Raw genomic sequence first — 72,089 nt, forward strand, 5'->3', positions numbered from 1 at the left:
GACGTTTGCCCCCGAAAGTGAAGAAACCTCCACCTCCGGGGTCGACCGTGAGTCGTCGGTCGGGTTCGCTGACTGACTTCCTCGTGGAGAGGTTCTAGCCATGACGCTAGCCCCAGAAAGGAGAACAAAAGAAAATGGCGAAGAGGGAAGGGAGCAAGGAGACAAAGACAGACAAAACTCCAAGAATAACTTTCAAATGGAGAGCACCAAGATAACTACCTGGAATTGGGGGACAACTCGACAAAATCTCAATGCCAGGAGCAGATTTGCAGCAAAAGTAAAATTTTGGATGCAAGTGGCCGCATATATATAAGGCCCATCAACGGTCGAGATGAAATAACGCCGGACGAGGGCTTCCCGAATGCCGACACGTGGTGGTGCCTGGGCCCTTCCTCGATCCGACGATTCGACGCACCCGCCACCAGATCAAGCCACGTCGCCTCCATCCGCGTGAGCAGGTTTGGCCCAATGGCCCTCTGCCACATGGCGAAAAAACCGCATCTCGGGATTCACTAACCGACGGCGGTTTGTGTTCCCGAGGAGATGGTGGTTTAAGTTCCTGAGGAGACGACGGAGACGGCGGTTCCTGTTCCCAATGGGATGGCAGTTCACGTTCCCAATGGGGCGTCTGACATCGGACCGTTCGTTGGTACGGTCGCTAGAGTCGGAGCATGACGTGATGGAACACCAGAATCAGAGTATGGCGCGATGGATATCCACTCCTTTCGTCCGAAGCCGTCGCCCATGTGGAGACGCTGGCCAGCACGACATCCGACTCAAAAATGGGGGGGCAACTGTTGGGATATACCGACCGACCCCTTTTACGCCGACTCACCCTCGGATCTATCCGACCGACTTCGACTCTACCGACCGCACTGACCGACGACTATCGACAGTAACTACCGACATTATCTGATCGAAAGTGTGTCGGTCAGGCAGATCCATTCTGTTCCGACCAACCGAACAGCGGAGCCCAAATCACCGACTCACTGTCGGGGGTGGCAGCCGACGTCCGACTTCAGCGAGGCATTAAACCGACCGACGGTGTCTCCGGATCATCATCCGACATCCCGACAGTCGAATACCGACGTATGGTCGGCCAGTCCGCCCAAGGGTCGTACGACCGCTGTGAGCTGTTGTCTTGTCAAGGACATGCTGTGCAATCGTCTTGGGGCATTGTCCTACCGAGGACATGGGTTCGTTCTGACAACCCGCGGTGATTTAACAGCCCCCGACGATTTGACAACTCTCCAGTTATCTGCACCATTAATGGCGGGACCACGCCGTATTCTACTATAAAAAGGGATAAGGCAACAATCTTGGTAAGCTCTCTGACGCTCCCTCCAGCTCCCAAGCTTTCCTTAGCCCTCTCGAGTTGAGTCTCTGATTTTTCACTGTTGCCTAGTCTCTCTGACTTGACCGTCGGAGGGTCCCCGCTGGAAGCATCTCCGGTCTGTGAGGACATCTCTTGCAGGTGTGTGACCTCGATGATCGAGCGATGGGAGATTGACCGCAACAGCTCCCAACCTAAGCTGCAATCTACGTTTCTTGGTCTATCCACGTATGAAGCCAAATCCATCAACATTACTTGTGGCTGAAAGCCTTAATCATTTCTTTTATAGATGTATATCATTATTTATTAAAAAATTAATTAATTTTTTTATTAACTAATTTATATTTTTTTAAATAAATAAATTATTTTTCGTAGATAGTATCTATTCATGAAATGAAAAAAATCTTATTCATACAAAAAATGACTAAATCATTTCCTCACCAATCTAGAGTATGCATATAATTTTATTTCTAAAATATCCTATTCTCATTTATAATGCTTCCATCATCCAATACTTAATAATTCATATCTATTTTTTTTAAATCTAAAAAACATAAAAAATACTATAAAAAATATAAATAAATTTTAATAACTTATTTAAAATAATAATAATATAAAAAATTATAGATAACAAATTTCAAAATCACTTATCTATATATAAAAAATATAAATAAATTATTTTTTATTTAAATATTATTTAAAAAATATTTATATAAAAAAATATAAATTTTTAGATAAAAATTTATTTATAAAAAAATAAATTCTAAAGAAAAACTAGTTTTGAATTTGACGGAGCAAATTGGTTGCTAAATTAAGCATGTCCAACCTATATATTGTTGCATCTTTTTTTAATATTTCATTCGATCCTTTCATAAAAATATAATGAAATAGATAAATAAAATTTAATATTATTTTAAAAAAAATTATATTTTATATAATATATAGAATTATAAGTTAGTACTTACGTATTTCTGCATCATCATAATAATTAATGATTGTTTTATTTTCAAGATAAAATTGAAATGCATAAATTAAGGTTCTTCCTAAATTGATTTTTTTTATATATATTTTTAAATCCATTAAGGCACCATATGACATGAAAATCCGAAAATATGTTTTTGATTTTTTTGCAAACCGACAACCACGCACCACCAATCTCGTCGCCCGGTGACAGCCACTGCCACCACGCGGGCTCTTACCACCGGCTGTTTCTGGTCATCGGTCGCTGTCCATTAATATCCAACCGACCATTGGTCACATCACCGGCTGTCTCTGGTCATCGCTCGCTGTGCATTAATATCCAACCCACCATTGGTCACATCATCTTGCTAGCCACAAGACAAAATTTCCTTTTTAGAGAGGGACAGTTAGTATCATTGCCCGATAGGGTACGCAGAGAAGAGGATGCGCTATCCCACGATATTAGGTAGACTTAGTCTAGTTCAATAAAAATTGAACAAATCAACCAAGTTAAACCGTTGCTCCTATAAACATTAATAACAGTTAACCATGACCGGAAGAATAAAAAATTTTTCTGAAGGTCTAGTGTTGGTCTTCGCCCTAACCTTCTCGATCACAGCAGCGTTGCGACCCGAACCACCCAGCCACCGCATGGTGAAATCTCGGGACGATCGGACTGCAACGGTCAATATTTTTGGTGATCACGGTGGTTTTTTATTTTTTTAGAAAAAAACCCATGCAATACGTCAACGTGGCTACTTCGTATGGTTGAGGAGATGTGTTGGACTCTTTCTTGCGTGTTACACACGTCATTGCTTTGGACTACCATGTAGATGAAGATTAAACTTACTAATTGATTTACATCTATTTGCAATATTTTATAAAAGAAGCACATGAAGTTCGTCTGTTGAGAAGGAATATCAAATAGATTAATCCAGAGGTCGTATGCCCAGGTGTCCAAGGGCAGAATTCTTAACGGCAAGAGATGAGATCTGCGCTGGATCTGAGGATTTTGTCCTTGTGTAGGATTGCTCGCAAGTATGTTATTCTTGCTCACGTATAGTACGTGTATTGGGAAAGAGTTACACTCCAACGTATTACCTGTATTAGGTGCCACCTCATGCTTGATTAGTTTCTTTTGTTTGGTGTCAAGAATAATATTCTGACATCATGAGGAATCAATTTTTGTAGGTGGAATACTTTCTTGACAAGATTCGTGATGGAGTACTTACGGATAGAACAAACATATTTTACATTAAGTCATCGACTACACTGATATTGTTAATTTAATTAACTGGATATAAATATAGATTATGCAAACTGTTAGATATAAATATAATAATCAAAAAAGTTTTTATAATTTATCTTCACCAAAAATAATAGCCTTGAGTTATAATTCGCCGGGCATTATCCCGGCCGTCATCCACCGCTGCCGCAGCCTAAACATCGCCGGATACAAACTGTTTCTAAGCCCATGTAGTTGCTTAATAATAACTGCATGTAATATTATCAGATGCATAGAAGTTTATTCGATTTGGAAGAGCTATGGCACAGTATGTAGCCCTTAATAGCAATGGTTGAAGGATAATTTATAAAGAAAAATTATTAAGCCCTACTTCTTTATCCTGAGGATGTTGCTACCAATTGGAAATGGAGCAGAGTTGTTACTGATGAGTCAAGAGGAAGAATCATTTGAGTATGCAATTTGGTTTGGATTTCCAGCCTCAATAATGAAGTTGCGCTGAAGTCCAGGCAACCGAACTGAAGCTTGTTTTTTGAGAAGCCCGAACTGAAGCTTGTTAAAGAGCTCAAAGTAGACTACCTCAAAAATATACAGATCGAAGGGAATCAGGTCCAAGGGGACTTTCAAGCACTGCGAGATGACCGGGTAGAATCGACCATCCAACTGGGGGAGGCAGCTTTCTGCATGAGATCACTCGTGAGCTCATCGCATGCGGAAATGTGAATATGTATCATTGTTTAAAACTGCGGTAAGCTTTGGACGGCCTTCCGTGAAATATAAAAAACAGAATATATAATCATTCTTTCAAAAGACGTATTTATGCATCACTAGGATTTTCTCCCGGCATAGTTCATCTTGAGCTGAAGGTGCTGGAGCGAGACGACATTCGATGAATCAAAGATTTTTTATCCATACCATAAATTTTTTTCTCAGATACGCTATCACCAAATTTATCAATGGATCCTTTATCACTGGATGAAATTTTGCAATACCAAATAAGATGATCACATCACCTAACTCATATCATCGGAGTGATGTGAAATATCACTCCCTCCCAAATAGTACATAAGGGTTAGTGAGTGGTGTCATCTTATAACAAGTGAAGACCATCTCTATTAGGAGGTACTTAATTTACAATCGAAATCAAAATGGGAATTGAAATTGGAATGTCTTGGAATCAAATTCAGAATGGACAAATCCTTCAAAGCGCTTGGTTCATGATCGGAATCGAAATCGGAATCGAAATTGAAATTTGAATTCATAGAGAAAAGTAGGGATTGAGTTTTATATAGATTGAGCTATTCCTATTCCACTCCAAAATCGAAATCAGAATAGGACTTTTTCCAATCAAATAGTTTGAATGTGAGTCACCTATTCTGATTCTGATTCCAGACCCCTACTCCTCATAACCAAACACCTTCTAAATATCTTGAGTTGACAGTTGGGAGCTTTGAGGGTGGTGTGACTTTGCTCTTGACTATTCTCATATTTAAATAGAATGATGTGATCGGATCGTAGAGAGGTTTATAGGAGTCATCATGATAAGCTATTGTCTTTAATGGTATGACTTAACAGTTGCTTGGAGGCTTCGAATGGGCGTTATCGTATGCGACGATCCAACCAAGTGTTAGGAAGAGTAGATCTCGGAGGTCAATCATGCACTGCTGGATGGCGTAATTTGGCGTGAACCGCGTTGATCACATGTAAGTAACTCTGTTTGTAGAGATATGGCTCATTGAAGAGAGTTAATTTTTCTCAAAATATTTTGATATAGTCACTGACGTAACATATGGTTAGGAATGAGGATCCATCAAAGATCTCTGAGAAAAAAATTTAAATCATGATATCTCTTAAATTGATATCTAAAATTCGACAATTTGAATTCGTTCTTGTTGGGTATAAAATACCCCCAATCGAAGTTCTTAACAGGATTGACCCTCGCTGGACTCCTCCGACTTTCAGCTGCAGATGGCGAACCCCCATTGCACCATCCGGACTCCTATGGGAGCCGGACTCCATCCCCAACTTCAACTGCTGGTAGGTTTCGTCCGGGCTCCCACGGGAGCCGGACTTCGCCCCTGACTTTAATTGCAGGAAGACTTCGCCCGGACTCCTACGGGAGCCGGGCTTCGTCCTCGACTCCGGCCGCAGGCAGACTTCGCCCGGACTCCTACGGGAGCCGGACTCCGCCCACGACTCCAACTGCAGGTAGACATCGTCCGGACTCCTACGGGAGCCGGACTCCGTCCCCAACTTCAACTGCTGGTAGGTTTCGTCCGGACTCCTACGGGAGCCGGACTTCGCCTCTGACTTTAATTGCAGGAAGACTTCGCCCGGACTCCTACGGGAGCCGGGCCTCGTCTCCGATTCCGGCCGCAGGCAGGCTTCGCCCGGACTCCTACGGGAGCCGGACTCCGCCCACGACTCCAACTGCAGGTAGACTTCGTCCGGACTCCTACGGGAGCCGGACTCCGTCCCCAACTTCAACTGCTGGTAGGTTTCGTCCGAACTCCTAGGGTCCGGACTCCTATGGGAGCCGGACTACGCCCCTGACTTTAATTGCAAGAAGACTTCGCCCGGATTCCTATGGGAGCCGGGTCTCGTCCCCAACTCCGGCCGTAGGCAGGCTTCGCTCGGACTCCTATGGGAGCCGGACTTCGCCCACGACTCCAACTGCAGGTAGACTTCGTCCGGACTTCTACGGGAGCCGGACTCCATCCCCAACTTCAACTGCTGGTAAGTTTCGTCCGGACTCCTACGGGAGCCGGACTTCGCCCCTGACTTTAATTGCAAGAAAACTTCGCCCGGACTCCTACGGGAGCTGGGCCTCGTCCCTGACTCCGGCCGCAGGCAAGCTTCGCCCGGACTCCTACGGGAGCCGGACTCCGCCCATGACTCCAACTGCAGGTAGACTCCGCCCGGACTCCTACGGGAGCCGGACTCCGTCCTCAACTTCAACTGCTGGTAGGTTTCGTCCGGACTCCTACGGGAGCCGGACTTCTCCCCTGACTTTAATTGCAGGAAGACTTCGCCCGGACTCCTACGGGAGTCGGGCCTCGTCCCCGACTCCGGCCGCAGGCAGGCTTCGCCCGGACTCCTACGGGAGCCGGACTCTGCCCACGACTCCAACTGCGGGTAGACTCCGCCCGGACTCCTACGGGAGCCAGGCTCCGTCCCCAACTTCAACTGCTGGTAAGTTTCGTCCGGACTCCTACGGGAGTCGGACTTCGTCCCTGACTTTAATTGCAGGAAGACTTCGCCCGGACTCCTACGGGAGCCGGGCCTCGTCCCCGACTCCGGCCGCAGGCAAGCTTTGCCCGGACTCCTACGGGAGCCGGACTCCGCCCACGATTCCAACTGCAGGTAGACTCCGCCCGGACTCCTACGGGAGCCGGGCTCCGTCCCCAGCTTCAACTGCTGGTAAGTTTCGTCCGGGCTCCTACGGGAGCCGGACTTCGCCCCTGACTTTAATTGCAGGTAGATTTCGCCCGGGCTCCTACGGGAGCCAAATCTCGTCTCCGACTCCAGTTGCGGGAAGACTCCGTCCGAACTCCCACGGGAGCCGGACCTCGTCTCCGACTTCGACTGAAGGAAGACTTCGTCCGTACTCTTACGGGAGCCGGACTCCGGGCTCCTCTCAGACAGGTAGTTAACAACCTCTCTCCGCCAGACACTTCAGCCGAACTTTAGCCGACAGGCCTGCACTCCCTGGCGTGCCGCAGTAATGGCCACGACTCTGCTTCACTTCCTGCGACGGATTCCGCGCGGCCCCATCACTTCCTAGCAGGCCGCAGTAACAGCCACGACTCTGCTGCACTTCCTGCCACTTCCTGCGACGGATTCCGCGCGGCTCCATTACTCCCTGGCAGACCGCAATGATGCCCACATTCCTGCTCCACTTCTTGCGACGGATACCGCGCGATTCTCCCATCCTCTGGCAAGTCGCGACAACGGACGCCGCTCCACTCCCCGCGACAGACTCCACGTGGTATGTCCCGGCGATAGCCACGATTCCACTCCACTACTCTTCGCAACAAACTCCTCCTGACTCTAGGCAGCCCACCGCCAGACGGTTACAGACATCGCTATCAGTTTGTCACTCTCTCCGTCTATAAAAGGAGGACTCCAGATACGTTATTCTCTAAGTTCTATTTTCTATCCCAAAACTCTGCTAAAATTTTCGTTCGAGCACTCCATTCTTGTTGAGGCAGAGAACTGACTTGAGCGTCGGAGGATCTTGTCGGAGCAACCCCACCTCCGATTTAGACTTTTTTTGCAGGTCCCGACGGCGATCGCGACTCTCTCGACTTTAGCTTCTCCGGTATAGATAAATTTTTACATCAATAATTTTTATTTTTAATTTCAATCTGAATCTCGATCTCATCTCTGACTTCAATCTCGATCAAGTTCTGATTTAGATCTAGATTTCCATTTGACTACGACTTCAATCATATTTTTATCGCCGAGACAGTTTCTATATGTTATTTATCGCGAGCCTTCTGTAAATCCGCGTCTCCGATGCAGCTGGGGCATTACCCAACATTTATGGTACCGGACTTAGTCAAGTATTTATTATCGGCTTGGGGTCATATATATCGCAACAGGTTCTGACAGAGTATTTAATAATAACAACCGCAGGCATCAAGTGGACGGAACGAACATGATGTTATTGGATAATAGTACCCCGGTTCCCAAGTGGCTAAAAAGTATGCCTGATTGATGGCCATTGCCCTTTGGAAATCAGTTGAGTTAATCATCTTTATCTAAGACTGTACCGGGAGTATGCATGATAATGTGCATCGATAAGTATTCCACCAACGCATCTTTTTCTTTTTTTTTTCTTTTTTTTTATAAAATTCACCAGCAAATCTTTTCGAAAAAGTATTCCACCAACAAAAAAATTAATTCCTCGTGATATTAGAGTATTATTACTCTCAGAAGCATGTCCATAATCTTAACACGTGTGCACAACACATTTGAAAAATTTTTGCATGAAAGATGGCTACATAAATATGACCGAAGACCTTGAATACTACTAACCTTCGGTGCCAATGTTAACATCATAAGTTTTTTATGCTCGGTCCAAGCTCCCAAGCATTATTATAGATTGAAATTTCAAACTCTAGTATACTCTTTCATACACAGCGATACCATAGAATTATATTTTTGTAGAATCAAAATCATCTATATATTACCGTAAAGCATTTTCCTTCTTCTAAGACGTGTCAAACAATATATCATTCATCTTATCTTACCAAAAAAAACAATATATCACTCATTTTACGATTTCCGTTGATCATCAATTTAATTTTTACAATTTGTAGAGACCAAACCCTTCTTTCTAATAAAAAGACTGCGATTTTATTTCTTAGAGAGCTTTCTTTGGTAGATGCACTGTGTGAAACCGCTGCAGGAGAAATTATCAGATGAATCCGATCAACGGTGGATCTAGAATGAAATAAATTTATGTAATAATCTGATTTAAGAATAAAATCGATCTATCGAGGATGAATTCATCTGAAATCAATTGTCGGGCTGGTCCACCTAATAATTGTTTGAGCGACTGGCCGACAACCGCTGATCCTTGCTTTATTACCCACCACTTCTGTCCTGGTCCTGTGATGCAGCTGGGTTTTTTTTTTTTTTTTTGGGTACGAGGCACAGTCGTATTCCAATTCACCCCACAAGCCGGGCCGCACCCCCTGGCGGTGATCCGCGGTCATTTCCTTCCAAAGCTTCTGGCACTCATAAAAATGTCCAAGAAAAGACCATCCAAACTTGTTCCGAGGTTGGGTGTTGGTCTGGGCTCCTCTGTCGGTCTCCTAAATTTCCTTCCTTGGATTGTCGTAATTGAAACGGAGTTGACGGGTGGCGCCTCGCCTCTTCTTAATCGCCTTCTTAAGCTGGCGGTGTTGGGGCGTCCAAGTCTGGACCTGGTCTCTCTCTGGTATTCTTCTCCCTTCCATATAAAACAAATTGAAGTAACCCAGGGACATACGAGAAAGAGGGAGAGAGGAGAAGGACAAGAGAGGAACAGAAAGAGAGTTAGAGGAAGCAATGGTGGGGCACTTGCTTGGGCTGCTGAAAGTGCGGGTGCAGAGAGGGGTGAACCTCGCCGTCCGGGACGTCCGGAGCAGCGATCCCTATGTCATCCTACAGATGGGCAGACAGGTTGGTTCCTCATCCCATTCTTTATTGTTTGTTTTTGGCTCCTCTCTCTTTGTTTCCTTAAGATTGCTACGTTTCTAGCAAATATCTATGTTTTAAGCCCTCTGATTTGGCGATCCCTTTTCTTTTAAGAGACGACTTAGCGCCCTTTGATGGCCCAGAAAAAACTAGAATAGAAGCTATAAGTGATGTGAAATTGATCACTCAAGTTAAAAGAGGGAAAAAATAGCAAAAGGAGCACTAAATATATCCATGGTGGTTGACACACACATGAGGATCTTGGAGACGGAGGAAGGAAGGGGAATCACTTGTCTGTGTCGGCTTGTTTGACTCTTTAGAACCTAATCACGAAGTAATAACTAAGAACTTATGTGCATATCAAAATTTCCCTATGAAGTCACATAATCCATACTCCACAGGTTAAGGAGAGATTCTAGAGCATAAGTCCAAGATTCTGGCTATGTAGACTCTCATACAAGATCTGCATGATCTTATGCAAAACTCTGATGCTGGGGAAAAAAAACACGAGCCATAAAGCACTTGATCTACATGATTTATGAAACCCAAGATAAAAATGATACAAGAATGGCAAGTAAAACACCAGCCTTATAAGATTAAGATGATCATACCTTGTTTGCAAGTTCTTTCAGATCAAAGCCTAATATAGCTGCTCCTATACATAAGTTCTTAGACATTCAGGAAGCTTGAAATTGTAATGGTTTTTCAATTGTTTTGCTGAGAAGAAATTCTCTTACTATTGATGATTCTCTTTAATTGAACCATAGGGATACTTTCCACTTGAAGATACTCTTTATCTACTTTAAATTTAAAGCATAAATAATTGTTTCATAGAGAAAGTAAAGGTGACTTGTGTTCAGTCTGTCTATAGGAATATCATAAAAATCAAATTTCTCATGGTCCGTGTTTCTATGGCTAATAGATGCTATTGGCTAGTGCTCAAAACTTTTCCAAGATATTGTGGGATTTTATGCCAACCACCTCTGGCTGACCTCCTCGTCCCCCCTTTCACTTTAAATGTTTTTTTATATGAAATGTGAAATATGAAATATAAAATATGTTTTTCATATTGTTTTCATCCAATTTAAATTCAAATGTTTGAGACTTATGTTTTCCTCAGTGAAATCTGCTAGGAGATGCCTCTCTCGCTTTGTCAGTCAACTATGTCAAAAAATTCAAATATTTTTTTTTCAAGGGAATATTTGATTTTGATTTGTATCTATCAGCTCTTGTTGGATTTCAATGTTGCTGTTATGAGTTGTTTGCAAGAAGAACGCATCAAGTGATCATTGCTATACATGTCATGCAAGGTGATTCTTTGTTATTTAAGAGATATGAGAAAGTGATATATTAGATAGAGATCAAACTTTTGCTTTAAAAAGTGGTAGTCATTATTCTTGCATACATGCAAAGTATATTATTATCAAGAATTCATCAGCAAAACTAAGGGTGCAATTGAGTTGAGCTTAGCCGAATGGCTAGAAACTCGAGCTTGACTCGACTTAAAATACTCGGACTCAAAAATCGACTCGAGATCGATCAAGTCTTAATATCTCAAGCTCGAGTTTGGCTCAATGAAAAAAGGTAAAACTCGAGATCGACTTGACTCGAATATCATTCTAGCTATACTCGAGCTCGAAATTGAGCCTTAGTCTATGAATAATGCATATATAAATATATATATCATAAAAGTATAAATTCAAATAGGCTTGCAAGCTTTTGAGCGGGGTATTCAACTACTTGAGCTCAACTCGAAAAACTATTTGAGCTATTGTATCTCGATAATAGTTGAGTTAAGTTGAGTTCGAGTAGCTCGCGAGTAGCTCGACTCGCTTGTACCTCTAGGCAAAACTTTTATTTTAAAACTATGAGATTTCTTATAAAATAAGATTTTTTGCATACAGACCCTCCTAAATATTGAAATCTGCATGAATATTCTTCCAAAATTGATATTTGAGTATATATACCCCAATAAAATACTTGTTTTGTGTGTATATCTTTCTAATTCTTTTTTTGTTTGCATATATACCCATGCTATCTAACATCGTTAAAAAATTAGCGGTTTAAAATATGACTGAAATATCCTTAATAGATGCACATAAAAAAATATTTATAAGGATATACATATAAATAGAAATTTTACAGGGGTATTCATGCAATTTCATATATTTAGAAAAATATACATGCAAAAATTCTTAGGTTTTTTATGTGAATACCCTCCTTAATATTGGATTTATGTGAATACCTTTCCAAAATTGACATTTGCATGCATACCATTATAAAATAATATTTTTGCATGAATATCTTTAACATAACAATTCAGCCAACATTATTAGCCCAAATAATATTTATTTAAATTAAAAATTAATTAAAATTATGAAATTATCCTTTTGCTTTTGAAGTGGATAATAAGTTAATGGATCTTACTCGAAACTTATCGGACTAGTTGAACTTTTCCTCTTTCCAGGTGTTCACTCTTCTACTCAAGATCGACTTAATCCCTCTACCTCCTCTGAGAAATTTTTTGATATCTCTTGATCCCTTTCTTTCACTCTCCTATACAGAATCAAAACCATTCCTTTGACTTTCTTCTCCACCATTGGCAGTCGTTCTCTCTCTCTCTCTTCCTTTTATTGGAATTCTTGCTACTGGAATCCAAGTCCCTTTGATTGCCACTAGAGTTCTCCTTCATTGTATCCTTTTTTACATGAAGATGGTCAGGTCCTTTAGCTCTATAGATTATCTAAAAGAAAGTGTTGTGAGATGTGCTAAGTTTATTTTTTAGTGTGTGAGATTTGCAATGTTTATCTGGAGCAGACAACTTCTCATATTTAAGCAAGTGGCTGATTTAAAATCATTGTTATAAGATAGGCACATACATTAGGTTTTTTCTTCTTTTAGGAAATCGAAGCTCCAAAAAAAAGTGGCTTAAAGTACCCTACATAAGGTGTGGCCTTCTGCCACATGGCTGTGGAGATTATTGGTGAGTCTGAAGGGTTTTGAAGTTCTTTAATGGTTTGGCTCGAGGATGATTGATATTCTTCCACTCATGAGTATATTAGTAGCAAGAAAGTTTGATCATTGCAATCTATCATATGCCTTTTAGAGATTTTAATTCCTTTCCATATTCTAATCCATTCCTTCACATATGCATTTATAACAATAAATATTACAAGCCGGTTTTTGATTAAATAAGATATAATACTTGTTATAAATAAAGAAGAATAAAGGAGAATACATCAGGGGTGTGTATTGTTCGGTTCAGATCGATTTGGGGTCAATTTTCAAACCAAACTAAATTGAATCGGTTTTCTAAAACCAAAATCAAAACCGAACCAACTATATAGAAAAACCTGTTGAAATCCAACAAAAAGAAAGTTCGATTCGGTTTGGTTTATCAGGTTGTGGGTTATTTGGCTTATGTTAAATAGGTAGCTTATGGGATGGGCTAAATAGGCTGCTATCCATTTTTATTTTTTTTCTAACCATGCTAAATGGGCAGCTTATGAGATGGGCTAAATGGACAATTTTTGGAATAGGCTAAATTGGCTAAATATAGAAGCAATGAACCTTGGGACTACGGCAAAGTATAAATGAATCAGTGGAAGTTCATGCATATAGATACCCCCATGGTTTGGTTCCGTTTAAATCAGATTTTTCAACATTGAAACCAAAACTAGACCGATTTTTTCGATTTCTAAAATTTTTAAACTGAAACCAAACCAAATATGAAAAACATCGATCCAAACCGAATTGAAATTAGCGCCTTGGGTCAATTTTGCGGTTTGACCATTTTTCTTGCACACCCCTCAAAATAATCTCATGGTGAATGAAAGAACTTCCATAACTTTCTTTGTTATCTAATCATCGAATTTATTTTTTCTGAGCAATATTTTCACAGAAAATTTTGAGCAAGCACTAGGCTAATCCAAGTAGTAAAACAAGTTGAAATAGACAAAAGTAAAATTAGAACTTTTTTGCGTATATGCCCTCCTACATATATTAAATTACAGAAATTTGCTCGCAAAGTTGCTATTTGCATCTATACCCTTATAAATTATTCTTTTTGCATGTCTACTCATTAGGGGTATTTCAGTCATTTCAATTTTACACCGCTAATTTCTTAATGGCGTTAGATTGCATGGGTATATATGCGAAAAAAAGAAAAAATAAGGGCATCTATGCAAAAAGAATGTTTTATGAGGGTATATATACAAATATTAATTTTTAGATGGTATTTGTGCAAATTCTAACATTTAGGGGGGTATGTATGCAAAAACCCTATGACATATCATGAAACAGCAGACTTCATTTAAATTTACTTCCATTTACTTGTTTTCTTATTTAATCAAAACTATAATAATTTATATGTTCTTGTTCACAATTATAAAAATGTAATTGTTTACCATGTCTAATCTATTCTGACTTTTTACTGTTAGTTGTCTTTCTACTTTTAGTAACACTTTTCCCTTTTCTTCTGAACCACTGTTTTTCTTCTACAGAAACTGAAGACTCGAACAATAAAAAGAAATACCAATCCAGAGTGGAATGAAGACTTAACTCTTTCTGTTGAAGATCCTACTCTTCCAGTCAGGCTTGTATGTATCTTTCCTACATAATACTGCTAGACACCTTTTATATGATGAGGAGGATAGATCGTTTATAATGCAGCCAGAGAGTGTTGGAACACTTAATTGTCATGCAATTGTGATATCAGATGTTGTTTTCGAGGATAAAAACTTCATTGTTTAGATATCTGGAATGAATTATCATGTACTTGATTTTTGAGCAAGTATGTTCTCATAACCAAGTGGATCTTGGTTGTGTAGATAGTTGTGCTCATATCTAATATTAGGTGGTCAGATGCCAATCCACCATCTAGCAATATCTAATATATCTTTGGTCTGTGGCAAGTGCTAACAATTGCAAATATGGCAACGGCATCCATTTCTTGTAGCCTTTATTAATTAGGTCATGAATAAAGATATTCTTAGCTCAGACGCTATTTTTGAGCATTTTAGTAGGTTATAACTTCATTGAAGTTGTGATATCTTAATAGAAAACTTAAATCAAGAGTTATATCAACATATATCAGTTAACATGCATAAAATTCTGTAAGAAGTGAATGGTTTAAAGGTTGGCATTTTTCCTTTGGTTTCGCATATTGCATTACTATTCAGATGATCACAGTCTCTCTTAAGAGCTTTGATACTTCATTATAATCTAGAACTTCTTGCAAGTAATGAAATGCTTTGTTTTTGCATCAAGCCCTTTTAAGATTGAAGTATTGTTATTTAAGGAGTTTGTCCTATTTGTGATTTCGTATAGTTTAGACGTGTCAACAACCACAAAGATTCATGTAAGTCCCTACTACTCTTTGCAACTTGTTTGTATCTGGCATTAGATGATTCCTTCCTCTTAGGTGCTGTGCTGTTCTGACCTTGCCTTTTTTGCAAGTTTGTGGTTTTTATGACTGACTGATATGGTAAGCAACTGTATCATGTACCGAATCAACAAAAGGTATTAAACCGAATGCTTTGGCATGGCTAGTTGTGGTGTATTGTTTGATACCATTTATTTACCCTGTGTGATACAGCGCAATCCAATAATAGCCAGCCATAAAAACCCCAAACATTCAAAACAAGGTATAGTAGAAATAGTATAGCACTTAAGTAAATGGAAGAAATCATTTATAAAATGCCCGGGTCAAACAATTTATATGGATCTTTGTGGCTCTTTTTCACACTTCTTAATCTTAATATTTAATTCAGGAACTGACAAACATCTAGGCACATATATAAAATTAGCAAGATATCTAGTCTATGGTGATTATGATACCTACTTGTTATTTTTTTGGTAAGATATATAATCTTCATATTGATACCTATTTGAAGTTAGTGATGCTCAATATCACTGGTAAAATGCTCTCTCTCTCTCACACATTTCCTACTTAAAATCTACCCCCAAGTCATGATCCTTGAATCATATGAATAAACCCTCACTTCTTCTTGCTCCTCCTTGCAGAGATCTGTCCAAATTCCTTGACCTAGAAAACTGCTATTGGCGCCATTTACTCGAACGAAGAATAACTAATTTAATTTCCAGGAAATGAAAACTGATTTAATTTCTGATCCTTATTTTCCTTAATTCATTAAAATAAGGGAATAATTGTTTCCAGCCAGTATAATTGGTGGTAGTGGTTCGGAGTTGAGCCATATACCTTTTTCAATTTGATCGTCCTCTGGTTTTGCCAGCATTAATTGATTAAGGCTGAAGATATACTATTTCTCTCAACCTCGATAGGGAGGTGAAAATTGAAATTTAATTGCTGGCTGGACCTCTTAGCTTAAAAAAGGCTGAAGTTGGATTTCATGCCTCTTGTTGTTTTAATTCTGTGAGAAATAACTCAGATCAGGAGCTTACATAAAGCTATATATGGTGATACTCCTGTGCGTTTGCCCAACATATATGTGGGTATTGTTTTGTTGTTTTTCAGTTATCACTGTTATTAAGAATGAGATCACTGCATGATATGAATTATTAAATATTATCTTCCCTCATCTTCTTTTAATGTGATCCAGCAAGTGTATGATAAGGACACATTCAGCTCTGATGATCCCATGGGCAATGCAGAGTTTGACATCCAACCATTTCTGGAGGCTGTGAGGATGAATCCTGAAGCTGTTCCAAATGGCACCATTATAACTAAGGTCGTACCTAATAGGCAAAATTGCTTAGCTGAGGAGAGCCGGATCTACTGGTCAGATGGAAAGGTCACTCAAGATATTGTCCTCAGACTCAGAAATGTGGAATGTGGTGAAGTTGAGCTGCAGCTGCAGTGGATCAGCATTCCAGGTGCCAGGGGCCTATAAGTTTCTGTCTGATATCAGGGGAACACGTAATGTTATGGACAGCCTTTGCCCTTGGTTAGAATATCCTAAACAACCTTGTGAGGGATGTGTGCTCTGTATATTTGTTTGTCAGGATTAGACGCATGAGTAGGTAACAGCTGACTTCAGATATATCTATCTATAATGGATGCTAGAATTTTGTGTATGAGGTGCTGCTGTAATCCAACTCGTTTCATGTAGCCATTTTCTGTTTTTTAATTCTTTTTTCTCCTAACTTGCTTTAGAATCTTTCATCAGAAAAAAGGACCTGCATTAGGATCTCTCTTAATTTGTAACAGTGTAACCGTTGGGTAGAGTGTTTTTGCTTGTAGCTGGCAATGTTGCAATAATTGAGAGGAAGCTGAGTAAATAACTGCAGGGCTGGACCACGCTAAAATGGACATTCTTCCACCATTTTCGATCCCTTCACCTCTGCAGCAAAAATAGTCTTCGCAAATGGTGGTGCTGCCTTTCGCTTCTGTGCTTCATAGTAGTCTGTGTAAGATGAGTCGATTATGTTTTCTACTTATATGTGGCTGTCCCTGTGGTATTCACCATATGCTGCGTTTGTAATGCCTTTTGCCATTTTCACATCCATTGTCCTTGTGAAGGAAAACTTTTGGATAGATTTAGTCTACCATATGTATTGTAGATAAAGTCAATAAAAAGATGTCATAACAGCATACAGCGCTCTGTTGAGATGATTATAAGATGAAACAGCGGTATCTTGAGATGGTTATAAAATTTTTAAATTGAAAATATTAATGTGGCATTTTTTCATTGACGGTTGATAAAATAGTTAACGAGGAGTTTCCTGGAAAGCAGGCCAATGGTTTCCCGCAAAAGTCATGAGATAAAATAGTTATTGACTGTTGATACTCGATGCTACTGGTGCACTAGCTGTCACGACATGAGGAAAAAATGCAGGTGGATTTATCTATGCAGGGTAGATTAGCATGGGGGCTCAATTATTAATAAATATGATGACAACTACGTAAGTTTGGCAAGTGAGATTTGATGTACAATTATTTGGACCAAGACAGACGCAAGGCTATGTTGGAACGGCCTGTTTCCGATGCACCGTCACTGCGAAGGTAAATACGGTGATGGGTGGTCTTTTTTTTCTTTTTTTCTTTTTTTGGTAGTAATGATGGTTGGTCTTTTATTATTGAATAACCGATTGAACCGGGAAAGAGTCGGCAATGTCTAACGCGCGGGACACCATCTATCACATGCTTTTTAGGTTATGTGCGTGGGGGGTAATGATTGAAACAAGTCATAACAATAGTTGGGATGATTACATAAATAATTAGCATGGAAGGGATTTAAACTTAAATCTCCGATAAACCTGAGCTTTAATACTATGTTGAGTAATCAACAGATCCCCAAAGCTTCATTAGTTGATAGGAGAAAAGAATCAATGGCAAAGTTATTTGAATTGGTACCAGAGTTTTGACTAGTTTGTTTAACCATAATATGGATACATATGCTATAGCGAGCCGAGGTACATCGGAACTGGGGATAAACAGACGTGGGAAAAGGGTAGGGGAGGGAGAAGGAGAGGAAGGAAGAAAGAGGAGAAAGATGGAGGGCAAAGCCACTAGGATTGTTGTTGTCTTTAGGAGAGAGAGAGAGAGAGAGAGGGGGTTAGGTGGTGAAGTTGATGAAGCAGCCATTTGGGAGATAGATTGACATATAGAGAGAGAAAGATCAAAGCATGTACCTATAGTCATTGTCAAAAATAGTGATGGTGGTGGGAGGTGGTGAAGGTCGAAATCTTAACTCTAAGGAGATGTTTGGTATAGGATGATCCATTCAAGATCAAAGATGATGTGGGTGGAGGATGTGAGATCATCGTATTTGATTGCATCATGGTAATCCTATGTAGCAGTGATTTTAAATTATTTTTACTCTTCAAATCACTATCCAACGCAGTGACAGAAAATCCTCTCTTGAGGACATGTATTCAACATTATCCTATCACGATAATCTTATATTAAAATATGTTAACCAAAATACCATCATAATCGAGAAACTTCATGGAAGAGGAGACCTATCTTTTTTTGCCGCTACACGATATTCTTTAGGTGCACTAGGATGGGTAGTTGGGGTGTCATCTCCATGGAAGAGAAGAAATTCTTCTTTTTTTCGTTCTCCCCGTGGTGATTAGAAAGAGAAAAAATTTATGATATTTTTTTAAAATTTTCTATATCCGGATCTTCAATCCTAACTTTCAAAGCTTTGTTGAAAGGGTGACTCGAAGCGGTGATTTCGTTTCCTCAACCCAAGCACAGTAATCTGAGACTTTTCTCTTCTCCTCTATCAATTTTTTTTTCCCATCTGAGATATATTGGGGGTATTTTTGGTATTATATGGTCGATGATCTTAGATTCCCATAGCATACTAAATAAATTACTTATACATATCTAGAGATCTTTAATTACTGTACTATGACCAATCAAATATAGTGATCTTAGATCATTAGGGGTCAGATTATCCTAGAATTTGAATCACCAAACACCCCCTAACTAAATACAAGGATGGAGAGAGAGTCACGAGGCGAGGCAACTGAGATTGGAGGAGAGGAGAGGGGGGGGGGAGAGAGAGAGGGAGAGGAGGGTTATAAATTAAGGTAGCGAACTATTCAAAATTTTCAAGGTAGAAATGTGCAGTACTACTTGGTTTGGATTGTTTCAGGTTAATTCAAGGTCTACTTTGATACGTAGAATTGGTCGGAATGCCTTGAATCAAATAGTTTAGGTTGAGACAACCAACCTTTATGTACAAGGGTCTATTTTTTTAAAAAAAATTGATTTATCTCAATTTTTTTTCTAGCCTATGCGGTACTGCTTATGGTTCTTTCTGAAGAAAAAGTCTTGGTGCGAATGCACCATCCCATCTTATTAGGCCATGCAACAAATACTTTCCAATGCACGTCTGTAGTTTTATTTTTTCATTTAAAATTTTGAATGACAAAAATACCCTTTCTTTTTTTAAAAAATACGATATTTTGTGACATATTATGACATCCTGCGGTCAAATTATGACTTCTTACCTAACAGCAAGTCATAATACGGTCATAGGAGGTCATAAGAAAGAGAGGGGCATTTTCATCATTTAAAAATTTTATAAATTTTCAATAATGAAAATATCCTTCTCTCTTTATAATTTCTAAAAGAAATTATGACTTCTTACCATATAGAAAGTCATAATTTGGCTATAGGATGTCATAATATGCCCATAGGATGTCATAATTTTTTCAAAAGAGGAGAGACATTTTCATCATTTAAAATTTCAAATGAAAAAATTGAATTGCAAACATTAAATGTATATTGGAAAGTGGTGGCTATGTGGCCCAATAAGATGAACGGTATATTTTTATGGTACCGTATGCCGCATGCGGTGCACAAAGAATTGTTCTTCTTTTGAAAGCGGGATTCTCTGCAGATGTGCATTGCATGTGCTAGAGTAACACGAGGCCCATACTTACATATTTTTAATGTACATGTCATTGGCGACACAAAAAAAAAAAAAATTTTCTCACTTACAGCATCAATCAGTAGCCAGTCAAAACTCTCCACTCCTGCTAGCTGGCTGGTTGTTATCATGCTATGGCCAACCCCTGTCCCACTTTCCCCTCTTTTGCTCTCTGAATTGTGAATTATGATGCCGGATTGCCACTATTCCAGTTTGGGAGCAAACGTGTTCCAATTGATGGATGATCTTGGGTTCGCATCTTGAAGTGCGTAAGATGGTGCAGTAGTGCACTGGATGGGACAAAGGCTTCTCCGTTCCGTCTTCGGATTGTTTCTTTCACGTGAATGGTTGATCTTTTCTCGCGATGTCATTTGATCGTGCTTTAGACAGCTTTCAAAGCACTCCAATCTTTTTTTACCCCCACCCCCCAAAAAAAAAAGCACTCCAAACTCCTTTTTCCCGTCTGTATAGATCTTGAAGTGGATTTTGCGGAATCCAACGGTTGACGACGCGAAACAAAGGAAATCATTCTTTCGCGCGAAAGATGCATCCCGAACCCTTGAGTTCCCTGGATGTTTCACACGTGTCGAGACAGAACATGAGGCTAGTACCGAACTGGTCAAATATTCCTCTTTTGTCATCTCTCTCTCTCGCTCTCTCTGCTCTAAATTTCAACCTCAGAAAGCACATCACTCTGGCCTTCTCCACTGCGTCCCGACGAACAACAACAAAAAGATCAGTTCAGAACCTCGGGATATCTATCCAGGAAAGAAAATATCAAACAATGGGTGCATGCTTGATATAGATTTGAGCAGAGAGAGAAATTTTTTTTTTTTGGTGCAAAAGAGATACACACATTGTGCCATTTTTTTTTTTAAAGATACACGCATATATATGCTGCCAACGTTACTGGTTGGCTCATATCCAGCGAAGAGATATCGTTGCCCACTTCTTGGCCAAGGCCTGGCTTCCACTCAATTCCCCCAAGGATAACGAATGGCGGCTACCGCTGCTCCGTCGACTTCACTGCCAACTCCTCGATGCAACTCCCGCAGAAATATCTTTCCATCACCGGCGAATACGCTCAGGTGGGTTACTGTATTCAAACACCCAATTGGACGAACTCAAAGGGCCACAGCTGGCCGGGTGGAATCGCTGACCGGCACCGACCGGAGTATCGGAGTCCTCGTCACAGACGAAGAAGGCGATCGAATTAGAAGACTACAGAATGGATCTGATGTTCGTGGCGTCGCACTCGAAGGCGAGAAGGAACGAACAGTGGACCTCACACCGCAGGCAGTCGAGGCCATCGCAGAGAGCTTTGGAGAGTGGATATCAGAGAACTCAAGAAGGGACCAAGGACAACCGGATGAAAAGATCCGGGTGTCGGTCGGCCGAGACCCTCGCATATCGGGGCCGAGGCTTGGAGCAGCAGTATTTGCCGGGCTCGCGAGAGCTGGGTGCATGGTGTTCGACATGGGCCTGGCCACCACTCCTGCTTGCTTCATGAGCACTGTTTTGCCTGGCTTTGCCTACGATGCCTCCATTATGGTATGTTCTAGTTTGGTGTGCAGTTGGACGTTGCATTGTTTGTTGATGAGCGGTGATGGTAATTAATGGTGGTTGGCGGTGATTGCAGATGACAGCGTCGCATCTGCCCTACACTCGGAACGGGCTCAAGTTCTTCACAAGAAAAGGAGGGCTGAGCTCGAGCGACGTGGAGGATCTTTGCGAGAGAGCTGCCCGGAAGTACACAGCTAGAAAGATGGGGCTCGGACGAGGAGGCGGCGGCGTGCCACCGGCGGCGACTCGAGTGGATCTCATGAGTGCTTATGCCCAGCACCTACGCACCATCATCATGGACCGGATTAACCATCCTTCTCATTACCACACCCCTCTCAAGGGATTCAAGGTAGAATCGATGCATGGTGGACTCTCCCCCTCATTTGCTCTGCTCCTCATCAACCTTTTGACCGGAAAACTACTGCAGGTGATAGTGAACGCCGGGAACGGCTCGGGCGGGTTCTTCACGTGGAACGTTCTGGACAAGCTGGGGGCGGACACCTTCGGCAGCCTCCATCTGGAGCCGGACGGCATGTTCCCCAACCACATCCCGAACCCGGAGGACCGAACCGCCATGTCCCTCACGCGCGCCGCCGTCCTGGAGCACGGCGCCGACCTCGGAATCGTGTTCGACACGGACGTAGACCGCAGCGGGGTGGTCGACTCGAGCGGCACGACCATCAACGGCGACCGGCTGATCGCGCTGATGGCGGCGATCGTACTGAGGGAGCACCCGGGGACGACGGTGGTGACGGACGCGAGGACCAGCGTGGCGCTCACACGATTCATCACGGCGAGAGGGGGACACCACTGCCTCTACCGGGTGGGGTACCGGAACGTCATCGACAAGGGGGTGCAGCTCAACCGGGACGGGGTGGAGACGCACCTCATGATGGAGACCACCGGCCACGCCGCCCTCAAAGAGAATTACTTCCTCGACGACGGTAAGAGAGTCCACTTCGAGAATCGTACTGCCATTGCCTTCAATTACTGCTTGCTGACCACTCATATGTAAGTCTAGGACGGGTTTCATCGTGACAATCTTAAAGTATTCCTTGTACCGCACAAAGTAAAATTTCCTCTGTTATAGCATATCTAGATCACCGACAGTAATTTTTGTTTTTACTGGGAGTTTAATTATCTAATTATCTGTATAAACGGAATGTTAGCTCCAGCAAGAACATAGCCATCCAGGACTGTTCGTCTACACATGTTGCACCTGCTGAATTTTAGTACAACTAAGAGTTTGTTTGAATGATTGAATCCAAAATTTTATGAAATTTTTAATCTAAGCATAAAAAATAATGAATTATAAACAGATTAGACTATTTATTTATAAGTATTCAGAATCACTTTTTGAATGGGCTGGTCTGAATTTCATAAAAAAAAAAAATGATCTCAATAAATTATTTTTTTCTCCTCATGAGATTCAGATACTTATAAATATAAGACTTGACCTACTTATAATCCAATATGTTTTATGGTTGGACTATGAATCCAATAAAATTTTGGACTCAACCATCGAAACAGAGTCTAAAATATTGTTTAAAAGACATTAACCATCCTTAATTATATCAATGAGGTTTTAATCTTTTACAGGGGCATACTTGGTGGTAAAAATCATAATTGAGATGGTCCGTATGAAATTGGCTGGATCGGATGAAGGAATCGGCAGTTTCCTCAAAGAACTTGAAGAACCCGTGGAGTCGGTGGAGTTGAGGATGAACATCCTGACCCAACCCAAATATGCCAAGGAGAAGGGTGCCGAAGCCGTCGATACCTTCAAAAAGTTTATTGAGGTGCAACCCTATGCCTTCTCTTTGCTCCTTCCAATGCAAAATTAGTGCAATCTACGACAAAGAAAAAAGAAATCTTACTATTGGTTGTAGGAGGGACACCTTCAAGGATGGGAGCTTGATGCCTGTGGCGATTGTTGGGTGAGCGAGGGATGCCTCGTTGATTCTAATGATACACCGGCTGCCATTGATGCACATATGTACAGGTATCACTTTATGTATTAGTATCACTAATTCTTCGACTAGTCATAGGCCCATCGATTAGTTTTATTCTTAATTTCGGAATCCTGTAGTTGTTACAAGAAAACTGAAAAGGTTTGTAAAAACTGTCACTTTCTCTTTTATTGAAGAAAGGAAGTTCATCATTTTCATATTATCATTATTTCAATATTCAAAGAGGAAAAGAAGTGCTTGCAGAGAAACAGAGACTTTAATTACTTTTTACCAATTAGTTTTTCCATTAATTTCTCCAAATGTTGTGAAACGTGTCAGGGCACAAGTTTCAGATGAGGTGCATGGGCAGCATGGTTGGATGCACCTTCGTCAGAGTGTTCATAACCCAAACATTGCACTAAATATGCAGTCTTCAGTTATAGGTGGTTGTCAAGCTATGGCAAAAGTTTTTCGAGATAGGTACGACGGCTTTTATGACTTCAAAATCATAATAGTTGGTGTCTAAAGATCTCCTAATTGATTGATGTTTCTTTAAACTGCCACAGGTTCTTGCTAGCAAGTGGATTAGAAAAAATTCTTGACATCACTCAAATTGAGAAGTATGCTGAGAAGGGGACAGATTGATTTGGATGTCAAGACATTTCTGGAAAGTACTAGTTTATTTGCAGCTATTGTATATAATGTAAAGCAATGGATGATACATATTTTTGTTACTTTAAGTAATCTCATCGAGCATGTAATTAATCAACCTGTAGTGTTGTTTTGTTAAAAGTAAAGAAACATGGTCGATGAATCACATTCATCATTCAACTCTATTTGACATTAATATGATGATCATCATACTATTACTAAGAAATAGTATTAATCTAATAATTAATATATAGACAAGTGCAATTGATGGAATTGTGGGACATATTTGTCATTAAAGGAATTATTAATCCGGCAACACAATCCACGAGGGATTAAAACCACAATCATCATTATCAGTCAGTATGGTACTGAAATCACAATTACCATGATTGTTCCCCTTCAAGCTAGAAGGATCCATACTGCAAAGCCTTCTAACCATAAACTGGTCATGAGTTGGGTTAATCATGGTACCATTTGTAATGTTTTTGTTTCCTCAAGTTATACATAAATATAGGCCAAGTCATTTTTGATACTATTTATAACAATTCAAACTGTCATCAAAAAAAAAAAAAAAAATCTAGTCAAAAGTTGTTAATCAAGATCCTCGAAACCTATCGATGCACAACCAGTGTGGAACTAGAATATATATGCACACGAATCCTAACATACTCTCCCCTGTTTAGGTCAAGGACAAAAATTTTAATCATAATTATAATCTTAAACATCATAATCAGCTCATGGTCAAAATGGAAAATATTTGATTATGGAGTATATCTCGCTGGTCATTCTTAAACCATCAACATGTAAGCTTCAAACCGAAATAAGTACATTTTTTGCCCAAAAAGAAATTAAGTTCATTCTGCACCAGTCTTTGGAGCACACAGATATGACCTTATAAAAGGACCAATGCCGCATTATCATAACGGCTACCTAAAAATCATCCGCCTATGTACTGATACAACCTCATCTTTTTCTAGGTATCCAAACCAGTACATTCCTACACCAAGCCATCCACTTCCAACATCTCAAGCTCTGGTTCATAAAAGAAAACCAAAGAAGCTAATACAACTGCAAAAATGGTGAAAGCAATCAGTGATTTGCACGGATTGGCCTGTCTTTGCACAAGGGCAATTCCCTCCTTTTGCCCATTCTTCGAAGATAAATCATCCAATTCCAAGACTGGACATGTGAAATAGCCAAAAACTACGCCTGAAATGATAGCTCCAACATGTGTCCTGCAGAAGGATTCATAATCAACACGCATAATTGGTTTTACAATAATAAAAGCAATAAAAAAAAAAACTGGATAGGAAGTATAATACAACAGGCGTAGCAGCTAACCAGTCGTCAATTCTCCCAAAGCTGCTCAAGACAAAGCTCAGAGCAGTGGCGATCACTGCCTTCCAGAACATGCTTTCTGAAACCTCCTTGTCAGTGACTTCTTTATTTTGGGTTTGATAGACAAGCCAAGCTCCAATTATGGCAAATACTGGACCCTGGCATTAATTAAACAATTTTGTGATTTGAACAACATCATAGTTTGAATTTTATATGAACAACACCATATTTTGAATTTTAATAAATATTCATTGGTTATTCTGAAAGAAATAGCAACTGCACTCCTAAGGAAAAATGCTATTGAACTTCACCTAACACATCCATGAGGTTCTACATATATAATGGCTTATTTGACTTGAAAAGGTGGTGCTATAAGAGCCAACATCAAAGCCATAAGAATTTTCATATGGTAGCAGGATTAACAAACTTTGTTTTAGGTGGAGAGCTAGAATTGGACTAGAGACCTTACCAGAATTAATTTTATGTTTATTCAAAATGTAGAGCTATATGATATGGTTTACATCTCATGCTGATTATACCCATTAAAATAAAGGGTATGCCTTTTCAATGTGAAGTTTGATGTGGCAATCAAATTGGATCTTGAGTGAAAATTTCACAAGACATGTTATAACAATAGAGTCAAATCAGTAAGTGAATATTTTATGTGGGCGAATGACCATTTCGACCCTGCCAAAGTAACCAGCCAGCAATGCCTCTTTAATCCTATTAGATGGGTCCAAAATTCATTCATGAAAATCCAGTTGCAATATGTCTTTTCATAGAAGCTCACAAATATAAATATCTATCAAAAGAGTCATTTCTCAACAATGTATTTCAAGCGCCACTTTCCCTCATGCTTGCAGACTATTATTTGTGCTTAGGATACATGACTGATTGTTTTATCACAAGAGGAGGACATTTGTCAACAGTACGTCAAAGCCTCCCTTGTTATCTCATGTTGTGCTAAAGATACATGACTAATGAGTAATTGTTTTATCACAAAAGGGGGAGGATAGGTGGTTTGCAAACATTTTTTTTTTTCTTGAGATGCATGAATAATTGTTTCATCACAAAGGAATAGGAGGAGGAGGAGGAGGAGGAGGTTTGCAAACTATTAGTTGTTCTTAAGATACATAACTAATTGTTTTATCACAAAAGGAGGAGGATTACTTGCAAGATTCTTTGCAATTAGAGCTTGCATATGAGATATAGATGGTAGATATTGGCAAAGAGGTGTCAAATTCACTTTAACATAATGCTCGTTTGAGGTAAGGTACCGTTGAACTTACTGTCCCACATACAGTTAGCTCTGGGGTGTGAATAAAACTTGTGAAATTGCCACAAATTCCTCCAAGTATATATATTAGGAAAAAGGTACATGGGCCATATCCTTTGCAAACTTGAGGCCCAAAAGTAAGAAGCACCCAACAACCAAGAGCAACATGAAGGAATCCTGAATGCTGCAAAGGAAAAAAAAAGATCCATCACCGTTATCACCGTATTCCATATGATACTGGTGCTGGGTAACAGAAAAATGAAACTTAAAACTAATGAATATTAAGAATACATCAGAATGGCGAGAAAAATTTTAATTAGATGTTGAGATCAAGAAATATACAAGTACAGTGAATATGACAACTTGGCAAAGGCAGTCAATATCACAGCCATTGGATTCCTGGGAAGGAAAGCCATGAACATAGTGATTAGGCGCTATCCAAAAATTTAATGTTGGTCATATAGATATGTCTTCGCCAATCATTTCTAGTGGGCTATACCAACCGCAACCGCAAGTTTTCTTTTTTAGATTCTTCCTGAGAATTCCCATCAACGTGTACTACAGCCTTGCACTTCTCTTTTTTGCTCTTCCAAAAGAAATTGGAGTTCCTCTACTTGATGGAGTCTCCTCAAATAACTATTACACTAACTCTTACCATCTTAGTCCTTCACCACTATGTCCTCAATTTGTACAACTTTAATGTAAAGTACAGCTAATTGACTCATACACTCCCAAAAACTATGATTAGTCCCTCTAGAGCAAGTATGGCTCATGGAAAACTCAAACTTGGATATTTTTATGACCAATGGTGGTTGCATTGACTAGGGCTAAGTACGGATCGGGTTCGGTCGGGTTGAGAGAAAAATTTCATCCGATCGAACCTAATCGGATTGAAGAAAATTCAATCCGCTACGGACCATTTATCATGTATAAACCGTTTGAAACTGAAGTGAATGATTTGTAGCGGGTTCAGGTGGGTTGTGTCGGTTTGGACTTCAATGTTGACCCAATGTTGATTTTAAATCTAATATTGGCCCACTTAAGCTTATTTGCTTGTTTTTTTGATCAATTTAATGCAAAAAAAGCCTAAACCTTTAGAATGAAGTCTAAACAAAGTATTGAAGTATTGAAGTCTAAATGACGCCATCCCCAAATGAAAGTGAGTTTGTGAAATACTAAATCGGTTGGATTTGGTTTCATACGGATTAAAAGTGTAAGAACCAAATCCGACCGTAAATAATTGATTTTTTACAAACCCCAACTCGATTCCATCCGATTTATGTCTTTCAACCAATCGAAACCGATGCTTATTGGGTCGGATTGGGTGGGTTTCTTCGGGTTTCGGTTATTTGCTCAGCCCTAGCATGGACATTGTAAAGACTCCTGCGTCACTTGCCAACTCATATTTTAAGTAGAAAGTGCAGCAAACCAAAGGCTCTTTTTGAGGGCATATGTCAATCCTAATACTGTTTATCTCTGTTCTTGTGCATTTTGGATTCCAGTAGTTTCCAAAACTATTTTAAGTATATTTGAGGCAAGGGTACTTCCAAAAACATGTAAATTAACAGCCTGAGCAATCTCACACACTCTCTCTCCGAGTTGAAGTCTAGAATAAACCTAGAATTGATCAGGATTTAGGAATTACCATGCCAATTTCAGACAATTTCTTTCTTTAACAAGATTTTTATTGGTCACTAAGCCACAAAAACTTACAACTCTATTAAAATTTAATCACAATTGTATTTAATACAAGACATAGATGCTTTATTAGCTAATTAGTCTGTCTCACCAACTAATATTGTAGGGTACCTCGTTTACCTATCCTGCAGTGCGACAGACAAGGATGCCAAACTCAGTCCCTCTTTTGCATGAAAATCAAGTTTGGCAATCAGATCTTGTGTAAGAGTTGAAGTCAAGATTAGTACTTGAAATTCACCCTCAGAACAAAGTGAAATGCATCCTGCCACACTAGGATGCTGAATGGGGAGTCCACTATACATATCTTTAAAAAGTAATGCTGGAAATTCTAGGTAGTGAAGATTATATAAAAACGTAGTAGCTCGTATTAAGATAAGGGTACCTCTATAGGTCTCTTAGTGACTTATTAATATATGTGAGTCCACTCTGACCCACAAAAAAAAAAAAAATGAGGATGGCTATCTCTTTTTTCTTTTGTTACATAAGAGGTGCTACATTAGTCTTTGACAGATTAAGCTGCCACTATCAGCTTGAATAAGGTTCAGAAGTTCAATGGGAATGAGAACAACCAATTGCATTCTCCCCCATGATCAGCTGAAGAATTTGCAGCCCAATCTGCATGCCGTTGGCCTGATGAATTGTGTGGGATACATGTTTGCCATTTGCATGACTTGGAAACGATCTAATGAACCTATAATTTATGCCAAGGCACTATGGTTTAACTTCTAAGGTTGTTTCTTCAAAAGTTCTGACTAACGTAGGACACCTGTAGGTATAACTTCCATAACTGCAAGAACTGAGCTGATGTCTGAACTATGAAAATATTGATGTTTCACAAGCATAATAAGCATATAGAGATCATTTTTTTAAGTTGATATCATCATCTTGCTAAAAATTTTAAAATCCAACCAGCTCTCTGGGCCTCTGGCTACTCCACAAGGTCTCACACCATACAAAAACTCTCCTTCCTAAACAAATCCCATTACCCATATTTAGTTACTATAAAGCTGCAAAGGATTTCACAATGTTTGTATTCAATCTAAAATAAACAAGATCTGTTACTGCAGTGTGAATCTTCATCCTTGTTTCATTGAAACTGAGCATTTTAACTCAATTAATCATATTAGGCCAATGGAACTCCGTCATACCCATTAAAATTTGCAGGAAACCTAGCTGCATGATAAATATTACAAAGATATCCATGGGAAATTGTTGTCACGAATACAACGTTGTAGTAATATCAAAGACATAATCGAATACATGAAACATAAAAGCAGGATGCTAAGTATAAAAGTTCATGACATAGAATAAGGAGCATGAGCCAATTCAAAATGGTACCAGAAACATTGGTGTCAGTAGTCTCCACCACTCCCCGAGAAGGATTAATTTATTTATCTTTGCCCCATAGATCAGAGGGAGTGACAACTGCTCTACATCCGAGTTCCTGATTGGACTTGCTATCTCAAATAAGAAAACTGCAATATTTATTCCAGCCAATAAACTTCTGCATTCATAGAACCAATCTTTGTTAGCCAGTAAATTGCACACCATCTGAATATGCTCTTGCATCATCTACATATGGAACCACAATGAAAGACAGTTTAGGAAGAATGCTAGTGGAATGACATGGGGGAAAAGGAAAAGAAAATACATGAGACTAGAAACACTGCTAGTGGAAATTCTGGATCAATTCATAGGTTCCTTAACAATATGTTACTTGAGCCTAGTTTAAGAAGTGGAGATGGATCGTGGATGTTACTATTCAACAAACCCCAGAATCTAAGGTTTCAAATACCGGCACCAGATCTCATACCACTTTTTATTAAAATGGTATGGTACTAGGTATTGATACATAGCCCGTACCAACACACTGTATACTGGTGCCAGAAAGCTGCTGGAAGCCTGGAACAGCACAGTACCATTCATACCATACCATTCCGGCAGCATTTGAAACCTTGTTCTATACCATACTTATTACGTACAAGACCTCAGTTCGCTTATTCTATACAATACATCTCAAATCTCAATTGAATCTTCAGAAGGAAACTAGTATCAAACATAGGCAAAAATTTGGCAAAAGGACACACATTAGATACAAGTCAGAAGCTTCGTCATTTGTCTGTAGGCCTTCAACATTGTCCTTGCCTAACATCCCTGGATCAGTTCGATTGTCCATACTCGCAAACTGCTTATAAACTTTTGGCTTTGCAATCGTGCCTTCCTTTTCATTATATTCTCTGATAGCAGATTCTGGGGGTCTCATAGAATTTCCTGCTGATGCTTCTTTATCAGAAATGGATGTACTTTTTCTTGTACTAATTTCTGTTAGAAGAGGAAGTATTATGAGTCTGTTATTTTTTTATTAAAATAATTACTGGATGAGAAAAAAAATTAAGATACACATATCAGGCAAACATCTGATTAATAACAAAAAAAAAAAATGCAGAAGCCTTGGCACAACATACACTAATGGATAAAGAACTACAAATGAATCACATTATGTAGCTTGAAGAATACTATGGCAGTTCTATTAGTATGAACTCATGTCTTTCCTTTGTGAACACCATGTTCCTCTTAAAACTAGGATTTGTTTTAGCATAATCTGTTCATTAAAGATTGTAAATATATTAGATCAAATTCTTCTCTGTATCTGCATGGTTCAAAATTCTCAATCATGATGATCCATGAAGAGAACTGCCAGATGCTTCATGGGTTATGCAATTGAAACCACCACCGCCCCGGATAAAAATAAATAAATAAACTTCCGGATTTGGCTTGGTATGGCTACGTTAGCTTGCTGATGCATACATTTCCCCTTCATATTGGTGTTCAGTGAAAAAGGGGTAGGGAATTAGCAAACTGGGATAAAATTTGTCTCCCTATAATCTTGGAGTTTATTATGATGTTTGCTGCAGGGCACATGAAAATTTTCTCAGATCATTCATCCACTGCAGTGTACTGAAACAAATTCTGCATGATACAGCAGTGCCCTCATGCCATGAGGAATGAAGAACCTTTTATGTGTGCAAAGCAGGTCCCCATCTTGGTTTTTTATTTCATATAAGGAAGGACAAATCTTTTTAGCCAATCATCGCCATCCAAAACCATATGAGATTATGAGATATTGAACATTTTTGTAGCAGTTAATTTTCAAACAAGAACCTGTTTACTTAAGATGTCCTATCACAGATTCCACACATCCCACAACAAATTAGAGTTTGTACAAACATGCAAATATGACCGCACACAGAGTACAGCCTATCTCAAGATTGCCTGCCAGAAGAATTCCTACACAAACTGAATGTGGTAAAATAGGAAGCAGTAAGTTAAGAATTGGGCGAGGGCTTTCCTCAGCTCTGATTTAAATTTGAAAAATAGAATAGCACTAGTACAATATACAGTGATAAAAATTGATTGAGAATCAAAATACAAAGTAGACAATAGTTACACTTGTTTAGGAGAGGAGCATGCACATGTGAGGAAGGGTCCATCCTCAGAAGAAATAGTCATTGTGAAGTAGATGAGAATACTACAAAATGAAATGTAAGAACTACACCAAGGATTTATTCTTTAGCAGGAAAGAATGATAATGAAGGATTTATAAAGTCCACCACAACATGATGAATAACTAAGTCAGTTTAAAAGCTGAAAGTATGCATTAGCAGCAAATCATAAATATGTGCTTCAATTTCCAAGTCCTCAATAATCACTCTATAAGATGTCCATAAGTGCATTTCAATAAATTCCCCCCCAAAAAAAAAAGTTACCGGTGTTTAGTTTGGCAAAGTAGTTCTTTAACAAACTCAATCCAGTCTTTGTTTTGTCACCAGTTGCTTCAATCATGTCTGTCATTTTGCCTTCACATTGAGAAGAAGATTTACATTCCTTTTCATCAGAGAGAGTGTCAAGGTTGCTTGTAGACATGCAAGAGCTAAGCTGCTCAACCGTGTCATCACTGAGCTTGCTAAAATAAGAATCCAGTGCTTTCAGTTGCCTCTCAGTATTACCTGCTTCTAATTCAGAAGAATCATAACAGGATTGGTCTCTCCGATATACGTTTCCTGAACTAGATTTCTCCTCATGGCTGTTTGTATTATAGACCTTGGGAAAAGATATTTCTACAGAATTCTGAAATGGAACAGACCAATTATGAAACAGGCAATATGCACCAGCTCTGTGTTGTTTCTTTCCTTTCAAAGTTAACTCAGAAACATGGTGTAAGACATTCCATCTTCTGCCGGTCTCATTAACTAGAGAAGGTGAAAAACATTTGCACACCATATGAACAGAAAAATGGTCTGCCGATCCTCTTTCATTCTGTCCTATCACTTTCCCAGTAGGATAAACCTGGTCTTTACAGGACACTATTGAACATATGGAAAGCACAGCCATTATATATCTGAAACAGCCAACATGATGATGATATCAGTAACCAAGATCTCCATGAATGTTTGTGGTCTATCTAAGTTTGTATCGGAGCCACAGAATCTACCCAGATCTGCATACATAATTTACAAGGAGAATGAATGGTTTTATGTAATCCTTAACTGCTTTGCTGTGTGCCTTCTTAAAATCATGGAACATACTGATAGTTCATTCATCTTTCATTACATGAAAACATCGTCCTTTTCATAGTTAATAACAATATAACATAAAGTGGAATATTACTCACTAAAATTATGTCTGTTTGAGCATTAACATCCAAAACACTTTATTTTTACTAAAATGATCACAAAGATGCTTACAAACAGAGACAACTCATGCTCAATAGATGATAGCTTGACTATGTGATGTAGGTGGAGATACTTGGGCCTAATATTAGTTCTTCAGCTATATTTTGTCTACTAAGGATTCTTAAGGAGTTATAAGATGATTTTATCAAACATAATGCAACAAAGAATTTTAAATGAGTCAAAAATAAACATTGATTATAAGATCAAACTTGGATATTTTGTGATATATTATTTCAAGAATCCTCTCATGATCCATGGGTACACTTTAGTGTTATCAAATATGTTTATGGGTAGTTTAAAAAAGACAGAGCTATTTGTGTTCATGTAATGAAGAATATTATTTTTAGCTACATTTAATAGGCCCAATTATGGTTTTCCATACCGCTCCATACCGTACAAGGAAGAAACTGGCATGAAATTCAACTTTGAGTCAGTACAAGCCCTGAACCTTGTTGTACTGAGGCGTATTGACCCATACCGAGGTATACCGATATTTACTGATTTATGTATCAATTTGTATCGAGAGATACCGACACAAAAATTGAGAAAAATAGTTAGATAGCTATTTCGATACAGGGTGCATACCATACTATACCAATAATGTACTGATACAATACCCAGTATTGAGATTGCAGACCTTGGGCCCAATGTTGTCCTTAATTAAGGACATAAAGGTATACTTATTTATCTTGTTTACTTTGAAATTTGAATGGTTAGGAATTTTTAAGTCAGCAGCCAAAAAGTTTTAAACTATCTTCCCTTAATACCTATAGAAGCATACCTAGCCACATGAGTTGCATAGAACTTTTCTCAAGAGAGTTCTCTTGTTCTACTATTAATATTTTATTACCCCAATGAAGCGACTTAAATTATTCTAGAAGAGTGAATCTATCAAATAATTGTTCCAGAGGTGGATCTCTAACTTAAAATCAGAGTAATGCATCTAAACTTTAGGGTCATCTTCTTAAAGAAGAAAAAAATTTACGTGCTTGATCCTCTTAACAAAAGCTTGTTAGGGTTACTCCTATTTATTTGTCCTCAGTAAAGCATAGATAAATTTGAGACTTCTTGAAACAGAAGATGGTACCAGTGATCTGATAACACTCATTAACCACTCCAAACTCTTGATAGAAAGTATCTGGCAAAAGAAGAATGTGACCATAAGACATTCTGCCTTTTAATCTACAAAAAAGTCATGTATGTTTCCTATTTATATAATGCTGAAAGTATCCTTCCGACCTTTCATACCAATTGCAAAAAGCAGTGCGACTGACAAGTGGTTCATTCCACTGAAAATCTGTATTCTATAGAATAATTAATTATGGGAGGTCTTGAATAAGGGAAACTACAAGGCATGTAGAATCTTGGTGAAAATAAATCTTGTTTGACCAAGTCTTTGGTACTCCAGGGTCTAGGACAGAGTACCGTCCATTGTGCATGTGCCAATCAGTGGTTGGCATGCCATGAATACCATGCCACAACATGATTACGCATAGAGTCACCAATGTAGACTGATATACAAATTTTATAAAAAGATTTCCAAGCAACATGTTAGGATGCAGTAATTATTTTAAAATATGGAGATGCTGTTTGGACGCCGGCATTGATTATGCACAGATTATCTGTGCAGCCAGTAAGGAAAAGTAAAGGAAGAGTCCAATTCGAGAAAGAAAGTGCCAGAATGGAGGGAGCCACAAACTCATAATCCCAGAATTTTAAGGATAAGGCAAATTGTGTTTTTATCAGAATCTGTTATCCCTAGAAATTTGAGATGATCAGACTGGCAGCTTCTCCTCATTGCATGTTTTTCCTTCTCTTCCTCTGTTAAGTTCTTACCATTTCCACTCTCACGCCAGGTTATGCATGGATAACCAACTCCAGCATCAAAACAGGGCGGAACCAATCTTACAACTCCTTTTTCTTTATAATAAAAGGCACCTTTTTTCAACAAATCTATAAGTTTTGAGGATAATAGATCAATCTAAATGTCCATTTATATTATTCAACAGTTTTCGACCCACACTAAGAGAAGATTCAGCATATGCCTTTTCTCTTTAAGCTACAGGATTTCCCAATCACTTGGGAAAAGCTTCTTTTATTTACCTACCTGATTCTTTTCCTTCCTTTGTATTATTATGCTTCGTGGATTATCTTAAGGAATCACACTTTCAAATCATCAATCCACTCGAGGCATGATCATACTCCAAAGTCCAGACCAGCAAGTTTCATTACAATCTGAAACAATCCTAATAAATGCCCTGGGCCACCTTATGTCTATGCTTGTGTCGTTATAGCATATGTTCTGCATTCTAATGGATCGTAAACTCAATTCACCGATTCATAAGTCTCTTAGAGATTTAAATTCACAAGCAGGAACAGTACCCCATCAAGGTTCTCCGACGGTCCTTGCCACTTGCCTAAACATACAAAATCAACCTAAACATCGAGAAAGTGCAAGCAAGAACAACTAATTCAGCGTCAGAATAACAAGAAGGAGAGCCACGACTGATAAAAGATGGAGATAAACATACTAAAAGAGGGGAAAAACATAGAATACAAGAAAACGAACCGTACCAGCTTGGCTCACCACCCGTTAAGAACTAATAATTAGCAGCAGCTGCTGCAGCTTTTAGCTAGATTCAGCGAGAATGACCATCTCGTACTTGCTTCGTCCACTCGTTTCTTTCTTCAAAAAGTAATTAGTGGTTAGGTTTTAAGAGTGCTACGAGACCACAGCTGAGGGAAGGAAAGGGACTGCGAATCTGGATTCTGGTGGCTTGCCCCTTATCCGCAGCCGCTCCAATCCCATCGCAGAGCTAGATGCTTGTGGGTCCCATTCCCCATGAGAGGTCGTGGGGCCACCGGGAAGGGAACTCCAGGAACAACAGGGGCGATGTCTCTGTTCACCGTCGGTATCGATCAAGGCATCGCTGCTGTTTTTGTCCGCCGGATTCTTGCCTCGTACCAGAGAAACAAAGGGGCCAACGAAGAAGACCGTCCAAAGTCTCTCCCGAGCTAGGCGCTTTTTTTTTTTTTTTATAATAAAAGAAAATAAAATATTATTTTTTTATAATTTAAATATAAATATTTTTGATATAATTAATTATTTTAAAATATTAATATAATGATGATTAGGGATGGCAATGGATAGAGTTTGAATAGGATATTGTACTATCCATCTCTAAACCTGAACTTAATATCCAATATCTAAATCTTTTTTAATATTCGATCAAGTAAGAAAAGAAATACTTATCCCCATATTCAATGGGTTTGGAGATATCCACACATAACCTATTTCTCTATATCCAATTCATATTCGTCTCATACCAGTCCTATGCCTAAAAAAATAAACAACCAAAATAATTTTATGCATATTATCAACCAAAACAGAATTACTAATTCAATATAGAACATAATATATAAGGCCAGATTTATAGAAATCGAACATAAAAATAGAATTACAATTTCATATAGAACAAAACTATTAAGTCCATTATTTTATCTATAAAAATTTAGTATAATGCTGAAAAAATAGTAAATTTAAATATTAAATTTTTAAATAATTTTATGAAGTGACAACTGTAACTGCACAAGTTACTTAGCTGCAATATGTGATGAGAATATTTTATTTTTAATTTTTTACTTTAGAACCAAAGCTACTAATTATTTTTATTATAAAATATAAATTAATAATTATATAATATAAAAATAATTATTTATTATATTTAATTACTTTATTGGCTGGTTGACACACACTTGATGTATTTTTTTATTTTTAAACTTAATTTTTATGAGATGAATTAAGGATGAACTAATGTCATGGGATGAATTAAAATTATCTATTTGAAGATAAAATCATAATGAAAAAAAATTATTATTATTGATATTTTGAATAAATTTATATTCTTTATTTTATAAAGATGGAAGGATATTATTTTTAAATAAAACAAAACTACCTCTATTAAAACTTGTTCAAAAAGATAAAAAATTTAAAATTATAATATTTTTAAAATATAAAAATATTAATTATCTTATTCTATAATAAAAAATATTAAGTGAAAAAAGTTTGAGATACTAAAAGATAATAAAAATAAAGAAAAAATATACAAATATAATTCAATTATCGATGAAACAAATATAATTATCACATTAACTATAAATTGAATATTTATATATAGAGATAGATTATATATATATATATATATATATATATATATATATATATGGGTATGGGTTCGGATATTATCTATATCCGTAGGTTCGGATTCGGATTTGGATAGAAACAGCATTACCCCTACCCTATCCATACCCGTGAAAGTCGGTAATTTGGATAAGGCCCTGCTTGGGTTGGCGGGTCGGGGTGGGTTGACCATTTTCTTTTTTTAGCACCAAAATTACCGACCCTTAGGCCTTATCCCCTTTCTACCTTTCAACTGTGTGATGGCCTGAGAAAGAGAGGACTCAGGAGGTCTTGCTCTCGATGCTCCTCGATAGCAAAGAGCTCCTCTCCCGCCTCCCCAGTGTCTTCACCGAAGGGGGTAGCCAGCGACACTGCCGCCACCGCTGCTGTGCTGTCGCCGTCGATGTTGCGAAGGAGGATGACTGCATCACCCTTGATGACGCCATCTGCAGGTCTCTTGGCACTCGCATCGCGGCCCCCGACCCCCCCTCCTTCCCCCACTCCCCGACGAGCGCATCCCGACCCCCCGCGAGCTCCTCCGCGCTCCCCGACGCTTGCATCCCAGCACTGCCCACCACCCTCCCTCCCAGCCCTGACACTCGCATCCCAGCCCCCATGAGCTCCTCCGTGCTCCCCGATGCTTGTATCCCGCCCCCCTCCTCTCCACTCCCCGACGGCGGTGGCATCGCGCTCCCACCCTCCCTCTGCTCCCCGGCGAGCTCCTCCACCCCAGCACCCGCAGCCTGGTCCCCCCCTTTGCGCCCTTCCCTATTACGCCCTCCTTCGCTAATTCCGGCGAGGTCCTCCAACCCGCTCCCCCACCCCCCCTCCCCCTCGGTGGGTTTCCGGCTCCTGCAGGTTTACAGCCACTTTTTTTTTTTTTGAAATTTTGATGGGTTGGCCTGTTTAACTTGTAGCCCATAGCGGATCGGATCGGATTGGGATTTTTCCAACCCGCCAGTTAAACGGGCCAGCCCGTCCCACCCCATTTAGAGGAGGGTCGGGGTAGGTCGGGACGGGGCGGGTTGGGCTAGGTTGGTCCATCTTGATAGCTCTGGTTGAATACTTTTTTATAAAAAAAATGAAAAGAAAAGAAAAAAACAGAGGGAATACAAATCCCTTCAAATCCTTAATCTTTTTTTCCTCCAAATCAAGCAGAATTGGAGAGAAAAGAATGGAAAATTAATGAATCTTTTATAATTCTCATCTTACTCTTTTAATGATAAAGAACGAAATTAATATTATATTTCAATCCTAAGGCTTATTTCAAGCATCTCATCTAAGCCTCATATCCGATTGAGACTCCTGTGAATGAAAAAAATCTACAAAAATAAAAAAATAAAAAAATAAAAAAAATTTTGATTTCTTTCTTGGATTTGTTGGATTCCTTTCAAGAATATAATATTAAAAAAATATTATAATATTTCTTTTTTTCTTTGCTTCCAATCAAAGAAAGAAAGAAATTATTTTCTTTTCTTTCTTTAAACTCTTAATGTATATATATATATATATATATATATATATATATATTTTTTTTTTTTTTTTCTCTCTCCTTATCAATTTATTTTTTTTTTTTCCAAACTCCCAACCAAACGCGTTAGTTATTGTTTTCAAATTGGCTGATTGAGAGGGACTTGGTAAGAATATGGTATAATTTTATTGATGTTCCGACCCATAGCCATTTCCATGATGATTCTCAGGATATTAATGAGTTGCAGGCTTTTGCTGGTGATCTTTCTTAATCATCTGCTTTCAAGTTTGATAGTTCCATCAAGTAAGGTCCTGTACATGTTACGGCTTTGAGTTCCCAAATTGGATTCACAACAAAGTGTTGTTATCATCCGTCTAGGACTGATACTGCTTAAGCTGTCTAGGGAAGGTGCAAACCAGAAAGATTTGGGCCACTTGGTATGCAAGGGAGCAGAAGCTATTAGTAGATTACTTTGAGGTTATCATAAATTGCGAAAAAAAACTTTTCAGTCAAGAATCATGCCAATTGGAGTTGTACAGCCAACTGTTATTATTATGATACATAAAGGACCTGTTTGGTTGACTGAAAGTGGAGGAGAAAAGAGATACTTCTTGAGAAAGAACTTCTTGTTTGGTTAGAGTCTTGAGAGGAGAGAGAATGAAAAAAATATTTCCTATAGAAAGTCACTTCTTACATTTCATGAAAAGAAAAAAATACTTTCTATAGAACGTCACTTCTTACATTTCATGAAAAGTAAAACCCATGAGAAAGATGGATTTTGACATTTTCTGTGACATAAAAAGTAGTAATACTTTTTTTTTCTTAAAATATCTTTTTTAAGATCTATAGCTAAAAATTAATAAAATATCAATAGATGGTTAGAATGAAATACTGAATAATAATATAATATTATATTAATATTATTTTAATATTTATATAAATATAATATTAATATTTATTATATTTTAATATTTACATTAATATAATATTTTTATTAATATTAATATAATATTTATATTAATATAATATTATATTTATATCTATATTAATAATTTTTATATTAAAATATTTATATTATATTAATATAATATTAATATATTAGTATTATATTAACACAATAAATTATTATGATCTAATGTTATATTATAATATATTAATATTACATTATATTAATATAAATATAATATTTATATTTATGAGTAAAAATATATGATTTTATATCTATTAAAGATATAATAAATATTTTATATAATTTTTTCAAAAAAATAGATGCTCATCCAAATATAAATTATTTTATAATAAATTATTTTTTCATGATCAATTAAACATACCAAAATTTTATTCTTTATTTTTTAAAAAATAATTTTTCAAAAAATTACTTTTAAAAAAAAAAAATTTTGTGAACTAAACGAGTCCAAAAGATTTATGTTTGAGACCTAATGTCGTTTAAATTTGGAACTTTAAGTTGTTGGTCTAACGGTTTCCTGATTGTATTATTGTTGCAGCTCCGCTGTCTTGAAGAGAAGCAAAAAGCCCAGAGTTTGTTCTTACTCCATAGCAAGAAAGTAAAAGCCAAACTTTGTGATTCTCTGAGGAAAAGTACAAGTGTTTCTCTGCCGACATTTGTTCGTGGTAGAAAGGAATGACATGTTTTTGAAACTATATAGAATTGAATCCAAAGTCTGCAAACAAATTTATACATTTCAAATAAGATATAGAATATCTAATTTATTCGCAACAGTATCTGGACAACTTTTCCTTCTCGTGGTATCAAACAATGTTAAAACAAAAGCAATTTAAGACATGTTTGTCTTTCAGGAACTACCATATGACCAGTACATATGAAAGTTCTATGGATGTCCAGGAGCTCATTTCACTGCTTTAGAAGGTGAAATACAGAAATATCATATATCAGGCAAAAACGAACAGATCTGCATTCACTGACATCTTCAACTTGTCACAGGAGCTCCACTTCAAGACGACCAGGAAAAATGAAAAAGGCATCCAAGACAGAGATTAAATCAGATGTCTTTCACATGGATTTGCAGTGAAATGTGTATCCTAGAAACGAGAACAGAGATTAATCTCCAATAAAGACCTCTACAGCAAGCTCTCAAGTAAGCCTTCTAGTCCAATATGCATAAGCCTCAAAAGTTTTTTGATTCATGAGCTGTTGATGCCTCAAAACTGTAAGTTTGAATATTCGAAGCCTAAATAGACCTGTTAGAATTAAAGAAGCCTCTTCTTCAACATATTATATCTCCATAAGCTCCTCGCCGAAAACTACAGTGCTACATCACCCAAGGTTAAACCAGTCAAAAAAGACTCAACCTACAATTTCCATGAGTGCGTAAAAAGCATAGTATGGATCAAGTTGAATCAATATTTATCACTTATTTACCATGAGCAGTTCAGGTATTATATACTTATTTACCATAAGCAGCAACATCAAATCGATCCACTATGTTGTCAACCACAAAATGTATTCACTCACACAGGTGCCCTATGTTGTTCAAATCTTCTATCAGTAACCATTATTCTTAGAGCAGTCTCAAAGATACCAAAACTTAAGGGCAGTCCTCCTGGATGTTAGATGTAGACAATAATTAGATTAGCCTCCAAAATGAGGTGGAGTCAAATCATGTACCTAGAGACATCTTGGGGTTATTCAATAATGCCTAAGAGAATACTGCTTTCTAAAGATCTTTCCAAAAACCAAAGGTGTTACTGAGCTAAAATTTGGGGGTCATTATCTCCAAGCACCAAATTCACCTTCAATGAAACCATAGGTAAGCTTCAGAAGGGTATAGCCAGAGTATAACTACATAGTGCCTATCTTGATTTTCTTCTCTTGTTCATTGGACTCAGTCCTAGTGTCAACTTTGAAGGTTGTGTTATAAACCCCTTAACCTTTCACATTCGCCCCTATATAAACTTTTACCAAAACATTGGAATATTGCTAAAAATGTTGAACCCAAATATTTCTAGAGCGAGCCTACAAAGTCAGTAATTACCACTGAAATACCAAGGCAACACTCAAGACATAAGTGTCTAACAATTTTGACCTGTAAACACCATCAAACTGCAGGACTAGGCTATTAGATTTAATCTGTGGATAGCCTGTCATCATATAATCCTTCTACTAAAGATTGAAGTTCTACAACCATTTCAAAACAACCATTTCAAACTCAAGAAGTACAAGATGGTTGTCACATTTGAGTTCTAATGGGTAGAGGAACTTGCTTTTCAGAAACTCTTAAAGAATGGTAATCTTGCAACCAAACAACAATGCAAAATCACTGAAGATGTGGGAGCACTCTGCTTCAAAAACTGACCAGTGAAGAGCTAGACCAGATTGTCTTCGAGCACAACCTACAAATGGTTCCCAGAACACATGATCAATATGGGCACTTCTATAATAAAGTTTGATAAATTACTAGCAAAACCCGTAGCTGAGACAGTCAAATACCATTACCAATCCACAATGTCTAAGACTTTTCCAACTGCACACAACTTCCATCTCTAGAGATCCTAATGTTGACTGTAACATCTTCAGGATCATCTTGTATGCACCTGACACAAGACAAAGCTCTAAAATCTTCACCTTAGATAACCCATCCCTAAATATGATATGCCGCAGGAATCTTTTGTCTTCATGAGAACTGGGAAGCACATAAAGGATAATATGTTTTGGACCATTAACACATCTGAAAACAAACCAGAGATGCTCCTATAAACACAGATATGCAAAAATAAATCCTGGTCAATAGACAATTACCTTCCCCCAGCTGAATATAGAAATGCTCTTGATATCAAGATAAGCCTGAAACTTGTGCTGAATTTAACCATTCAAATGGTAATCTAGACGCTGGTTATGAAGATTCCACCACACTTGGACATTATCAATAAAACCAACCAGCTTCAACTGATGAAAATTATGGACACAATCATCTACCTAATGACCACTCAACCAAATAAAGCTCTTATGGTTAGTTCACTGAATTCTCATACTATTGAAGCTCCTCATTGGGATGCAATTTGTTGATTTCCAAGTCACCTTAAAGGAGTACCAATATCATATCTAGGTGATTTGCCCTCATAACATCAAGAGTTAGTCCATCTTGAATAAGATCTTCATATGTAAGATCAACTAGTTCATTTGTTGAGGTAGTTTAATCACTTATAGGAGCGAAAAGGGAACATGTTAGCCAGATGTAGTGCCAAGGTTGAAAACAAGGCAAAGGTTCCGATGGAATGAGTGATTATGGCACAAAACTACGGAATAGATGGTATTTCATGGATGATCAATTAATGGCCATGAATTATGAATACGACACATTACTGATATTGTTTTTTATCCTTTTCCTTTACGAGACAAAAATATAAACTTTAATGATTATTTTATTTTAGATGTAACTGTAAGAAAGAAAAGTAGATCTCCATGCATGGTATATCTCCATGCATGAAACATGAAAATCAACTGAGAATTCTTTTTGGTTGTCATCAAATTTAGTTGCACATTTCAAAGTTGTGCATCAGGAATATTTACATAAAATGATTGAAGAGAAATTAAAGATTCTTTCATATTTTGGATCTGATTAGATGATGCAGATTGAATCAGATTAGGGCATTATACTATATACCTTAATAGTGAAGCTCCTAAGGCTTATCATAGCTTATTTTACTTTATAAGGGCAAATTAAACATCAATGGCACTCCAGTCATTCTCTTGCCCCTCATTTACGTTAGCTAAGAACAAATACACAAAAAGTTATGGCACGGATTTAAGATCACCATATGCAGCCTCTTCCTTGTCCTCTCCACACCTTACTTCTTTTGTTTTCTCCTTACTTCAATTAACATTATAGATGATCACATTTTCCTACCATGAGGGAAATTGAAGGACTTGAAGACATAACCTCGAACAAGTGGTCTACGAGTTGAGGGCTGGCTGCAATAAACATTTACAAGCCAAAATCTCTAAGTGGTTTGGCAGATTCGTGACATTGTGCACCCAAGAGGATTATTCCATCTCAACTTAGCACTACCCAACCCTTTCCAATATTCAACAGAAAATGCTCCCCATGTCAACCACGGCTTCCGATAAACAGAAACAGAACCCATCAACCCCAGATTCGTGAACCCCAGATTCAATAGTTCTCAAATTTTTATAACAACATTTTATGTCCTATTGATAGCTCTGATCGGGAAGTAACTTGTGACCGCACCCACCACATGTTTGTCACTAGGTCTGAACGCTCAAATATTCGTTCTTACTTCACTTAATCCTCTGGGTGGCACATTCAACCAAGTAAAACCAAACCATGTAATCAAAAAGAAACCAAGAGCAAATGCTTACATATTTAAATTTCCTGCCCCATGCTAGCTACACGGGCTCCAAGCAGAAGTTACCTTAAACCTTGATTCCGCTGGATCGTGGAATCTCAGCAACCCTATGCAGCGGCCGCTGTCGACTTCTCCCAAAACTTATGGGGGAAATTTGTGAATGCTTAAAAATTGAAAGAAAGGCAGGAATTCGAGCGTTGGGAGAGTTTTAAGAGTCCAACAAGAGCTCCGACTGATCCTTTTGTTGTTGAAGCTGTCCCCTCTTCTTCATTTCGTTCTCGTACTCGATCAATCTCTCCTTCATCTTTTCCTGGACCATAACCCGCAATAATATGAGAAGGTTAATGAAGAAGTCTATTAATTTAGGAAGGACTGAGAGGAAAGCGAGAAAGAGAAGGGTTGCCTTGAAGCTGGTCTCGACGCGGTGCATGACGTAGAAGCCGAGGATTCCACCAAGAATGGTACCCGTCATTATTCGGAAGTAAGCCCACCGATGCGACGCCATCTCCACTTCCCCGTTTTTTTTTTTTTTGATAAGCAAACGGGAGTTGGAGGGGGGCGACCCGGCGCATCTACCTCCCCTGCTGCAGAATCTCCGAGCTACAAAACGGCAACTCCTTCAAACATCCTGGAGTTTTGGGCTAAAAATTCTGAAAAATGGAACCTGTGGGCTGAGAAGGGATTGGATACGGATAGAGTATAGCCATATTTATGTTTATTTTATGTGACAAATACAGATATAGAAAAAATATTAATCAGATACGAATATTTATATATATATATATATATATATATATATATATATATATATATATATATATATATATATATATATATATATATCATTTTAAATAGATACAAATATAAATCAAATATTAAAAATATAAATATAAATTAGATAATTAAATTTTATCATTATGAAAGATATTATCAAGTAGATGATAAATTTAGTTAACTAGCTTAGAACCCTGTGCGATACACGACATATATTTATTTCTTCAAATAATATTTTTATAAATTAAAAATCTAACCTAATATAAATAACATCATAGATGATATTAAATATTCTAAATAAAAATATAAATTCAAAATATTTAAATAACATAATAATAAAAAATAACATAATCATTTCTGTCCAATGTTGCTTCCATTGATAACTTCAGTTTCTATAATCTTAGAAAATAATCTTGTAATTACCAATCTAGTACCGTTACAAAAATCAGCATTTTGATTCAAATTTTTTTAGTAATATCACTGGTATCCTTTTCTTTAACTTTAACTCATGATTTGGAAATTCAAAAAAATTTAGAGAATTAAAAAACTTAATAAAATATAAAAGATCTTCTTTTGCACAGTTAGATGATGTCTTGCAAATTGAATCTGCACTTAAGTAAACAACTTCTTCTGCAAATATTGAAGAAAGTATTCTCTCATTTAGTACATCAACAATTTTATTTGTAGGTGCAAGAATAGCTCTCTCATTTAAATACTCTCTATCATGTAATTTTGAACTCAAATCAGAATAGATATTCTGTATTATATTATTATGTATATCATTTTATGGTATTATGATAAAATCCGATGAAAATTTAATCAAGTAGTCCCCATCTTCATCACCAATATCACCATTGCCAATTTTCAGTGTCCAATTACTGAACTGAAAAATATCTTGAGTATTTATGATAGAATTTTTTTCGTTCATCAATCTCGTATTAGTTTGTAATTTAAATATATGACAATGGTTCCATAAATATGATCTATTAATAGAAACTTGAATAATATCTTCTCTTCGACCTTTAGGAACAACAGGCAGAATCTATCTAAAATCTCCATCAAGAAGTACTATCTTTCCTCCAAAAAGTTTATATATATTCTTAGGATCTACGTGCCATAAAATATCTCTTAAACTTCTATCCACAGCTTTGAAATAATATCTGTAAGCCATTGGAGTATCATCCCAGATAATAATTCTTGCACTTATGATTAATTCTGTGATCTCTTTCAAATGCTCTCTTTTTTTATAAATTTACAGATGATTCACTAATCTCACAATAATCACTTTTCTAGTCTTTCACTCTCTAAAATATAATTTTTTTTATAAATTGATCGATAAATATAATTTAACCCATACTTTTTCTTATTTATTTAAACTTTGAGCTATAAATTATTACTAAACCCTAAATTAGAAAACTAAATAAAATTTCCAAATAAAGCATTCCAACTTCTTTCCCTAAAATCCTACTCTTCTCCCTCCTCTCTCTTCTTTTACTAGCGAAGAAAAATAGAACGCAGCCTCTCCTCTCTTTAACAATGTTCATTATTTCTTTTTTCACATTCTTCTCCTTCCTCCTCCTAACCTTCACCCAACTCCCATCCTCCACCCATACTCTCACCCACAATAGGAAAGCCCTCCACTACCTCCACCTTTCCACTTCCTTCCCTAAATACCGCCGCCCACTCATATACCACCCCCTCTAGCTCCGCTGCCGCCAGCCCCGCCCACCTCTCCAGCACCACCGCCGGTGTCACCATCAGCACCTCCCTCGCCATCTCCACATGGGGATGAGGCAGAACTTCTCCTCGCCAGTGGCATCGTCGAGGTTCTTCATTCAGATGGAGATGGAGGCGATGTTGGACTTTTGATGGGAGCACGGAGCTCCTAGCAGACCTGGTCGATCCAGGCCTTGAGAGAGGAGAGCTTATGGACGGCCTCATCCTGGAGGCTCTCGCGGGCAAGGTCGATGGGATCCGGGATGCATGCTGAGAGCACGCTCGCACTCCTGGATAACCTCCTCGTAACCGCGGCCGTCAGTGGTAGCCTCATAAAGGAGGTTGGCGTAGAAGTGGGCAAACTCGATGGAGGAGGGGGAAGGGCGACGGTGCGCTGGGCGGAGTCGATGGTAGTGCGGAGGTGCTGCGGCTCGCATTGGAATCATCTAGGAGAGCTGCGACCTTCACCTGAACGATGCCGTGGATGCGGTGGAGCAGGGAGGACTCGCATTGGAGACATGCGTCCCGCATCAACCGGAGGGCCTTCTTGTGGTTCCCACGTCTGCTCTGGCCATGATTTTCAGCGCCCCCTGCTGGCCCTCTCCGCTCACCCCACCTCCGCTCCGGTCGTCGCCAGCATGCGGATGTACTCCTCCGAGCTCTACTCCCCTTCGCCCACCTTCTGGTTCTCTATCCTCAGGAGTCTCAATCAGGTAGAAGGCTTGAAGAAGTAGCTAAACAGGGAACCTCACGCACGATCGAATAGAAAAATTTGGGCGATCCACGCGGCTGCCTCCCCTTGTTTTTAAACATCCATGTGTCAAACGGAGGTTTCTCCACCGAGAGACCTTCATTTTAATATATATATATATATATATATATATATATATATATATATATATATATATATATATACTAGATAACATATTGATACGATTATATATTTCTCTTAAAAGTATATAAGTGCTATATAAAATTAGATATAGTTATAAATAGAATCTGATATTCGGATATGGATCGGATGGTTATTTATCCTATATCCAAATTTATTTTTTTTTATAGATATAGATATGAATATGGCTATTAATTAGATGCTTAAATTTTTATCTATATCTTGATAGATTCGGATATAAAAATAAATTCAAACTGATAGTATCTAATCTACTTTCATCCTTACTTGTTAGCTTATATAATTTCTATTTTCTAAAAATCTATCCAAACCTATTTTAGCATCTGGGCTGTAGGAAAAAAAGATTTTTTTGTCTTCTCATAGATTTTAGGATAGATGGAGTTTGGTTGAATAGGACCATACTTAAATAGGCGATCCAATCCATGAATTCTAATTTTTAGCCTAATCCTGTAAGAATAGCCAAATGACCCTTAAGCCTTAATGATATAAATTATAGCTAATGATCGATTATTAATTTTGAATTTGACAAAAATATATATCCTTTTCTCTTAAAATAGATGATTCCTTTTGAGAGATCTATTCTTCTGAGATCCAAAATCGATAACTAATCATTTAAATTGAAAATCCACACTATTGATGATGATTTATATAATTAAAAATATCTTTAATTAAAGAATTATATGTTTTGATGGTTTTTAATATGTACACCAAGTTGACAAGAAGAAGGTATGACAAGGCATGAGATAAGAGGTATGACAATCTATGGAGTGCAAGAGGTATGGCAATGCATAGCAAAAGAGAGTCACTAGATAGGAGGGAATAATAGGTGATGAATTTATGGGCTATTCACTTAAGTACTATCTTTACAATGTTGTAAGATTCATGAGAATATTTGGTATTAACCATGTCATTGACTTTTTAAAACAACAGAGTGTTGGAGTTAGATGATTTTAGCATGCAGAAATTTTTTCATCTCATGAAAATACAGCAAAAATATAGATTAAAATTTTAATCTATTACATGTCTTACATCACATCTAATATTACCTAAAAAGAATCTAACATGCATGATAAAATCAGATTTATAGATCTGAAAATAGAAATAAAAAGATTAAAAACTTATATTGGGATCGCTATCCTCTTGTAAGCTAGATTTAGATCGAATCTTGATTCTGTTTGAAGCCACACACGTGCCTGACTTCTACAGATATCCACATAAGGATGAGGTGAGTCTAAAGCCTTCTTGATCATCGAGGTGTTAGTCTCTTTCAGATCTGCTTCGAACAATTGGATCTAGTCGTAGAAGAAGATAGCACGAATACTTTTGCATAGGACCTCGAAGAAGATGCAAGAAGAGAATCCTTTCTCTTCTTCTTCTCTCTTTTCTTTTTCTCTCCTTTTTCTCTCTTATTTTTCTTTATTTTTCTCTCTTATTTTTGTGGAAAATCTGATGGAATTGTGGTTGGGGCATCCAAGAGATGGAACACCCTTCTTTTAGGCACAAGGGTGGGCGGCCATGATGAGTCACACGTCTAACCCTAGAAAGAATCCAAGTCCTCCTCAATCTCTATGTCAAAAATAAGAGAAATAAATTAAATAAATTTCTAATGTAATTCTCAATCAATCAAAATTTAATTAATTTTTAAATTAAACAAAAAAGAGAATCTCAGAAGGATGGGGCGCCAACCATTGGCGCCCCTCGCCCCTCCTTTTCCTACGTGCGCTAGGAGAAGGGCACTATCTTCTCCTCTTTTTCATGCAGAAAAGGAGAGAGAATCTTAGTCAAATTGAGATTCTCTTAACCTAAGCTAATTAGGTGAGGTCCAGGATCAATTTGGGTTTGGTTCGAATCCAATTGAATTTGATTCGAATCTAATTCGAAAAGACTGTCAATTCTAATCCAATGAGGATTAGAATCCAAATCCAACTTGAATTATTAACTCCAATTAGCTTTAAATTAAGTCAAATCTAATTAAGTTAAATTTTATTTAAATTAATTAAGACTTGATCCATAATTTAATTATGTTAAACTACATTGCAACATTTGCAATTAAGACCCTTATGCTAACAATTAACGGTTACTATATTTGTAACTCTTACAAATTGATCCAAATTATCAATCCAATTAATAATTTGATCTTGATCCAATCTAATGACTTGGTCAACCCCTTTTGTATGTGATCCTATAGATTCAATTCTGTTTAGTAGTGAGACTTACAATGATCTCTATCAAAGTAACATCAAAAATTCTTTTCGATGGATCGAAACAATTCCAACTCACACCCTTAAAGGATCATCGATCCAGAATGATTTTAGTGAGTTCTCACAATCTACCAATGACATATAGCAATATATAGTGACAACTCAGTAGAACTAAAAGTACAATCTCTAGGTATAGTTACCATGTGATTTAGTTCTTCTATTGAGAGTTCCAACAGGAGGCAGGTCATGAAAACTTATCAAACTCTAAGCATCCGTCATATGCAAGACTTAATTAGCTTGAGCCCAATTATGAATTCCATAGAAATTTCTTTCTATTATTACGCTGCTGTAGTCACAGACTTAAGGACTCAGCTTTTTAGGTTGTATAGGACTACTCCTTAACTACTAAGGTCGATAGATTCCCTATGAGTGCACATCCTACTCTTACAGTAAATCTACTACAGCTAACAAACACTGTAAGATCTCGAATGGCTAGGGATCATGTTTATTTGTTGTCGAACTATAGCAATTTGATTGTAAGTAGTCAAGGCACTATAGGTCAGAGAACCACTCACACAACTATAGCATCGAGATAGTTACTGATGAGTGAGTAGGCATTCAAGTAATTTCTCGTTCTTGATCATGCTCAGTACCGTTGTTCTCTAACAACTACATGTACTTTCACTCCAATGTCTTTATATTGTAGACTCGAGACTCGTCTATCCTAAAGAAAAGTGATCCGTGCACCGATCTTGATGGATCAACCACCATCCCTGTGATGATTCAATGATTGGAAGCAATTTAGGAGTTAATCTATAATGACATATATCTCAAATTCTTAACTCTTGAGAATATATGTCATTGTCCATTAACCTCTTGGACCATTCAGAGACACATTATATATGAATAGATAAAAAAAATATCTATTTTATTAATTTCATCATATTGAGTATAAAATATATTCTAAAATAATATAATATGTCGGTCAATAATTGACTTTACAGATCATTCATCTAACACAGAGGATTAGTGACAAACATTAGACTGATGACATGCTAGAAGTTATGTATGCATTTTATATTCCAACTTCATTTTATGTTGCCAGATAGTACACGGCTTATGTAAATTTTTTTACAAGTATTCCTTTTTTTTTAGATAATAAATTTTTCTTTAGGGGAACTCTGTCTTTCCTAAAATTTCACTGAATTTTGTCCAATCATGCTTTTTCTAAACCATCAAGGTTGACAAACGGGAGGAATGATAAAGGCATAGGAGAGAAGGCGGTAATACAAGATGTATGGGAGAGGAGATACGGCAATGCGTAGGAGAGGAGAGGGACTGCATGGGAGGAGTATGTGATGAATTAATCGACGATCCACTTAAGCATCAGCTTTACTGTGCTATAAGATTTGTAAGACAATAGAGCGCTGAACATATGGATGATCTTTTTAACATTAGGGGACTAGTGACAAAAATTAGATCGGCAATGCACCAAAAGTCATGTAAGCATTTTGTAGATCTCATAATCTATTGGTTTTTCTCCCTTCATAAATTTATTTTCCAAGTTCATTTTATACGTACTATGACCTGGCAATTAGCTTACATAATTACAAGTATTTCCTTTTCTGGAAAATGCCTTTTATCTCACCGAAATTTGTTGCAATAACATTTTCCTTAACTGTTATAGGCAAAGCTGACATTTCAGCCCCTGAAAAGCAAGCCATGCTTGATACCTTAGTTATGGGGAGATTATTGGATTAATGTAGCAGCATCCATTTCTTTAAACATTTGTGCATGTGAGGGCTGGTGTAATTAAACTTTTGATGGTTTCGAATAGAGACGGGTTTTTGACATCATAGATACCAGCTAGACAAATTTAAAACATGTAAAATCGCATATAAAAGTGTTAGACAAGCCCGTTGCTACATCTTTATACAAATAAGCACATATAATTTTCCAGTCTAAACAATACCATTATTTCTCAGACAAAGTTTTCCAATCTGAATCCCAATTACAGCATCATTTATCCACAAGCACCGGATCTAAAAAATATTTACAGATAATAAGTCCAGCATTTTGTCTCTGAGAATAGATAAATGAGTCCATTATATACCATAGCCATGCTTCATGCAACGTTTTAGTGGTTCTTTTCTATACGATGTTAGACATGGAACCCATGATCGAAATGTGATCAGTACAATGCCAAATGAAATTATAGCATGGAGAAGCGCAGTTTAACCGACTCAAAGGATTCGAGGTTTTGCCGCAAGAATTAGATTCAATTTCTTGTGTGCGGTAAGTCCAGTTGATTCAGTCATTTCCAGTGACTCCTCTTTCATCCCATCAGGCAAGTCCCAATCAAAATGATGCAACAAATTGGCCAGAGCAAGCTCGATGGTGGAGATCGCAAAACCAATGCCAGGACAGCCTCTTCGGCCAGCACCAAATGGTATAAATTGGAAATCCTGCCCTTTGAAATCCACGGAACTGTTCAGAAACCTATCAGGCCAAAATTCCTCGGCCCTCTCCCATGATCTGGGATCCCTCGCAATTGCCCAAGCATTGATCACGACTCTAGTCCCTGCTGGAATGTCATAGCCCTGCAACTTGGTGTCTTCGATTGATTCCCGGGGAACCAGCAAAGAAATTGGTGGGTGCAGCCTTAGAGCCTCTTTGATCACTGCCTTCAAGTAGTTCATCTCATCTAGTAACTCCTCTTCTATCTTCTCTTTTAATCCAACGACCTTTCTTACTTCCTCTTGCACTCTGTTCATATCTCTCGGGTGTCTGACAAGCTCTGCCATTACCCATTCTATCACCGTATATGTCGTGTCCGTACCAGCAGCAAACATATCCTGTCAAAATAGAGATATTGCATCATGAGGAATTATGGACAAAGTAAAATACTTTCCAAATTTTATTGATTGAAAGAGTAGCTACAAATGGTAGAGAGTACTACTTTCAAAATTTTCAAATACGTTAGCCGAAAGGATAAAAATGAGTAGGACAGAGGGGGCTTACCATAATAAGAGCCTTGATACTGTCCTTGCCGAGAGAACTGCCGATGCTATGATCCTTATCATCGTCGAGGGAGAGCAGAACATCAACAAAGTCGCCGCTGTCCTTATAAGCATCACCTCCAGCACTCTTATCATGGAGGTGGTCCTCTATTACTCTGTCAATCAAACAGTCTATCTGTTTGGAGGTGTTCCTTACCCTTGCATCCAAGCCTCTCAACCAATCAACCCAACCCAGCCATGGAATGAAGTCCCTCATAGGGAACGTTCCCAACAGTGCCGTGAACTCACTAAGCATTTCCCGGACGCCGTTCTCTCCACCCTCCTCCTCGTGGTACTTCCTCCCAAATGCCACTCGGCAGATTATGTCGTAGGTAAGGGTAGAGATCAACTTGCTAAGATTCACAGGTTGCGTGCTTGAGGCGGCGCGACGAACGTCATCAATCATCGCCGCTACCTCTTCTTCTCTAACCAACCGATAGGATTGCACCCTCCTGAGGCCGAGTAGGTGGACGACGCAGATTCGCCTCACCTGTCGCCAGTACTCGCCGTATGGCGAGAAGGCAACGTCATGAGAATTGTATAAAAGCCCGTCGGCCATGCTCGACTTGGGCCGACTCGCAAAGGCAAGGTCTTGGGTCTTCATGACTTCCTGAGCTGCTTGAGGTGAGGAGACGATGACGGTGGGGATGCGGCCGAAGTGGAAGAGCATCACAGGGCCATACTTCTCGGAGAGCGACTGCAAGGAGCGGTGCGCGAGGGAGCCGAGCTGATGGAGGTTGCCGATGACGGGAACCCTTGGTGGGGAGGGAAGAGATCTGAGCTCTCCCCTCTTTGATTGCAGAGCTTTCTTGGGGCCGGAGAAGATAAAATAGGAGACCAACAAGGAGAGGAGGAAGGAGTTGATCAAAAGGGTGTAGTTCTGGTGAAACCAATGGAGCAATGAAACAATTAGAGGCATCATTTCTCTGCAGCTAGATGGTCTAGAGTCGTGATTTGTGGGTTGGAACTAGGAAATGGAATTGGCCTTGGAGAGTTAGCTGGGTGTTCGACTCCCTGTTTTTTGTCTGATGTATGTGGACAGGTGGAGAGCCAATCTTCCATGCGGAGACCGACAGGCACACCGCCTGAAGCCTCTGGAACATTTCCCACTCGAGATAGAGAAGTTGTGGCTGAATTTTCCATCTTTCCTTCTATGTGGCATGGAGAGGCCATAGAAGGAACAAACACGTAAAAGGAATTCGGCAGACAGGATTTTATCCAAAGAGGAATAAGGAAGAGAAAGGAAGCCCCGTCCTTTTCCAAACGCACTGGCCGGCTGTATCGTACTGACACCACAGGCGTAAACTTGTGCACCATAGGTTAAACGTGATGTTTCAATGTCCACCATGCATGACGTCTCCGGCACGCAATGGAAAATAGAGTTTCCACTCTACATGGAGGAATTTAAGAGTATCCGATGTTAGAATTTGACGTCTTAAGATTCGATCTATGCTGAGCCCACAACGAGATCCACGATGATGAACGGAGTCTAACGAGTCTAAGATCAATCCAAATAAAGTCTAGACAGAGAAATTATGTGTGAAAGAAGATCAGAACGTGATGGCACGATCCACGAAGCGATGGAGGCCAGCAGTGGACCGGCAAAGGCCGTAGAGGAGCGAGCGCATGCGGGCCGGATGCAGGTGTGTGGCCCAGTGCAGACGTGCGCGGGTGCACGCGGGCTGACCCAATGGATGTGCGACCCGTAAGCAACAGGCAGTCCAGGCCGTATTTTCTCCTTCCGGTCCACAGTGGACCGGTTCCTGTTATAGCGGTAGTCCGTAGATCTCTAAGAGGTCCACGGCTAAAAATTGCAGTGCTGAAAACTATAGCATAGCTATAGTGAAATTTGAGTTCGGCAGATATGGGTTCGAGCGTGGAGGTGCGGATCCAATAACTCTTAAGGCGCTAGGAGTTGTTGTTTGAATAGGATTCAGATACTCGTTTGAAGCCCGATTCGAACTCTATTTTCAACATAATTTCATGCATGGTTTGGGCTATAAATTGAGACGTACTGTTGAAAGTAGCTAAGGCATAGCCAAAAGAAGCAGTTCGGTAGGCAGCAGTAGCAGGCTCTGGAGAGGTGCTGACAGAAAGCAGGAGTAGACGCTACAAGCAGACTATCAGGCAGCAAATAATGATCATTTCAGAGGTTTAGGGGATCTTCTTAGAGAGAGAACTTTTGTGAGAGAGACCTTCTTGTGAGAGAGAGATTGGATGTACAAAGGTTGAGGGTGTGATCTCTTCTTGTAATTTTTTCTTTTTCACAGTGAAGCTTGCATGTCCCATGGAGTCGAGCCTTTCGACTGATCTATGTATTTGATTGTATTTCTGTTTTATTTTTGCTTTCTTTTTACTGCGATGCATGGTATCGAAAAGGTCCTATGGAGGTGGTGTCCTGACTAAACATCCCCAACAAATGGTATCAGAGCGAGGCGGTACCAAAATACAGATTGTGGCAGTGATGAGCAAGATTGAAGATGGAGAAGACATGATCAATCAAGATGGAGATCAACAGGTTTGATAGAAAGAATAATTTCTCCTTGTGGCAGGCAAGAGTGAAGGACGTGCTCATTCTGAAAATATTGATCGATACTCTCTTATTCGAGGAGAAGCCGACTGCCATGGAGGTGCAGGATTAGAGGTGGCTCCAGATACAGACGGTGAGTACGATCTGCTTATACCTAGTGGATAAGGTGGTGATCCATGTGCTTGGCGAGACTTTCTCGATAGTGCTGTGGTCGAAGCTCGAGGAGTTGTATATGGTGAAGTCTCTCACCAACACCCTCTTCCTCTAGAGGCAGTTCTGCCAGCTACGGATGATTAAGGGACAGCGTGCAGGAGTATCTCAGTCACTTTCAAAATATCCTCACCAATTTTTTCAGCATTGGCGAGAAAGTTGAGGAGAAGACCAGGGCACTGATCTTGCTAGCATCGCTTCTCCCTTCGTATGAGTCCTTGGTGACTGTTCTTCTAGTAGGGAAGAGCACCATCAAGATGGGTGAGGTCACCACCGCGATTCTTCAGAATGAGGTTCTCAAGAGGGAGAACCCAGATTTGAGCTCAGGTGGTGGCAGCTCAGCTTTGATGGTTTCTGACGAAGTAGAAGGCGGTAGACAGAGTGACAGGAGATCGCAATGAGGTCAATCCAAGTCCAGGATGAAGGACTTGAGCAAGATCAGATGTTATCGGTGTGATGAGTTGCGATATCTAGCCAGAGACTGCTCTTAACTCAGGGATCAGATGAGGGCTATTGCAACGATGGCTAGTAGCGAGTCAAAGGATGATATCCTGAAGATATCTGACGAGGTATCTACTTTTTTTCAATAGTAGATTTTAGATTCTGCATGCACCTATCATGTGTGTTGTAGAGAGTAGTTTGACTCCCTAGAGAGCAGTGAGTGTATGTTTATCTGTCGGATGGATCGAGCTGTACGATCAGAGATATCGGGATGGTCAGCTGGAGGACACATGATGGTGTTGTGAGGAGATTGGGGGAGGTCCGATGCATATCCGATTTCAGACGGAATCTTATCTCACTGAGCAGACTGAATTAAAGAGGCTACAAGATGGTAGTTGGTGGAGAAATTCTGAAGGTATTGCGCAGCAATAGGATTATTCTGAAGAAAAAGAAGAGGATGAGAGAATATTACTACATGACGGAGAGTTCAGTGCGAGGTGGAACTTCAGGAGCCAAGAGGAGCCTAGAGCAAGATAGAGGTGGATTGGGCACGAGATGCGAGGCTCGAAAGATGAAAAGCGATATCGCAGGGTGAGATTCCTATTGCCACAGGATGATACTCCGAGCAGATCTCAGGTCAGGAGGAGCACAGCATATGATGAAAATGAGATCGAGTGGCCTGACTCGACTCCCATGTTTGTCCATACAGCAGGCGATTGCCCCAGGGCATGAGGGCGAGGAGATCTAGAAGCTCTCAGAGTTAGGAGGAGATCGAATATCGAGTCAAGATGGTCCACACTAAGCCCACAGCGTGGTCCGTGATGACGAATGGAGTCCAATGAGCGTAAGATCAGTCCAAACAGAGTCCAGACGAAGAAACTACGTGCGAAAGAAGATCAGAATATTGTGGCACGACCCACGGAGTGACAGAGGCCGACGGTGGGCCGACGGAGGCCGCGGAGGAGCGAGCACCCGCAGCAGCATGTGAGTCGGATGCAGGTGCACGGTCCAGTGCGGACGTGTGCGGGTGCGCACGGGCTGACCCAATGGGTGCGTGGCCCACGAGCAGTAGGTGGCCTAGGCCGTGTTTTCTCCTTCCGGTCCATGGTGGATCGGCTCCTGTTATAGCGGACCATGATAGCTCATGGACCTCTAAGAGGTCCGGGGCTAAAAATTGTGGTGTTGGGAACTGTAGCATAGCTACAGTGAAATCTGAGTTCGGCAGATGCGGGTTCGGGCGTGGATGCGTGTGGATCCAATAACTCTTAAGGCACTAAGAGTTGTTGTTTGAATAGGATTCAGAGACCCGTTTCAAGTCTGATTCAAACTCCATTTTCAATACGATTTCATGCACAATTTGGGCTATAAATTGAGACGCACGGGACTTATTGAAAGTAGCTGAGGTGCAGTCGAAAGAAGCAGTTCGACAGGTAGCAACAGCAGATCCTGGAGAGATGCTGACAGAAAGTAGGAGTAGAGGCTACAAGCAGACTATCAGGCAGCAAATAGTGATCACTTCAGGGATTCAGGAGATCTTCTTAGAGAAAGAGCTTTTGTGAGAGAGAGATTGGATGTATAAGGATTGAGGGTGTGATCTCTTTTTGTAATTTTTTTTCATAGTGAAGCTTGTATGTCCCATGGAGATGAGTCTTTTGGTTGATGCACGTATTTAATTATATTTTTATTTTATTTTATTTTTTTTTTTGCTTTGACGTATGGTATTGAAAAGATTCTATGGAGGTGTCCTGATCAGACATCCCCAATACCCAACTCCAAAATTTTTAGCTACTAATTAAGAAATTTTACTTGAGCTGTATATTTGAGTAATAGAATCTTTGAAAGAAAGAAATTTATATCATCAAAAATAAAAAAAATTTATACCAGTGACAGGAAGCCTTGGCAGGACAGAAGCGGTATGAGTATTCTTTTCTTTGATTGCAATCTTTCTTTTGGTCAGAGAAGAAAAAATAGAACGTCCACAAGGAGAGGAGGAAGGAGTTGATCCAAAGGGAGTGCTGGTGAAACCAATGGAGAAATAGAATGAGTAGAGGCACTATTTTTGTCATAACTGGAAGCCTCAATTGCGGGGATGGCAATGGGTAGGATACCCGCAAAATTTGCCCTATCCATATCTAAACCTATTTAAAATTAAATCTAACTATTCGAGCCCATCCCAAACATGATTAAGAAATCAACCATAAATTCCAAACCTATCCCATTTAAAATTGGTATATCCATCGGGTACCCCAACCCACTTGATAAATCAAAAATTTTGCAGCCAAAAAAAAATCTTTTAGATCAAAATTTCTCAAACACTACAAGTATCATGCTTCTACCAAGATCAACCTCTCAAAACCTCAGGGGACCAACTCCCACTGCCACAACTCCCACAAAATACCCCTCCAATCTCCCTCAGATACTCTCCTTTCCCACAGATCTTGAAAGAAAGAGAACGAAATGAAAAGGAAAAAAAAGTGAAAAGAAAAAAAAAATGATCAATCTATGTGGGAAAAGGTCTAATCGTTCAATTTTTCCCACTTTCCCTTGTTTTCCTTGATTTTTCCTTGATGCTCCTCCATCCTCAGGAGTCTCAATCGGGTGGGAGACTTAGAACCTAAGAAACCCCTCCTATCTCCCTCAAGTGCTCTATTTTCCCATGGATCTTCGAAGAAAGAAAATTAAAAAAAAAAAAAAAAGAAGGGAAGAGAAAAGAATTCATCAATCCATATGGGAAAGGTCTCACTTTTAGATTTTCCACCTTTCCTTTTTTTTTTTTTCTCCATGATATTTTTTTTATTTTCCCCTAGGTTTCCCTCTGTTTTTTTTTCCCTCCCCTGGAGTCTCAATCAGGTGGGAGGCTTGGCGTGGCCAATAGAAAAGCTTAGATGTTGGCCAGGTCCTAAGGTTTATATTTATATCTAAACAGATTTGGGTAGCAGGTACCCGAGAGACAAATCTCAAATCCATTTCAAATTTGAATAGATTTTAGTTTTAAATCTTAAATTCATTCTGAATCTTAATAGGGTATGCTAAACGGATTCTATTAGAATTTGGAGCAGATCGGAAATCTGGAAAAACTTGCCTGACTGCCATGCCTATTCATTTGGGACTAGGAACTGGTATTGGTCTTGGAGAGTTGGGCCGAGGAGAGGTGGGGTGGGTCTGATGAGCGTGGATCCCTGCTGTGAGCTTATAGATGGTCACCATCAGATCATGAGCGGCCATCAAACAACATATGTAGTCTATGTATGTCCGTATACAGCCATCTATTCTATGATAGATATCAAACCACATCCTACGGTGTCACTCTGGCACCATGAAGGATCCTTATTCTAGTCTGATATATGCGGTTGGTGTGATGCTAGCGAAAAGATTCCAGACACATAATATATTGTCTAAAATTTTTTGTTTTTTCTTGATTTGAGATAGAAAGGCTATAGCTAAATCTCAAGAGTGTGGATCCCCTACAGTTCGTATGCCACACAGTAGGTGCAATGCACTCATAGATAGCATCCACCATAAGATGGACAGCTATCAAATAATGCACATGACGTGCATCGCATACCCTATGTTCATGCACGACCGTCCCTCCTACGATAGACACCATTCTTAGATGCATTACAGTCCATGAGGCCGCAGAACCGTAAGGGATCCATGCTCAAATAGCAAAGGGATTTTAGACTCATCACCAAATCTATGGTGGAATGCTGGGAGTTATAGAGAATTAAATCCTCCTCAAAAGCAGCATATAAACATGTGAAGGAGAAATACATGACGATGATTACTGTTACGATAAAACAAATAAGTTTTAAGTTATATAAAGAGGTTGTAATATAATTACTTTATGATAATAATATCAATGAGAATGAGAGTTCTCGTCTATTCCAAAGTATCATGTAACTAGCTAAAATCTCCGGGACACGTTTTTACATATCGTGCATTCCTCGGTGCATGCGACAGAAGGGGAGAAAAGATCAAAGAAAGAAGATTTTATAATTTTTTTTTTATCACGCGCAGGAAAATTGAAAATCCAAAATATTTTGGGACTGCCTTTATTATTATTATTTTTTTGAGAATGTGGGAGGCTATAGGCCACCCAATCTTTATTAATAAATAGCTATACAAGAGTAGGATACAGATGAGCTTCAGCTGGAACAGAAAACATCAGGGTGGTTACAAAATGTTATAAAGAAAACAAGAGAAGATAGATGTAGGAAGCAAAACCAAAGATTTGATATCAGAAAATACACTCAGTGAACTCAAAATCATAGCTGAGATCAGGCTGTTTTGATGAAGAGGTAGTTAGCAATTTTTAAAAGACCTGATAACTCCTTTTGACTGCAAAGAGCCGTCCAATCACTGATTACGTGAGGCAATTTCCAGAACACCCTCTCTTCCGAAGAAGTTTTGTTTAAAAAGATTCTCGCATTTCTTTCTTCCCAGCAACACTAAATCAACGCAGCCACAATCACGAGCATAGGTTGTCGACGATCACGGTTGAAGTTACGTTTGCACCAAGAAGAACATATTTGGATCAGATTATCAGGTCCAAAAGGGACTTTTAAGCTGTCACATATCCAAGACCAGATCTGAGAGGTAAAAGGACAGCTTACAAATAAATGGTCCACAGATTCACAGGCTCCAGAACGGAGAACGCAACCATCAAAGTTTCTATGGAGCTTCTTTTGGAGAAGATCCCTGGTATTAATCTTTTTCAATAGAGTAAGCCACACGAGACATTTGACTTTTGAAGGGAGTTTACTCTTCCAGATTTTTTTAGCTAGAGACCACCTCAAACCTCTAGATATGAAGAACCTGAATAAGGAAGAAGAGGAGAAATTACCCAAGGCTTCCAGCTGCCAAGTGATCTTATCCTGATCAACATTCAAGTGATCTTATTTCTTTGTTAAAGCCCGCGATCCGTCCTGAAAGCTCAACTCTCTATAAATAGTGGGCTCGGGCATGGGAAGTAAGCTTTAACACCAGAACAGATCTGAGTCTAAAAAAATTAGGGGAATTCTTTGTGCACCGCGGGCGGTGCAGAACCATGTGCACCACCTATGGTGCACAAAAAATTTCTCAATAAATTAAAAGGTACCTTTGGCTGGATTCAGCCCGATCCATTCGTTACGTAGGCCTACTTATGCACCACAGGTCATGATGTTTCAACATCCACCATGAATAACACCTCCCAAGCATGGAAAGTGGAGTTTCCACCATATATATTGGGATTTAAGAGGACCCACCTCAAAAACTTTTAGCTGCTGTTGGGGTAAGTCAATCGACCCCCAACTCAAGTCAACCAACCTCCAACATCTGACTCAACAAAAATCGACCGACTGAACATACAACGCCGACTACGCATCGGCTGACATCGACTCATAATCGGTGAACTGATTGACATTCGGCTACTACCGATCAACAGCAGAACAATCTCCAATCTGAGACTGTCAGTATATTAGAACTACTAGCCGATGATCACTTGGACATTCTATCGACATACCAATATTGCTGACATATAGTCGGACAGTCTGTTCAACATGCGGTAACCGTTATGAACGGTTATCGAATACGTGTCACGGCAATTAGTGGGGATTAATGACCCACTAACTCCACAATTATGGCCCGATAATTTAGCGTCATAAAAAGTGAGACTACGTACTCGACAGTTACATCAGATTCACTTATAAAAGGAGGGTAGGGAACAGTACTGGTAAAATACTTCTGACCAGAGCTCTGCTACTCTCGATACTCAAATCTACTACTGTTCATCAATTTTTGCTTTGATTTAAGCATCGGAGGGTCCCCGCCAAACACAACTCCAGTTTGTGAGGACACTATTTTGCAGGTGCTTATCACCGGCAATAAGCGACAGAAAGTTGACCGCAACAGATTGGTGCGTCAGGAAGGGGTTGAAAAAATCTGCAATCAATCATGTCGAAAATCAAAGCCCAACGTTTGATCGGATCGGCGAGGCACTCTTCTTGTCGGAAAGATGCTCCTCCCCCACCTCCGGTAGCAGAGCCTAACTCTTCACGTCCTGTGGTCACCACGGATGCTCAAATCGCTGCACTCGTGCAGCAGATGAATGTTCTGACGAAGACTGTCAGAAGCCTCCAACAACAGCAAATCCAGCAGCAGCAGCCACCGTCGGCAGAGCAGCTGGTGGCATAGTCAGTGCCATCCAGGCACAGCCGCCGCCCTCCGCGGCAGTCACCTTCTTCCTCCCCGGAGTGGCCGTCTTGACACTCCCATCAAGATGGACGACCATATTTCCGACACTCTCACCGTGCCACCCACCGCTCGCGGCGTTCCTCCTCTCCTTCCCATCTTCACAGTGTTAGGAAAGGGAAACGGCCGCAGACGTCTTCTGCTTCTCCCCCAAATTCATCGAGAGGTTCCACCCCCGGAGTCTCCCGACAACGACGGATGGATGACTATGAATGTAAGTTTCAAAAAATCGAGCGCTGACTTGACCGGCTTCAAATGGAAGGTCAGAAATCCTCTAGCGACTATGACTTTTACACCGCCTAACTTCTCTCTCGGCACATCTTGGATGAGCCGATCCCATCTTGATTCAAGATGCCATAAGTGGAGCCATACGATGGCTCCACTGATCCAATCGACCATCTAGAGAGCTATAAAGTTCTCATGATGATTCAGAGGGCAACTGACGTCCTCTTATGCATTGACTTCTCGGTAACTCTTCGGAAAACTACTCGAGCTTGGTATTTCGAGCTTCAATCGAAAAGCATCGATTCTTTTGAGCAGCTTGAACATTCTTTCGCAGCTCACTTCAGTACTAGCCGAAGGCCGCCACGAATATCCGATAGTCTCTCTCAATCAAACAAGGAGAGACTGAAATTTTAAGAGATTTTGTGGCTCGTTTCAACACGACCACACTTGAGGTCAGGGACCTCAATGAGGACACGGCTATATCGATCATAAAAAGGGGTCTGAGGGGGTCCAGGTTCTCCTACTCTTTGGACAAAACTCTCCCCTGGACCTATGCTGAATTTCTCAAATATGCATACAAGTATATCTGCATGGATGAGGCAGCTTCTGACCGACGTCAGACAGAAGGCAAAAGTCAGAAGAAGAAATAGAAGAAAGGTGGAGCTCCGATCGAATCAAGTAGGCCACCCTCTAATAAGCGAGTTTCACCTCAACGATGGAGTCCAAAGCCAAACTATGGCCCAAAATCGAACTACGGTAGGTATGACTCTTATACTTCACTCTCTGCTCCCCGTGCGTAGATATTCATAAAGATCAAAGGGGCAGAATACCTACAACACCCTCCACCGATGAAAGCACCCTCGAGGAATCGTGATCGGAGGAAGTACTGTCGGTTCCATCGTGACCACGATCACGATACTGAACAATACATCCAGCTCAGGGATGAGATAGAAGTCATGATTCGATGAGGCTACCTCAGAAAGTACCGAAGGGATCAGCCAACTTAACCTCCTGCTAATCAACGACCTGAGCCGCAAATTGAGGAGGCTATCAATAATCAGCTGACTGGAGGGATGATCAACATGATCTCTAAGCGACCAAACTGGGAGGCAACTTCCGAAGAAGAGTCAGTGAAGAGATGATGATGCTGTTGTTGTTTCGGTAACAATAACAAATTATGATGTAAAAAGAATTTTTGTAGATAATGAAAGTTTGACTGATATCCTTTTTTACTCGACTTTCTTTCAAATGTAACTACCGACTGATCGATTCAGAAGAGTCTCGACGCCATTGATCGGTTTTACTGGGGATGCTATGATTGTAGAAGAAAAATTTTTTTTTCCCTTAACCGCAGAAACTGAACCACTGTAGAGCACTATTTATGTGACATTCATGGTTGTCCGAGTCCCTTCGACCTATAATTCCATACTTGGATGACCTAGCCTTAATGCACTGAGAGCGGCGGTCTCAACATACCATTTATTGATCCGATTTCCGACAAGAAATGAAGTCAGAGAAATGTGTGGAGACCAATAGTTAGCTCGATGCTGTATTTTGGTCTCCACTTAAAATAATAAACTTGAAGACTCTCTATCCGTCGATAAATTAGATCAAAGAGAGAATCATGAGAGAGGCGAACCAGTTGAACAACTGGTTTTCATCTCACTAAAAGAAGAAGATCCAGAAAAGACGGTCCAAATTGGATCGCAGCTGTCTGATCCGGAGCGACAGTAATTAATAAATCTACTAAGAGCAAACGTCGACATCTTTGCTTGGTCAGCTACCGACATGCCAGGTATCCCTCTGAATGTAATAACTCATTGACTCAACATCAATCCAAATGTCAAGCCAGTGAGACAGAAAAAATGATCTTTTGCCCTCGAAAGACAGAAGGTCATTGATGAAGAGGTCGACAAGCTCCTCGTAGCAGGCTTCATCAGAGAAGCTACTTATCCCGACTGACTTGCCAACATAGTAATGGTGAGAAAAATCAATAAAAAATAGAAGATCTGCATCGACTATACAGATTTGAATGAAACTTATCCAAAAGACAGCTTTTCATTATCGAAGATCGACCAACTAGTTGATGCAACTTCAGGCCATCGATTTTTAAGCTTCATGGATACCTTTATCGAATATTATCAAATTCAGATGGCGCCTGAAGATGAGAAGCACACAGCCTTCGTAATCGATAAAGGTATATACTGTTATAAAGTGATGTCTTTTGGTTTGAAAAATACCAGAGTCACCTACCAACAACTTGTCAATAAGATCTTCAAAGCACAAATCGGATGAAACATGGAAGTATATGTGGATGACATGCTAATGAAAAGCTCCCAAGCTTCAGAGCATGTTTGGAACTTGAAAGAAGTCTTTAGCACACTTCGACAACATCAGATGAAGTTCAATCTGACTAAGTATGCGTTTGGGGTGACTTTTGAAAAATTCTTCAAATTTCTTGTGTCACAACGAAGAATTGAGATTAATCTCGAGAAGATAAAAGCTATCATCAACATGAAGCACCCAGACTCTGAAAAGGAGATACACCAACTTAATGGAAGAGTTACCGCACTCAGTCGATTCATTTCTAGATCGGCTGATAGATGTTTATCTTTTTTCAAAACTCTACGGCAAACGAAGGACTTCTCATGATCGGATGAATACTGACAATTCTTCAAAGACTTGAAAAAGTATTTGGCCTCTCTGCCTCTGCTCACAAAACCAAAGGTTGGACAAACACTGTATCTCTATGTGGCAACTTCAATTGAAGCGGCCAGTTCGGTGCTCGTCCAAGAAGATGAAAATTGAATCCAACGACCAATCTATTACACCAGCAAGGTGCTACATAATACCGAAATAAGGTATTCAAGAGTGGAGAAGATGATCTATGCTCTGATCATACCATCGCAACAGCTTCGTCCATGCTTCCAAGCGCACCCGATTGTGGTCTTGACTGACCAGCCGTTGAAGGTAATCTTGCATCGACCTGATACTTCGGATCGAATGACAAAGTGGGTGGTAAAATTTGATGAATTCGACATATAATATTGCCCACGTCCGTCAATGAAGACGTAAATTCTAGCCGACTTTATCATCGAATGTACAGTATCCGATAATAAACCAGAGAATAAAACTGATGATACAATAAAGCAGACCATGATTCTCGAACCTGACCTAAAGTCGACTTGGGTGCTACACATTGATGGAGCATCTAATACATAGGGTAGTGGAGCTGGTCTTATCCTTACAAATTCTGAAGAGATAGTTACTGAATACGCCTTTTGGTTCAACTTCAAAGCATCAAATAACCAAGCCGAATATGAAGCACTCTTAGCCGGCTTGGAGATCGCCATGGAACTTGACTCGATAGTCTGAAGGTCTTCATCGATTCGTAATTAATTACTGAATAGGTCAAGGGCGAATTTGAAGCCCAAGACCCAGTTATGATGAAGTATCTTTAGATGATGAAGGATCTTATGTCAACCTTGAAATACTTTGAGATCTTCACATTTCAAGAACTGGAAATACTCGGGCCAACATACTCTCCTGACTTGCAACTACTTCTTTCAACTCATTGAGCCGGACATTCATTGAATGTCTTGAACAGCTAAGTATCGACAAAGTTGAAGAGGTATTACAGCTCACTGTTGAATCAAGTTGGATGGATCCGATCATCCAGTACCTAACAAATGAGATTTTTCCTATGGATCTCTCAGAAGCCAAACGACTTTGATGGACAATCTCTCAATATATTATGATGAATGGTCATCTTTACAAAAGATCATTCTCTCTTTCTTTACTAAAGTGTTTGGAACCGACAGATACCGACTATGCACTCTGAGAAGTTCACGAAAGGATTTGCAAAAATTATTTGGAGGGCAAATCATTAGCCTACAAATCTTGCGACAAGGATATTATTGGCCCACCATGAAAAAAGATGCAGCTAAGCTTGTCTGAAGGTGTGAACCATGCCAGAAATATACGCATATCCAGCACCAACTGGCCAGCCAGCTTATATTGATTGTACCATGGCCCTTCGTAGTAGAGAATTAACATACTCGATCCTTTTCCCCCAGCATCTGATCAGAGAAAATTCATTATGGTTGCTATCGATTACTTCACTAAATGGGTAGAAGCTGAACCTCTGACACAAATTATCGAAAGTAAGATGAAAGACTTCATTCAAAAATCAATCATATACAAATTTGGTTTGCTACACATCATCATCACTGACAATGGTCGGCAATTCGATAATCAGAACTTCAAAGAGTTCTATGTAAAATTCTATATTATGCACAAACCTCAATCGGCTATGCATAATCAAACGGAGAGGTGGAGGTAACCAACCGAATAATTTTGCATAGACTCAAGACCCGACTGAATGAAGCCAAAGGCCTATGAGTAGAAGAATTATATCCGATCTTATGGGCATACCGAACAACTCCCCATATACCAATGGGAGAGTCTCCATTCAATTTGGCTTACGGAATAGAAGCGATAATCCCACTCGAGATCGGATTGCCGTCAACAAGGATCGAACAATATAGTGAGCTGAGCAATTTCAAATGTCGGAGAGCTGATTTAGATCTACTTTCAGAAGTCCGACAGCAAGTTCAAGTTCAGATGACTGTATATCGACAAAGAGTAGCTTGATACTATAATGCAAGAGTCTAGCCAAAGATCTTCCGACCAGAAGATTTGGTCCTAAGGAAAGCAGAGGTCTCAAAATCTTTGGATCAAGAAAAGCTATCTTTGAACTGAGAAGGACCTTACAGAATAGTCGAAACACTCAGATCGGATGCATATCGGCTAGAAATACTTGAAGGATCGACTATTCTCCAAACATAAAATGTCGACAACTTAAAGATGTATCATCAATAAAATTGCCTTTGTATATATTGCTCGAAATGAAATACAAAATTTCAGAATCACAAGTCTCAGTTGACTATGAAACAATTTTGCATTGACAAGTGAACGATAGATTTTTATCAACCATCGACCATATGTCGGCTTTCAATGTAAAAGCCGAACTACCGACTATACTCCAACACAGAAATTACTTCAGTTTTCTACTATAAAAACTGATATTAATTGTACTGGCTTTCACTATAAAAGTCATAGTACTGACTATATCTCGATACTAAATATACGTCGGCTTTTCACTGTAAAAGCCAACCATAATCAAAAGACTATTATGCCGACTTAGTCCTCACTAAGTGAAACATTATGCCAATACGATCAAGATCAGATTGAAATTGTACCGACTTGACTACGGCCAGTCGAAGGATATTTGACTTGCCATTGATTATCAAAAGACTTGACGTACAAACCCGATTAAACATCGGACCCAAAAAATTTGACTTATTATCGTTTATCCTAATTCTTAAAGTACGTCAAAAGAATTATGAGATTAATTGGTGATTCTACAAGTTTCTATTGAACAATCAGTTCATCGATTAATATTCGATAATTAAACAATTACAGACAAACACAATCGGACAAAAATCAGATGAAAATCTTAACTTAAATTTTTTTTTTCATTCATTGTAAAGAAGTTAAAAAATTAGAGCGAAGTCTGATTAGAAGTGTTTGATTACAAAAAGAAAATAAAATTACACCGATCAAACTTCATCACCGTCCTTATCTCTTTGCTCTGGAGAAACTTTGAGAATTTGGATGACTTCTAGTGATGGTGATGTCGGTGTCCTTATTTCAGCCGACACTATATTTTCTTCAGCAGCTCCATCTTTCGATCCTGAAGGAACGATGATGCTCAAGTCGAGGTTCGGATATAATTTTTCAACCATATCTCGACCGTCTTCATACCTGGCATAGCAAGAGACAAATCCGCCTTCGAGGATCTTTTCTTTAAATTTTTCTGAATTCTTGAAGTCCTCGATTGCCCGACTTAATGCCTCCCTCGCCGACTCTGCTTCCGCCTTTGCCAGCTTAGCATCAGCTCGTGCCAGCTTAGCGTCGGCTCATGCGGAAGATGACTTTTTTTCGGCTAGTGCCAGCCTTTCCAGACTGATCCGATGTCATCCACATTCGGCTTCGAGTTCAGCAATACATCCGTCTCATTTCCATCGAAGCCGGTGGATGGAGTGTTTCTTGTTCTTGATCTTCAACTCAAGAGCCAAAATATTTTGACGAGCCGACTTAAGTTTGGCTCCAGAAAATTTCAAGTCGTCAGTTAATTGGGAGATCTTTTGCTGAAGCTTGGCCTTCCACTTAGCTGCCGACTTATGTTGTTCAAGAGCAGCCGCCTTCTCAGCATCGACGACCGTCACTTTATTCATCCACGACTGACGAAAGTCACCAAATTTCTCAGAGTCGACTTCCAAAGCAGATATGTCATGGATCAACTGCAAACAGAAGATGAGTTAGATTAAAACAAAAAAAAATGGCTTATCCCGAGTATCATTGGATAGAAGGATGAGAATATCTCAGCCATTGTCCTCTTTCTTCAACTCTCCCGGTCAGTCGGAAGAATTACGGTATGGAGAAGCTGCTTGGCCAATGTTGGATTGACCAGGGCTGACTCATCTACGGGCACTACAAGATTGAAATGGACTGTGTGGCCCTTCGATGCTGCATCCTCCGTCGAAGTCATCGGAGCTTTTCTCTGATCTCCTATCGACAGCCCCATATTTGAAAGTGCGGGAAAACTTGAACTAGACTACGTCAGAGAAACTCCTTCCAAAGGAGTAACTGGCGTAGCCATTGATTGCTTGGGTTCGATCGCAACCTCTACCTCAGCCCAAACCTCCTCGATTGACGGAGCTACCAACTTAGCTGCGGTAGTTCCTTCTCTTGCCACCCCATCTGTGAATGATGCAGTGGAAAGTATTGTCGGGGCTGATAGCATCAGGATCGGCTCAGAAATCGATGGTACATCAGGTTCCTCAATCAGCATTGAAGCAGCAGCTGGAGTTTGCATTGAAGCAGCAGCTTGAGCCTATGCGAAAACTGTAACTCGACTCTTCTTCAGTGGTCGGAAAGGTCCAGCCTCAAATGCTACCCTTTTCCTAGCAGCATGCTGACGAACATCAGCAAGCGACACTCGCACCCTTGGCTACATGGCTGAATCAGAACAAAAGTCAACACAATCCAGAAACTAAGGAAGAATCAAGTCAGAAATAATTAACTATACTATACCTAAGTTGGCGGCCGAACTAAGGCCGGTATCATAGAGAGCCCGTTCGGTCAAAAGCTCCCTTTGCGGCGAGACCCTAATATCCTTCAGCTGATGGAAGTCCTCCCGATCGTCAACCTCCACCTAACTGTTATCGTTGGGACCAGTTCTTGGATCACCCCAGTGAGAAGGAAAGCCCCAAGGAAGAGAGGAAGAAACAAAAAAGAACTGATTTTTCTACCCATGGTGGACGATGGAAGACCGGTGATGAAAGAGAGGCTTTTTCAGAGATTGAAGAATCACCAACCCCTGACCTTGGGATGAGGTTGAAGGATGAAGAAAGTACAGAAAAGGGAAGGATGAGGTATGGTCGATAGTAACCGACACAACAGAGCAAAGTTGATTATTAGCCAGACCAAATTCGGTGCCAGCTGAGCAGAGCAGAGACCGTAGTAGTCTAAAATATTTCGTACGAACTCCAGAATCGAAAATCGAAGATCCGTCTGAAGATCTTCAATATAGAAGGCCACCTGGCCCGAAGGAAGGGCATTCATTCGACCATCGGCACCAGGGGCAAAAAATTGATACTCATCTGGGATGCAATATTGCTCTCAGAGCCGTTCGACATTCGATTTCGAAAGAGAAGAAACCTCCACTTTCAGATCCGACTGGAAGTCATCTATCAGATTCTCCGACCGACCGTCCCAAGAAGAGAAACCCCTAGCCATTGAAGAGAAAGAGGCTAAAGGAGATGAAGAACGACTCGAAAAAGATAGAGGACTTAACCTGAAACTTAAAAGAGAAGATGAGGAAGAAAGAATCTTCAGATGCTGGAACGATCCTCCGACAGAGTTTTCACAACAAAAGAGACAAATGAAAAGTAAAAAATTGGCTGAAAGTGACCCTATATATAGGATCCCTCAATAGTCAGGATCGAAGCGGTCAAATCGAGATCTCACCAGATGATGACACATGGTGATATCTGGACCAACCATTGATCGAACGGTTCCACGCCCCTACTCCAGATCGAGGCATATCACCGTTATCCACATGAACAGTTCTGACCCGATGACATTCAGACACGTGGAAAAGATCTACTAGTCAGAATCATATCGTCCAACGTCAATTTGCCTTTTCGAAATGACATTTGACACTGACATCCGATACCGAATCATCCTGTCAGTGTGACAGTCTAATGATGACTCTGTACTCATCGAAATGACAAAAATAGCCGACGCTCATATCCTGAAGAAGTTAGCAGCCAAATTGGGATTCGATATGACGTGAAAAGACTCCCTTCGTCCAATGTCACAAACCATGTGGTGGCATATGTCGGATCACCTTGGACTTGAGAGTGGGGGGCAACTGTTGGAATAAGTCTATTGACCTCCAACTCAAGTCAACCAACCTCCGACATCCGACTCAACAAAGATCGACCGACTGAACATACAATGCCAACTACGCATCGGCTGACATCGACTCATGGTTGGCAAACTAATTGATATTTGGCTACTACCGATCAACAGTAGAACAATCTCCGACTTGAGATCGTCGGCACATCAGAACTACTAACTGATGATCACTTGAACGTTCTATCGGCATATCAATATTGCCGACATATAGTCGGTCAGTCTGTTCAACATGCGGTAATCATTATGAACGGTTATCGAATATGTGTCACGATAATTAGTGAGAATTAATGACCCATTAACTCCATAATTATGACTCGATAATTTAGCATCATAAAAAGTGAGACCACATACTCGACAGTTACATCAGATTCATTTATAAAAGAAGGGTAAGGGAACAGTACTGGTAAAATACTTCTGGTCAGAGTTTTGCTATTTTCGATACTCAAATCTACTACTGTTCACCAATTTCTGCTCTGACTTAAGCATCGAAGGGTTTCCGCCGGACACAACTCTTATCTGTGAGGACACTGTTTTGTAGGTGCTCATTACAGATGACAGACAATAGTAAGTTGACTGCAATAGCTGCTAATTAAATAAATTTCACTTGAGCTGTATATTTAAGTGATAGAATCTCTCATGAAAAAAATTTATATTGGTCATACCAATTTACATGCATGAGGTTCGGACTCTTTATGGGGCATGTTTTGCTCCACACACCACAGAGGATGCATAACGTGATGGCCATTCAAAGTGGTATGTCACTTTGTCATGTAAAAAGCATACCATAGAGGATCTGAACTCATTTATCAAAAATAAAAAAGAATCTGAACTCAATGCCCCAAAGTCACCATGTATAATGCCTTGGGAAATAAAGTTTCCACTGATATGGATGGTCATGATATCATTGAGGAGGAATTACATTGACCAAAGAAATAAAGTTCAAAAAGGAAA

At 39.4% G+C, this 72,089-nt stretch overlaps 4 protein-coding genes and 1 long non-coding RNA gene across 11 annotated transcripts; 2 read left to right on the forward strand and 3 right to left on the reverse strand.

Moving 5' to 3' along the window:
* The first annotated feature begins 9,318 nt into the window (after positions 1-9,318).
* LOC105041289 (GTPase activating protein 1) lies at positions 9,319-16,831 on the forward strand. The gene is made up of 3 exons (XM_010918192.4): positions 9,319-9,707; positions 14,225-14,320; positions 16,304-16,831. Exons 1-3 carry the CDS (start codon positions 9,594-9,596, stop codon positions 16,592-16,594), a joined length of 501 nt encoding a protein of 166 aa, XP_010916494.1. The 5' UTR covers positions 9,319-9,593; the 3' UTR covers positions 16,595-16,831.
* A 4,163-nt stretch (positions 16,832-20,994) lies between these two features.
* Positions 20,995-24,437, forward strand: LOC105041573 (uncharacterized). 2 transcript variants are annotated; one of them, XM_010918516.4, is made up of 7 exons: positions 20,996-21,640; positions 21,729-22,001; positions 22,080-22,596; positions 23,252-23,451; positions 23,542-23,654; positions 23,941-24,081; positions 24,168-24,437. In XM_010918516.4, the coding sequence occupies exons 1-7, from the start codon at positions 21,086-21,088 to the stop codon at positions 24,244-24,246; spliced, it is 1,878 nt and encodes a 625-aa protein (XP_010916818.1). In that variant the 5' UTR covers positions 20,996-21,085; the 3' UTR covers positions 24,247-24,437. The 2 variants fall into 2 exon arrangements, 1 of the variants encoding a protein (XP_010916818.1); XR_012139891.1 differs by lacking the exon at positions 24,168-24,437 and having other exon boundaries at positions 20,995-21,640; positions 23,558-23,654; positions 23,941-24,078.
* Positions 24,438-24,990: 553 nt separating this feature from the next.
* LOC105041288 (uncharacterized) lies at positions 24,991-36,043 on the reverse strand. 6 transcript variants are annotated; one of them, XM_010918187.4, is made up of 7 exons: positions 35,872-36,043; positions 32,332-33,062; positions 30,652-30,886; positions 29,903-30,068; positions 26,868-27,050; positions 25,594-25,748; positions 24,991-25,487 (listed from the first exon to the last, which is right to left on the reverse strand). In XM_010918187.4, the coding sequence occupies exons 2-7, from the start codon at positions 32,954-32,956 to the stop codon at positions 25,250-25,252; spliced, it is 1,602 nt and encodes a 533-aa protein (XP_010916489.1). In that variant the 5' UTR covers positions 32,957-33,062; positions 35,872-36,043; the 3' UTR covers positions 24,991-25,249. The 6 variants fall into 6 exon arrangements, with proteins under 6 accessions (XP_010916489.1, XP_073110295.1, XP_010916490.1 ...); XM_073254194.1 differs by having other exon boundaries at positions 26,880-27,050; positions 35,872-36,041; XM_010918188.4 differs by having other exon boundaries at positions 32,332-32,963; positions 35,872-36,024.
* A 4,606-nt stretch (positions 36,044-40,649) lies between these two features.
* LOC140856556 (uncharacterized) lies at positions 40,650-45,002 on the reverse strand. Its single transcript, XR_012139893.1, has 3 exons — positions 44,698-45,002; positions 44,361-44,604; positions 40,650-41,239 (listed from the first exon to the last, which is right to left on the reverse strand). It is a non-coding gene; the product is annotated as an uncharacterized lncRNA (long non-coding RNA).
* A 6,797-nt stretch (positions 45,003-51,799) lies between these two features.
* LOC105041286 (cytochrome P450 71A1) lies at positions 51,800-53,963 on the reverse strand. The gene is made up of 2 exons (XM_010918186.4): positions 52,917-53,963; positions 51,800-52,750 (listed from the first exon to the last, which is right to left on the reverse strand). Exons 1-2 carry the CDS (start codon positions 53,874-53,876, stop codon positions 52,139-52,141), a joined length of 1,572 nt encoding a protein of 523 aa, XP_010916488.1. The 5' UTR covers positions 53,877-53,963; the 3' UTR covers positions 51,800-52,138.
* Between the last annotated feature and the right edge of the window lie 18,126 nt (positions 53,964-72,089).

The sequence above is a fragment of the Elaeis guineensis genome, chromosome 3 (assembly GCF_000442705.2).
Source record: "Elaeis guineensis isolate ETL-2024a chromosome 3, EG11, whole genome shotgun sequence".
NCBI lineage: Eukaryota > Viridiplantae > Streptophyta > Magnoliopsida > Arecales > Arecaceae > Elaeis > Elaeis guineensis.

Bases quoted from the DNA above. Each gene is read 5' to 3' on its own strand.
- LOC105041286 (XM_010918186.4), bottom strand. From the start codon at position 53,876: ATGATGCCTCTAATTGTTTCATTGCTCCATTGGTTTCACCAGAACTAC. The intron at 52,751-52,916 runs GTAAGCCCCCTC...CTATTTTGACAG, and splicing joins GTATCAAGGCTCTTATTATG to GATATGTTTGCTGCTGGTAC.
- LOC105041288 (XM_073254193.1), bottom strand. The intron at 30,887-32,331 runs GTAACTTTTTTT...CTCTTCTAACAG, and splicing joins CTTTGCCAAACTAAACACCG to AAATTAGTACAAGAAAAAGT. The intron at 25,488-25,593 runs GTTAGCTGCTAC...ATCCTTCTGCAG, and splicing joins TTTGGGAGAATTGACGACTG to GACACATGTTGGAGCTATCA.
- LOC105041289 (XM_010918192.4), top strand. From the start codon at position 9,594: ATGGTGGGGCACTTGCTTGGGCTGCTGAAAGTGCGGGTGCAGAGAGGG. The intron at 9,708-14,224 runs GTTGGTTCCTCA...TTTCTTCTACAG, and splicing joins TCCTACAGATGGGCAGACAG to AAACTGAAGACTCGAACAAT. The intron at 14,321-16,303 runs GTATGTATCTTT...AATGTGATCCAG, and splicing joins CTACTCTTCCAGTCAGGCTT to CAAGTGTATGATAAGGACAC.
- LOC105041573 (XM_010918516.4), top strand. From the start codon at position 21,086: ATGGCGGCTACCGCTGCTCCGTCGACTTCACTGCCAACTCCTCGATGC. The intron at 22,597-23,251 runs GTAAGAGAGTCC...AATCTTTTACAG, and splicing joins GAATTACTTCCTCGACGACG to GGGCATACTTGGTGGTAAAA. The intron at 23,655-23,940 runs GTATCACTTTAT...GAAACGTGTCAG, and splicing joins ATTGATGCACATATGTACAG to GGCACAAGTTTCAGATGAGG.